The sequence below is a fragment of the Lycium barbarum genome, chromosome 6, assembly GCF_019175385.1.
Source record: "Lycium barbarum isolate Lr01 chromosome 6, ASM1917538v2, whole genome shotgun sequence".
Lineage (NCBI taxonomy): Eukaryota > Viridiplantae > Streptophyta > Magnoliopsida > Solanales > Solanaceae > Lycium > Lycium barbarum.
The window spans coordinates 3586505-3658593 of record NC_083342.1 but is presented as its reverse complement, the minus strand read 5'-3'; the positions used below and the strand labels follow the sequence as shown (position 1 = coordinate 3658593).

Genomic DNA, 72089 nt, shown 5'->3' with positions numbered 1-72089 from the left:
TGTCATTCATGCAAGACGCCTTGGCTTTAAGTTTCGCAAGAAACTCAACTGTGAAATGGACTTTATGTACAACCAGAGGCGAATGTAGGTATCAAATTTGGGTCACGTGAACATATGGTCACTCGTTTAAACTCGATATATTATGTGTGTAATTCTGAAAATATATCTAATATTAACTAAAGGAATACATGGTCAAATCAGGCAGAGTAGAGCACTGGTTAGGTGCTGTGTTTATTTCCTCAGGGTCTTAGGATTGAACCTAAGCTCCTGCTCTGTGACACCTCGTACTTTAACGTAAGCTTATAAATCAGATAAAGAATGCGGGAATTGAAATTTCCCTGTTCCGTTGTAGGATGGGAATTTACGCCCATGAACAGTGACCGTATTTCAGTTTACGGGCCGTAAATCAAATCGTAAACTGGTACCAAGGATTTCTGAGCATTCTGGAATTTGGCAGTTGAATGTCATATGGTTAAATACGGACCGTATTTCACAATACGGCCCGTATTTCAAATCGTAAACTGAAACCAAGGATTTCTGAGCATTCTGGAATTTGGCAATTTGATGTCAAATGGTTAAATACGGACCGTATTTCAAAATACGGCCCGTATTTCAAAACGTATTTAGAATTTGGGAAAACTTCCTTCAGGAAAGTTGTAGAGCTTTGAAATACCTTTCCAACGGTATATTATGGGGGTCAAACGGACATCTGCGAAAAGAGTTATGGCCATTTTACTGAAGAAAGGCAGTGTTGTCCGTATTTCAAAATACGCCCTGTATTTCAAAATATGGCCCGTATTTTGAAATACGGCCAGTATTTAACTAGGCCAAAAAATTAATTTTTCCAGAACAGTATATATTCGTCCATATTAGTTCAAATCATTATTTTTCATCCCTTCAAGCCCTAGAACGACTTCCTACCCTCTTCCATCATCAAGAACACCAAGGTAAGCCTACTCTAATTATTCCAACTCAATTCTAACACCTATCCTTGTAATCTAAACAAGAAATTATCATTCTAAAACTAGGGTTTTCAAGAAAACCCATCTCAAGGTTCAAGAATTCAAGATTTTGGAAATCTTCTTCAAAGCTCAAGTCTTTAATTCAAGTTTTGGAGCGACTAAGGTATGTAGAGTTACTATCTACGTGTGGGAACATCATTGTTCTTCCCCACGCCTCTTAATCCGTAAAGTATGAAACTTTACAAAACTAGGATTTCTATTCTATACTATGCTCATGATAACCCTAGGTCCATGTCCATGATTATATTATGTATGAGTTGCTATGATTCTATCTTTGTGTTCTTAATAACTCCATATGATTATTGAGAATCAGTCCGTAATCCATGAAAACTCATATCTCGTATTCCATGGGTTCTTGCATGCATGTTTTTAAATAAAAATGATTATTTCACGAATATCCTACATGTCTACAAGTTTTCATGCAACTATATTATATAATTGCTTTCATGCTATGATACAAGATACATACATACTAAATACAAGTTATCTCATGAAACTATGTTTACAAGTTATTTCATGAAACCATGTTTACAAGTTATTTCATGAAATCATGATTACAAGACAAGTACAAGTTTATTCACAAAAATCATGGGCTTCTTAGCCAACTATATTATGTTCATGTTTTTTGGAGTTGCACGAATTACCGAAAAGGCTCAGATAGCCTGAAACTATGTAGCCACCATAGGACAAGGATCGCTCCGCCCAGTTAGGACGATACCTTAATTTTACACTGAATGGATCCATCAGGCACGTTACCACCTTATACCCTGGCAAGGTATAGGGGATCTGCTGGTCCGGCGAGGTACCAGACTCCACGTATCCACGTGGTGATATCATGTGTCGGTTTATGAAATTCTCTCCCTACTTATCATGTTTTACTTATGTTATATATATGTACTCATGCTCATGTTCATGTCCAGGTTTTCAGTTTCAGTTCTTATCATGTTATTCCATGTCCCATGTTGTTTCTTTCAGTTGCTTTACATACCAGTACATTCAATGTGCTGACGTCCCCTTTTATTGCCCGGGGGCCTGCATTTCACGATACAGGTACAGATTTATAGGACGACGCTTCTGCTCATTAGGATTTGCACGTACCCGCTTTTTGGTGAGCCCAATCTCATTCGGGGTTTGGCATCTTCTTTCTTTATCTAGTTTTTCATATAAAGGTATGCTGGGGGCCTTGTCCCAGCAAGTATGTTACATGTTTTTCAGACTCATGTTAGAGGTTTCATAGACAAGCCAAGTGTCATGTTAGATTTCTAGAGTTGGTTAGCCGGTTTGGCTCATTTATGATATTGTTCGCATTCATGACTTAATTAAGTATTTATGTTTAATATTACGACTTACTATGTCTTATAAAAGCTCATCATGCACTTCACGTTATGTTTTCGCTCATGTATGCCTCATGATGGTTCAGCAAGCCATGTGGTTCGCTCGGTCACATGCAGTCAGGCACCGAGTGTCGTGTTACGCCCAGGCCATGGTTCGGGGCGTGACACGCTCATTTTTTATTATTATTATATTACGTCGATTGACTTTTTTTTCCCTTTATTTCTAATTACCCAAGTCTCAAAAGGAAAAAAAAAAAAACATAGGCGCTTAAGCGAACCAAAAGCAAAAGAAATAAAAAAGTCCTATAGCTAATGGTGAACTCATCCTCTTGAAATCTTGGATTCGCCTCTGTGTACAACTATATCTTCTGGTATATGAGCTTGATTGAGTGAATGCCCATTTTTCTCTAACTTAGACATGAACTCCACTCCCTTATGCTTATAGTCGATGAGTGGAGGATTTCAAGGGGTAAAAATTGTACGATCATGCAAAGGAAGTGGATTGATTTTTAGGCCTCGACAAGCTTTGCCCCATGCAACCAAGAAGTTGCTAGTGGAATGGCCATCTGCCACCATGTGGTGGGAAGTAAAACCAACCACCAAGGAGCCACAAGTAAACCTAGTTACTTGTACTTGTGCCAATTCTTTCAAATCATCAAGCTAGGGTGTAGGTTTAGCAAGGTCGGTGAAGGTTTATAGGGCATTACTTGATCAAGGGTGCTACTGACCAATGCCTCGATAAATCTAACGCTCTTATCGTTAAGGAAAATCACTGGATTTTCATGTTCGTCTTCTCCTATTCTCCCAGCAAATTCAGGATAAACAGCCAAGGCTTTTCGAAGACCCAATTCAATTGTGGTATTTGGTGGGGTGGGAGGGCGATAGGCATATATGATAGCAATACGGGCTTCATATGTGACTTTATCAAAGACACTAAGGAGAATGTGACTTTTCGTTGAAGGAGATTTGTGTTCATAGAAAGGCTTAATGATTCTTGTACTCTCTATTTTCATCTTCATGATTAGGCCCTTTTGTTTTTGGCTAAGCTGATAAAGATCTAAGGATTAATTGGATAAAATGGAAAGCTTTCTTTTGCTTGAGATACTGATGAAGGCAATTAGGCTTGTATTTATAAAGTATCATGCATACAGATTAATCTTCCTTTAACTATTGTATAAGATGTGTTCGTCTAGTAGGGATTAACAAAAAATTCAGCACTTAATAAAATACTACAAACAAATGAAAATAAGAAAAGAAGAAACAAGGCTTGTTAGTTAAGGGCAGGTTCAAGATTCGTTGTTCAAACTCAACTAATTAGCTAGTTGTCTTGGTGCTTAACTAGTCAACTTAGCTAGTTCCTAATCAAAGATGACATTACATATATTTTTTTTTCTTTAGATGCTGGAATTCCCAAAAGATTTATTCTGCAATCGGCTTCTATATATATAAATGAATAATTCATTTTTTCTCATATTTTCATGAAAAAAAAAAGGAGGAGAGAATGTGTAAGATTTTAATACGTACAAATTAGATGAGATGTTCCGCTGACTTAAGCGACTAAACAGACGAATAAACAAATATTTATTGAAAGACCGATGAGTTTAAGAAACAAACAAACATGTATAACTTATTAGATCATTTATTCGGATTTGAAGAGATCAATAAAAGAAAGAATATTGTATTTTCATAGTGATAGTGTGAGATTTTGACCATTTTTGTTTAATACCATTACCACCGACTTTTGCTCAACTAATTAGCATAAAAAGGCAGAGCAAAGTACAATGTAATCTAGTCAAATTTTAATCTTGATTTTGTTTAATTTAAGCTGCTAGTTGTAGCAATTACCAAGTGACGCGGAAACATTGACTCATAGTGTTGACTTGTGAGAAATTTTAAGATAGATTACACTTGTTTCCTTAAAAAACAAAAAGGTTCAACATGATAAGACCCGTCAGGGTAAAAACGTAAAACAAAATTTGATAACATGATATTTACTTCATTATTTCTTCAACAAGTCTTTTTACGTATGGGGTGATTGTTTTTTTTTTTTTCATTGGCTAAACACATGGAACTATCTTTTGATAAAAGATGTAAATGAGACTCTATTCAACGCTTGTTTTTTGCCCCGCGATCGTATCGAATTGTTTGACCACTTTATGTATAACTTTAATGCTGCACCCATGAAAATTTTGTTAAGTTTAAATCCTTAAAGCGCACTAGTGAATGCGTAAGATATTGTTTTACCTGCCAAGAATGGCTACGAAAAATTAAAATATCATAGGGGATGAAATTGAGCATATAACATGATTTAAAGTACATATGTTGAGGAAGAAACTCAAAAGTAAAACAACATAAGCAAGAAAAAGGCCAAAAGACTAGCTATTTCGTTTTCCCCCAGAGACTAGCTAGCGTTGGCCGTTGACTGTAGTTTAGAGTGTAAGGAGGATCCTAAGTCCAAGACAAGTTGGAAATTACACAACGGGATAAAGTTTCGAATGAGATAACATGAGGCCTAATTGCAAACAATAATAAATCCTAATATATATTGTCATAGGCATGCCACGATTTAAACTCTATGGGTTCTAAAATTTAGGATAACAACATCGGGTGTTACTAACTATGTTCTAATTTTTAGGGAAAAAGAGAATTCAAGAGGCCCATAAGTATTTTTTCTACATATTTAGTGAATTTATTAATATAAATATAAGAGTTTAACCAAAGCTATTTGGTTCGTTCGAACACACGTAGGTCGACTTCTAGCTCCACTCGTGTATATTGAGTCTGCTTCTGGATAAGCCATATCAATTAATATATCTTTGAGTCTAGTTTCCAGAGCTCCAAACCATGGTTAATCCATATTTTGTACACAATTATGACCTTTATTTTAACGAAGGTTGGCACTGCAACCTTTGCATGGAACAGTTCATGCAAAGTGTCCAACTTGGCTTGCGTTTTTGGCAGTTTAAAGGTTGAAAATCGGGAAGAGTGAACCTGCCATACAAGGTCATTACTACGATATAGAAGCACCAGTTGGTGCCCCTTTTCGTCGTCCGTCGTTCAAAAAAAAAAATTTGGGCCCCATATTAAAGAGGTCCATAAAAAATAAAAATAAAAATAAAAAATTGTGGCCCCATATATATTAAACAACAACTAATATTAAAAAAAATTATGTGAGCCCCATATTAAACAGGCTCATAAAAAAATATGGGTCCCATATTAAACACCAATCAGTATTAAAAAAAAAGTGGACCCCATATTAACAAAATCAAGCAATATTAAAAAAAAGTGAATCTCATATTAAAAAAACAAAAAATGTTAAAAAAATATTATGGGCCCCATATTAAACACCAACCAGTATTAAAAAAAAAGGGAGAAGAAAAAAAAGTGGAACCCACCACATCCAAACTCACGGGAAAAAAAATGTGAACCCCATATTAACAGAATCAAGCAAAAAAAATTGTGGGCCCCATATATATTAAACAACAACTAATATTTTTTTTTAAATTGTGGGCCCCATATTAAACACCAACCAGTATTAAAAAAAAGAGAGAAGAAAAAAAAGTGGAACCTACCACATCCAAACTCACGGGAAAAAAAAAGTGAACCCCACCAGTTGGTGCCCCTTTTCGTCGTCCAAAAAAAAACATTTGGGCCCCATATTAAAGAGGCCAATAAAAAAAATTATGGGCCCCATATATATTAAACAACAACTAATATTAAAAAAAATTATGTGGGCCCCATATTAAACAGGCCCATTAAAAAATGTGGGCACCATATTAAAAACCAACCAGTATTAAAAAAAAAAGTGGACCCCATACAAAATCAAGCAATATTAAAAAAAAGTGAATCTCATATTAAAAAAACAAACAATGTTAAAAAAAAATTGTGAGCCCCATATTAAACACCAACCAGTATTAAAAAAAAAGGGAGAAGAAAAAAAAGTGGAACCCACCACATCCAAACTCACGGGAAAAAAAAAGTGAACCCCATATTAACAGAATCAAGCAAAAAAATTGTGGGCCCCATATATATTAAACCACAACTAATATTAAAAAAACAATTTGTGGGCCTCATATTAAACACCAACCAGTAATAAAAAAAATTGTGGGCCCCATATATATTAAACAACAACTAATATTTAAAAAATTGTGGGCCCCGTATTAAACACCAACCAGTATTTAAAAAAAAGTGTGGAACCCACCACATCCAAACTCACGGGAAAAAAAAGTGGACCCCATATTAACAAAATCAAGCAATATTAAAAAAAAAGTGAATCCCATATTAAAAAAATAAACACTGTTAAAAAAAATTGTTGGCCCCATATTAAACACCAACCAGTATTAAAAAAAAAAGGGAGAAGAAAACAAAAGTGGAACCTACCACATCCAAACTCACAGGCAAAAAAAAGTGAACCCCATATTAACAGAATCAAGCAAAAAATTTGTGGGCCCCATATATACAACAACTAATATTAAAAAAAATTGTGGGCCCCATATTAAACACCAACCAATATTAAAAAAATGAAGAAAAAAAGTGAAACCCACCACATCCAAACTCAAGGAAAAAAAAGTGGACCCCATATTAACAAAATCAAGCAATATTAAAAAAAAAAAAAAAAAAAAAAGTGAATCTCATATTAAAAAAACAAACAATGTTTAAAAAAAAAATTGTGGGCCCCATATTAAACACCAACGAGTATTAAAAAAAATAAAAAAATAAAAAAGTGAAACCCACCAATCCAAACTCACGGAAAAAAAAAAGTGGACCTCATATTAACAGAATCAAGCAATATTAAAAAAAAAAATGAATCTCATATTAATAAAACAAACAATGTTAAAAATCAAATGCTTAGAAAATCAAACAATTAAATCAATAATGATGGACTCATTGCCACATGCGTATCAACCCATTAGTGGGAGCAAATGAAATTATTGTACAGCAACATACTTAAAATACTTATATATTAAAATAAGATAGAATTTAATTACTTTTTCATTTTTTCCTTACTCTAATAAATGTGAAAAGAGATTAATGTCATAAAAGAAAAATAATATTAAATGGAGATCAAATAATTAATAAGCTAAATTAGTGAAATTATAATTCTAATTAATGTTTCCTTAAAAAAACCGTGTAAAAAACAACATGACAAGTAAAATGAGTTAAACAAAAAATATTTACTAAAAACTAAAAAATAGAAGTTCTTCATGGCCCATATTAAACACCAACTAGTATTAAAAAAAATAAAAAAAAATAAAAAGAAGTGGAACCCACCACATCCAAACTCACGGGAAAAAAAAGTGGACCCCATATTAACAAAATCAAGCAATATTAAAAAATAAAAATAAAAAAATCCCATATTAAAAAAACAAACAATGTTAAAAAAAAGTGCTTAGAAAATCAAACAATTAAATCAATAATGATGGATTCATTGCCACATGCGTATCAACCCATTAGTGGGAGCAAATGAAATTATTGTACAACAACATACTTAAAATACTTATATATTAAAATAAGATAGAATTTAATTACTTCTTCTTTTTTCCTTACTCTAATAAATGTGAAAGAGATTAATGTCATAAAAGAAAAAATAATATTAAATGGAGATCAAATAATTAATAAGGTAAATTAGTGAAATTATAATTCTAATTGACGTTTCCTTAAAAAACCGTGTAAAAAACAACATGACAAGTAAAATGAGTTAAACAAAAAATATTTACTAAAAATAAAAAAAATAGAAGTTCTTCATTTAGATAAAAAATCAAATTTCTACTTTGTTTCATCTTAAACATGTAAAATTAATATAATAATTTGAATTAGAATTATCCAAATCAAAATTTGATAAAATAATTATATGTATTACTTCACTATTACTACTATATAGAAGAGCCGGTTTATAGAGGCAAGATCGTCGTCCGTGTTCGGTCCTACTTTTTTTTTTTTAAGAGTTAAAAAATCCTTTGTGGTCCCACCCACTTTTTTATTTAAGGGCAAAAAAATGTCGCTTTATACTTTATATTACCAACTCTTCTAAAAATTAGATAGAAATACTTTATTATATTTCTATTTTTCTACTATATAGAAGCATCGGTTTACCCATGCTTCGTCGACAGTCACTCTTAAAAAAAAAAAAAACTTGACCCCACCATCCCCAAAGTCATGAAAAAAAAAGTGGACCCCACCCTCTCCAAACTCATGAAAAAAATAAGATAGACCCAATATTAAAAAAAAAAGAAAAAGAAAAAAGGCAACGTAAAAAAAAAAAAAAAACGTGCACCCCATATACTAAAAAATCAAACAATATTCATGTAATTCCCAAAGTATCCCCATCAAGTCAATAATAGTGGATTCATTGCCACATGCATATTAACCCATTAGTGAGAGCAAATGAAATTATTGCACAGCAAAAAACATGGACCTCATATTATTACTTTTCTTCAAAATATTTAATTGTTGTATTTGCTATTCCGTCATGTCATTTATTTGTTATGTTTACTAAAATAAATATACTTAAAATATATATATTTAAAAAATAAGACACAATTTAATTACTTTTTTATTTTTATTCTTACTCTAATAAATGTGAAAAGAGATTAATATCAAATGAAGATAAAATAATGAATAAGGTAAATTAGTCAAATTATAATTCTAATTCACGTTTCCTTAAAAAAACCATGCAAACGACAACAAGACAAGTAAAATGAGGTAAACCGAGAATATTTACCAAAAATTAAAAAATAGCATTTCTTCGTTTAAATAGAAAATTAATTTCTACTTTGTTTCGTTTTAAACATGTAAATTAATTTAATAATTTGAATTAGAATTATCCAAATCAAAATTTGATAAAAAATAATAAGTATTTTACACTTTTAAATTAATCGAATTAAAATTGAAAGTGTCAACTGATGCTTAAATATTGCTATTATTTTATCTCAAAGAGAGGAAAATAGTTTTCTTTTAAACAAGTCTTCTCTTTTAAAAAATATTAATAAATTTTCGTAGCAAACACGAATAAAATAATGTTTTAGATACGGAGCATAAACTACAATGTTATATTAATCGTATTTTGAACATAGTACATAACTACATATATATATATATATATTATCACTATCTAAACACAACTACATATACATAGATACACTATAATTCGAAGTGTTGGGCCCGTGCTGCCATCTAGTATATATATATATATTCAGGTTAAAAATATTGGTTTAATGTAAGGATTCACGCAAACGCGAATTTTTGCAGATTTTCTATAGAGATCATTAAGTGAGTTTCAAAGAAAAGTTTCAAAAGGTATCTTTTCCTTTGAATTTCACATATATGTGTTAAATGATTGTTGTGAAAGAGTTTAATAAATTTATTTCGATATTTAGTAGTAAAATCTTTACATATTAAAGATTAAGTTTGATGCTTTAAAAAGAACTAGGGTTTTTTTAAACTAGTGTTATTGACTAAATCGAAGGTTATGATTGAATAAGCTCAACGATTGAGTTAGAAAACAAATATTATTGAAAGGCCTAATTGAATTGAAGAACCAAAGAAATAAAAAATTCACACAAGAAGTTGTTCCCCGTAGAATACAGAAGGAATGTTCCTAATCTTTTCTTCTTTCTTTTTAATTATGAATTTAAAAATTGTGATATGGTTGTTAGTCATCGTGATAAACTAGTTCCGTCATTGATCTGTACTAATAAAATAGGAGACTTGTAGAGAAGATCACTAACTTTCAAATTGTATAATAGTCGAAGTCAACTTAGTGTATGAACACAGAGAATTACTCATACCTAGGCACATACAATATTTTATTTAAATACTCTGAGATCTAGACTGGATTTTTTGTTTAGAGAAATTGACATAAATAGCTATCCACCAAAATAATATCTAGGAAATGTAATTTGTCTGAATATTAACGTGTAATATACATTTTTTTTTATGTATTTGGGAAGCGAATAAAATAATTATTAGCCTATAACTTGCCCTTTTGTTTCCTACAGACGATTGATTAATATTTAATTCAGGTTATTGCACAAATTCAAACAGTGGTATGGGTTAGCAAGAAAAAACCATCATATTTGACTGTCTCGTACTGAATTTTGGTTACTGCTTTGAAGTTCATTAGTTTATCAGTGTGCTTGGAATTCTTATTTATCGCCTGTGTGACTTTGCTTACATTATAGATCTTAAGTTTAAACAAAGAATATTGCAGTTGGTTGATTGACAACACAAAATTAATTAAATTATGAGAATTTTCATAATACAGACATTGTTGTTGATTTATTTATTTTCTTGCTTCTTTACGAATTAAATGTGAATACATTGTTGGCTGGCAACTTAACTATAGAACTAAATAATTTTTGGGTTGACGATTTTTATTTTCCTTAGTTTTCTTTTTCTTCAAAAATAGAAACCATCGAATAGATATCCTCATAATTTCCTTGTAATTTTGAATATCACAATTCCTACAATTGAAATTTATTTTCTAATGAACTGATAAATCTTAATATGATCTGATAATTTGACGAACGTACAGGTAAGGAACTTACTTAAATTACTTAATTGGAATCCTGAGATATTTTTTGATATATAGTATGTTAAAATAGCTGGAGTCATTAATAATAATAATAATAATAATAAATAATAATACGTAATACACTATTAACTATGATTATAACTTATAAGCAAGAGATCCTGATAATTTTAAATAATCACAAATTGTAAGACTTATTTGCCTTAGCTTTTCTGGAGAAAGAAAGCCAGAATTTTGGAAAGAGTAAGAGCCCGTTTGGATTGGCTTATAAGTAGTTTTCAGCTTTTTTGAGTATTTGGTTGACCAGCTTAAAGTCATTTTGTGCTTAAAATAAGTTCAAAAAAAATAATTGGGCCCATTTAACTTAGCTTATCTAAAGCAGCTTATAAGCTGAAAATAGCTTATAAGCCAAAAAAAATAAGTTAGACTACCCAACTTATTTTTTTTAGCTTATAAGTTGTTTGCAGCTTATAGGCATAAACCCATCCAAACAGGCTCTAAATAATTAGAATTTGAGGCTTTAAACTCATCTACAGTAATAATTTTCACCCAGAGATAGAAGGGATTAATTAGGATAAATTGATTGTTTGGTATCGCACACTTTAGACTTGAAAGAGTACTCTGAGAGTGACATCTATTGAAAGTGTGCAGAGACCTTCAATATAACTTAGATATCGCTGATCCATGAGGCTATTTCATTTAAATTTGAGAAAATTAAAGCTCATACCCACTGTACGGCATTGCCCTCATTGGGAAACCTCAATCCTAGTTTCTTTACCCAACTATTTTAGAAAACCAAAACCATTTCCATGTTAATCATTTGTTCATCAATCAATCAACTTATACGGAAAGGTCTTTGTGTCACACTCATTTTGGCCACAGTGGCCCAAATGAGGCTAAGATAGTAAATTCACATGGGTATTACACCATTAATGCATTTTGATCGATTAATTACTTTTTTTTTTAAGATTACCTGTTACTATTTGTATATAAAATTACGTGAAATTAGTTGAGCACTTTCTTCAAGAGAAGAACTTATTCTATAGATGTGTAGTAATTCTTTTCACCTTTTATTTTCAATTTTTTTTTTAATTTTGTGAATAATGATTAGTAGAAAATAATTAAATTAATCTAATATCTTAAAAATGTCTTCCTACTAACGGTTGTTCCAAAACAAGAGAAAATGAACCAATTTTGCTCTTGAGCTATTTGAATGGGTAATTTTAGCCTTGTTCATATATTTTTTATTTTCATTTTTTTGGGGGGGTGGGTGGAGGTGAATATGTGAGAAATATAATAATGCCATACAAACTTTTGGTTTTTTATTTGCTATATTTAGATTATTTAAATTTTTGTCTATATTATAATATAATATATAAATTGTATATGTAATTGAGTATTTCCATACGATATTTGAGATTTTGGTATTTTTCTATAAGAACCGAATACCATTTTAAAAAAAAATGCCTATCAAATACCGTAATATCGAAATGGAAGTGTCAAAAATTCCGATTTAGGTATTTATGAGAGTATGTGCACCCTTAACTTTTTGTCTTAACATTTGTGGTACTTTATTTTTAAATGTCCTTGCATTTTCTAAAGAAATAATAATATATTTTTAGGAGGAAATATGGACAACAAAATGTGAATAGGGTGCAACCCTTGCTTGACATTAGTACGTCGATATTTTTTTTTAGTTTTTATAATATTATTGGATATTTTACGACCACAATAGTCTTTTTTTTTTTTTGATAGGTATAGTCTTTTGAGACAATTATCAGTTCTAAGGTGTAATTTTAGTTGAAGAGGAATGGTGACAATTTTTGCCTCACAACATATGGACATGGGTGAATTGTGAATAATACTCCCTCCGGTTCAAAAAGAGTGTATACTTAGCCATTTGCACACCCCTTAAGAAAATGCTAATTTCTAGGTAAAAATACGTTATTTGACTAAATTACCCCTAATTAAATATGTATTGAGATTTGGTCACTTAACACTTAATTAGGGAAAATCTGGAAAAATAAGGTTAAATCTTTCTTGATTTTATAGTGGACACTCTTTTTGGACAGAGAAGTATAAAACCAACTTCATATTACTTCGTCTCGACGCATTTTCTTTAATTGTCTCTTCGCCAGCACCAGCAATAACTTGTATATGATTGTAATGGTGGTCATAGTCTCAGAAGGAATATCACATTGAGAATTATTTATAAATTTTTTTTACCTTTTTTTTTTTTTTTTTTGATACACACTTTGGAGATCCACTAATTTTGATTCGCGGCGGAAAGCCCCACGTTTGGGGGTGAAGTGCTTCCTATTAAAGACGACTTCATACCAAGGCTCGAACATGAGACCTCGGATTATCACTCCACCATAACCTTTAATGCTTTTTTTACGGAGAAAATATAATCTCACGGATAATTTACTAGTACTAGAATTTAGTGTTTGGACTTTGGAAATATACGGTTGTTTTTAGTACAAAAGTGTGTTGGATTTGCTTAATTAGAGGGATGAAAAGGTTGTGTTTGACCTCAATTGAGGGTTGTTTTTAGTACAAAAGTGTGTTGTATTTGCTTAATTAGAGGGATGAAAAGGTTGTGTTTGACCTCAATTGAGGGTTGTTTTTAGTACAAAAGTGTGTTGGATTTGCTTAATTAGAGGGATGAAAAGGTTGTGTTTGACCTCAATTAAGAGATGAAACGGTTGGTTTTGTCTCAGTTAGATCTTAACTGACTATTTGGAGTATGACTAAAGGTGCACCACATTGGTAAACATTATGGATTATTAGTGCTCCAGGTAAAAGAATATGGAAGATTTTAAATCCAAACACAAAGTTAGTGGATTATTATACTCGTTTTCTCTTCTTTCGACCCCCAACAACCGTCCCAAGGTATCATTTCTAATACATCGGTGGGGCAGGCTCGGACGCACTGAGTACATCCTATACACGTATCATATATCTTTACTGAATGTGACATTGGGTCTATACGTCATCCTCACCTTCCTCCGGCTTATCACCGGCAGTCTGTTCAGGGTTCCAAACTTAACGATGGCAACTAAACACGAGGGTTGCGCTCGTTGCGGGACTTAACCCAGAAATTAAGAATTTGAATTCTAATTAAATAATATTTATTATTAATAGAATTTGTTGCTACTTTTGGTATAAATTTTGGTGTCTAATGCAGCTTCACGTGTTGCAGTTTTAAGATTTAACGGAATTTTTCTGTTGTTTTTAGTAAATACCTTTTTCCAATCTAACAACCAGAGTTCGTTAAATATTTGAGGGATAAGAAATGTGTTATTTTTCTAAGGTAAAATTAACAAATAAAAATTGGTCAAAAGTATACTTAATCGACCATTTTAAACGCTCCCCCAACATAACTGATCATTTTTGTCCTTTTTCTAAGAAACTACATCACCAAAACGAAGAAATTGCACGGTTTGTCCTTTAAATGAGCCGGTCTTTAATTTTTGTCCTTCAAAATCGAACTTATGCCTAGCAACGCATAAGTTCTTTAAGGTCGTGTGCATAAAATGTGGGATATTATGATGTGAAAAACTAAATTTATGCCCCGCGAAAAAGTTATATGCATTGAGGAACAAAATTGAAGATCAACACAAAATACATAAGTGCAAATGATCCTACATCTATCAATACCAAAATAGAAGAAGTTTCTGTGCCCAGTTGTGGAATACTGGACCCTATAGATATATATATATATTTTTTTAATACGAATTGCTCTTTAATTTTTGGCCCTCAAAACACTGGTCTTTAATTTTTATCCTACTTCTCATTTAATGAAAATTTGTGGGCCAAACTACTCTTATTTTTCTGGTCGAGATTCTATGTTCGATCCCCACCAGAGGCGATGAATTCGTTGTTTTCTTACCCAAAAAAAATAAAAAAAAATCGTAAGGCAACTGTAGGAGTTAATTATCCGGCATAAGTTGTATAGTAACTAATTTGCAAGGCATAAGTTTATACAAATTTTTCCTTGTCCGACATAATTTCCGTAGGAATTAAATTTTCCGGCATAAGTTGTGTAGTGCAGAGAGAATTAGTTACTATAGAGAAAATTTAATTTCTACAGAAATTATACCGGACACGGCATAGATAAGGGTAAACCAATGTTATTTTTATTTTTTTGATATCAGGAGTATTTTCGACCACTTTTTTATTACTTAAAGTGTCGAACGACAAAAATTAAAGACCATCGATTTGTGGGACAAAAATTAAAGATCACCCCAAGATATCACAATTCTTAAGCCCAATTGTAATATAAGCCCAAATGGACTTTAAATTCACAAAGCCCATTTACACTCTTCTAAGTTGCAACACACACAAACAAAACATAGGTCGATATTTCTTGTGGCCGCCACTTCGCTTTGTTCCTTATTCAGCTTCATAATTCTGGTAATAATTTTACTCAGTATATTTCTCTTTTAACTCTAATTAGTAAAGAAATTCTAGGTGTAATTTATAATTAGTTAAATTTATGTTTCTCTTTTTTTTTGTTACAAATGTTAGTTGTAATGGCTCTTTTTTCATAGTTCTTTGTTTAAGATTTTACATGTTTACTTGCAGTTTTTACTGGCTACCCATATGATTAATAAGTCCATATTTGTGATTGGTAGTATTATTAATGAAGCTAATGAAACTCTTTAGGTTACAACAACAACAACAACAAGCCCAGTATAATCCCACTATGTGGGGTCTGGGGAGGGTAGAGTGTACGCAGACCTAATCCCCACCTTGAAAGTTAGGGCGGCTCTTTCCGAAAGACAAATTCTTTAGGTTGACGAATGATTTTTATCTAGGTAGAATTTGCATTTTTTTTTTCTATTGTGGCTAGCTAGCTGTGTAAATAAAAGTGGCTAATTTTTCATCGTTTTTTTTTTAATTGTTTTTACAAGTTAATTTGCAATTTTACTTGCTACCCATTTGATAAATAAGTCTGAATTTGTGATTGTTAATCTTTCTAATGATAAATAATGAATCTTTTCAAGTCTTTGTAGAATTTGCAATTTTTTTTTTGGCTACCTGTGTGAATAATAATGACACTTTTTCCATAGTTGTTTGAGATTCTTGCATGTTAATTTTCATTTTTACTCGCTACCCTTTTGATAAGTAGGTTCAATTTTGTGATTGGTAGTATTTCTAATGAAACTAATGAAGCTTTTAGGTTGCCCGAGGGATTTTTATCTAGGTAGAATTTGCATTTTTCTGGCTACCTAAATAATAGTGGCATTTTTTTCGTAGTTGTTTAAGATTTTTACATGTTAATTTTGCATTTTTAGTCGCTACCCATTTGATAAATAGTTTTAAATTTGTGATTGGTAATGTTTCTAATGAAACTCTTTAGGTCGATTTTTATCTAGATAGAATTTGCATTTTTCTGGCTACCCTTGTGAATAATAATGGCTCTTTTTCAAAAATTTTTAAGATTTTTACATGGTTATTTGCATTTTACTCGCTAACCGTTTGATGAATAGGTCCAAATTTGTGATTGGTAGTATTTCTGTTGAAACTAATGAAGCTTTTTAGGTCGACCGATGGATTTTTATCTAGATAGAATTTGCATATTTTTTTTTTGCGCTACCTGTGTGAATAATAGTGGCTCCTTTTTCATTTTTTTCTATTAGTTTTACAAGTTATTTTGCATTTTTACTTGCTACCTATGTGATAAATGGGTCCAAAGTGGTTATATGTAATATTTCCCGTGTAAGTAATGAGTTCTTTCTTGGGTCTACCAAGATTATTTTGACAGAGATGGGTGCTAAAGCGAGGAAGAAAAGCATAACTAAGACGTTGAAGAAGGGTGCCAGCGAATTCTCTGCTTCTAAAGATAAAGCTGCCGACTTTCTGGTAATGTTTATGGCATAATAAAGTTTAGTAAAGCTCCTCAATGCTCAAGAAGTTCTTGGAAAGATCACGTTTGTAGTTTCTTTCATGGTACATGTTAGTTTATCTTCTTGGTATATATGTTTGAAATGACTCAATAGACTGATGGTCGAAAACTCTTAAGATTTATTTGGTTGTTGGGAGAGTTGTTAGAAAATTTTATCATTGCTGGACAGTAAAGGGAATTTAAAGGAAAAAAATGAGTAAAGGTTTTGTTGGCTAATAAATTTCCACACATTTGATGAAACTATACACCATTCTTAAGTACTTATAGATGAATTGTAGTAGAAGTATCCTATTTGCATATAAAATCCTCACTAAGTAAGTAAATTCTATTATCTTACAATTGAAGTAGAGTTTTTGACCTAAGAACATTTGTAAAAATAAAAGTATTTTCCCGGCTTTCTAATAGTGCTTCACGATCTAGACAAAAAGATATAGTTACAGTCTTACAGATATGGTGGAGTACTTGGCGCAAGCTGACATCGACACCACCATTATTAAAAAAGATATTTTGGAGTATTTAAACTGTTTTAGTTTTTTGCAAGAGTGATGTCATGGGAAATTTTTGTCTCAACTCTCATGAGCGATTCCTGATATAATTTTTTTTTTTGGAGATAATGAATAACTAGATAGATAACTAAAACATCTTTTGATGAGGTAAATTTTATTCTGAATAGGAATAGATAACTAAAATATGTAAAAGATATTAATTTCAAAAATTAATACTCCCTCAGTTCCAATTTCTGTGACACTATTTCCTTATTAGTCCATACAAAAAAAGAATGACATATTCTATAGTTGAAAAAAAGTTGAACTTTAAACTTCTCATTTTTACCGTAATGAGAAACTTTTATAGCCACACAAATGGTCTGTCATTTTTTTAAGAAGCGAAGGAACAAGTATTATGGCATGTTTAAGACCACAAGTATCAAAAGTCTTAATGCTATAGTATGTTTAGAATTAAAACCATAAATTTCCAAAGTCCTTTCTTTCTTAGGCTCCGTGTTGAGTCAATCAGCAGTTCTGTTGTATAAGAAGAGAAAAAAAGACGATGACCCTTTTGGTGATGGCATGCTTTTTCTGACTTTTGGTTCCCTTATACGTAATAGCCATTGGAAGGTGGGCCGGCTAGGAAACTTCCGGCTACTGAAGTACGGGAGAGTAAAGCGACAGTGCTGTATATTGGGAGGATTCCACATGGATTTTATGAGAATGAAATGGAAGGTTTGCATTTCTCACAATTTTTTTTCCGTCCCCTTTCGAATAAGCCTTTTTAACTTTTATATCTCTTTGTTACATTACAAATTTATATAACTTCTGTTGTGCCATTTTCTTCTGCTGTTGCCTTTAGGTTTCTTTAAGCAATTTGGTACAATTAGGAGGCTTAGACTTGCAAGGAATAAAAAGGTGAATGCTCCATCTGAGGGCGTCGAGTTGGATATCCTTCAACTTTCTGATCCTTAATACACTTCAACTTTTCTTATTGTCTTTTTATGTGGTAATCTTTAGATTCTTTTCTTATTTCCTTCTGTTTTCTTGTGTCTTTTCCTCATGACAGACAGGAAAATCTAAGCATTTTGGCTTCATACAATTTGAGTCCCCTGAGGTTGTTCCTATTCCTGAGCAATTTATTGTGTTATGCACCCATATTTAGAGAATCCATCTGGTCATTTTCTTTCCGTTATCTTATCTTGGGTTTATTGGACAATTGCAGGTTGCTAAAGTGGTTGAGGAAACTATGCACAACTATCTATTATTTGAGCACTTGTTGCAAGTTCGTCTTATTCCTCCTGAACATGTTCATCCCAGATTGTAAGGGTTTCATTTTTTATTTTTTTTGTAAAAACCAATTGTTATTGTATTAAATTCATCTTATTATTTCATATTTCTTGGGTCCCTCAGTTTACGCGTTCTTCAAAACTCTTCTCTTTTTTCATTCTTCCTTTATTCTTTTTTTCGGTGTTTTGTTTTGGGGGTGGGGGAAGGGAAGTTGTTCTGGACTTTCTAGTATTGTTCACTTTGTATTGAATTGAATCTACCGCCTGTCCTTGACCTGCTTTAGAGACAGTAATGACTTGCTTTAAAGACATGCTAAAAATCAGTAAAATAGCTTGCTGAAGTGGTGGTTGAATTTAAGATTCCAAGTGAGATAATAACTTTTACCAAGAGATGGATAAAAGTTCTATGGGTGATTTTGGGTGAGAGGTAAAGATTTTGTTGAAATGCTTGAAAATTATCAATGGAAAAGACTAGCCTGAACTATTCCACCTTCAGGAGCACCCTGATGACAACCAGCAATGTTGTGGCTGGGTCAACTATAAAAAGAGATGTGTTTCTGAACTAGAGTCTAGAGAGTTCTCCTTTCTGAATAATTCCAATGTCGTGTGGTTCTAGAGTACCAGTTCTGTACTATGGAATTTACCATTATGCTACATATAATGTTTTAGTAAAGTATAAATGATGATGTTTTTCTTACAAAGTTTTCTCGCATTATGACTGTGAATGAGTTTGGCATCGAATAATCTGATGCATATGTAAGTGGTGTAGTAAAGAAATTTATCTGCGCTAATGTATGTAAACTGAATTGTATATGTAATGAAGCAAATCGATATTAGAAATTATTCAAACATGAAGATGATGGTACTACATGAATGAAGCTTTCTACTAGCATGGAGTTGCATGAATTGACAATTTGGTCATCTTCTTCCTTTTCTTTTTTGTTATAGCTCTAATTTGTATATTTGGTTCCAGGTGGAAAGGTGTGAACCGCTGGTACAAACCATTGGATTGGGTTAAAATTGAAAGGAAGCGTCAGGACAAGGTAGTGTTTAATCTTTTGTGTGTGCGAGTGGTACTGATATTTAAATGATTGTGCAAAAATTTGAGATACGTTGCTTTTGTTTATATGAGCTGTTATTCACCTTTTTAACAAAATTGTGCAAAGTTTGAGATACGTGGTTTTTTGTTCTATGAGCTCTAATTGACCTTGTTTAAATGTGAAACTTATCTAGTGCTGATAATTTTCCAGGAAAGAACATTGGAAGAGCATAATAAGTTGGTTGAAGGAATTCTAAAACGTGACAAAAAAAGGCGAAAGAGGATCGAGGCAGCTGGGATTGATTACGAGTGCCCAGAAATGGTAAGAGCACATATGTTTTTTATTACATTTCGTACTATTGTGCTGCAAGTTCTACTTATTTATGCACGTTTGCTAACTGGTCCAGCCGTCCAGGAACTACCTTTGATGTTTCGCTAATTTGACAATTACTTGAAAATGATTTCCATTACAGAAAAGTTACTAATTGTGTTGATCGTGGTATCAAGAAGGAAATAAGTGCCTTACAGCCAATTAGAAGGACGATTAACACAGGCCTCTTACTGTGAATCCAGATAACCTCCTAGACGATCAGGAAATTAGAGAACTTCAAGTTTAGGATTAGATTTAGAAGACAGGTCCATAATATTGAGGGATTTTCTTGTATAGTCTTGAGGGAAAAAAAGTGTTCCACGAGAAACATATAACACAGCAAAGAAGGCATCACGATTGAGAAATCTTTCATTTAGATGGCCATTTTGTCAGAACCAAAAAAAGCCTTTTAGATGTGTTGTGGGAGGTAGCAGGTACCCGATGAATAGTCGATGTGCATGCAAGTTGGTCCGGATGCCACCCTTATTATTATTTTTTTTTAAAAAGGGGGGTTGGGGGGGGGGGGGGGTTATTAGAACTCTGTATGTTGTAGTATAATATTACATTGCATGAGAATGCTTTAGGCTCAAGAAGGTAGAGAAAGGAGACCTCCATTATTCATGTAGGAGAGGAAAAAGAGCAATGCAGTTGCAACACTTCTGGAATCAGTTTTAGTACCTCTATCCATACATGCAACTGCTTATTTGTAAATTCAGCTCCAACACTTAAAAAGTGCTTTCAAGTTCAGCTAATCCAAACGGGCTGTTAGTCTAAAAAGTTGTCTATGAAGCATACAAGTGAATTAATATCTATAATGTGATTTGTAGGTTGGTGCAATTCAGGCTGCACCAAAGAAGATCCGGTTTGCGGATTAGATCTTTCTGAGTATAGTATGTGAGCAAAATAGTATGTATGGCAACAAGCAGATTATTTTATGTGCGCGGTGTGTGACTGAGGATCAGCTGAACTGGCAGGTTAACAGCCACATTATTTTTGCTACTGAGTGTAAGCTTGTGATGTTGTCAAAGGCTCTCTGGACTATCGATAACGCTGAATTTCTTTGATTTTGAAAATCAAGGATAGAATTTTTTGTAACATAGAGAAGACAAGGAAGAATATGACAATGTTATCTATTGGTTGTATACCGTGAATCTATCATCGTTAAAGTAATTGCTTTTCTTATTCGATCCTAACCTCATAGTTATCAAAAACATTTTCTTCATATCCCTGTGTTGAGAACTATGCTAATGGTATGGAATTCCACTCATTAAAAAAAGTGAAAAAAGTGCTACTAGAACTGTGGATTAAGTCCTTTTTGTTTATGAGACAAGTGTATTTACACAGGATTTATGTAGCAGTACTAATTTGATTAAATTGACCTGTCTATCGGACGAGAGAATATCTCGAAAATTCCTCTGTACCGAGGTAAATTTGGTTTTATGGTTTTTTTCTCAAAAAGTAACATAAGAAATATGTGAAAATAACATAGAGAATTTTTGTAAGGTCATTTTCTTTTATCCAAATCGTATACGTGCATAAAAAATAATTATTTTTTGGGTAGATTAGCCTCCACTGTTCGTAAAAAGATTTTGTAAATTAAGATTAGCCCTAAATTAGGTAAAGAGTGAAAAAGAGCTCGACTAGATTATTTAACGGGTCATTTTAAAAATTTGACAGATTTTGGTTATCACATAGAACTTGAGAACGTTAAGTAAATGTGGAGCTTATGTTTACATATTCTTTATGCATTGCTCATTTTGACAAATAACAAGTACCATCAAGTTCAAATATAAAACAGATTAAATTTACATTAGTTTTCTTAAAAAGTCTTATCCAAATGAAAAACTCATCTCATTTTCTAAAAATAGTAGCTGTCCACATGTGGTGTCCAGCAAGTTCAGTAAGAGGCCACTTTCATGCAAACTTCCATTACCCCCAAGAAAGGAAAAAAAAAAAAGACGCAAAACGTCAAAGGCAAGACACTAAACATGACGTTGTTCCCTTTCACATTCACAATACAAGCTTGATTACAAATGTCCGTTTTTAAGATCACGATTTAAATGTTATCCCTATTTTTAAGAGCTGTGAAAATATAGTCCTTAAAAATTACTTTCTCAAACAACTTTAGACTTTTAGGTCTAATATTTGCACATATATTGCCTAACCTTTCCGACAATATTAGATTGCTCATATATTGCCCAATCTTTCGGACACTATTAGATTGTGATCTAACGTCTACAATAACTTACTAAATTTTTGTATGTGGTCTTTTCTCATAAAAAATGCTCAATTTGCTCAAGAGAGATTTGGTGTGAAACATTTGTAAGTTGCAAAAGAAATAAAAATAAACAATTTATTTACTAAACATTCGTCTCAAAAAAGGAATAACCAACAAATATTTCACCACAATACAATACAAATACTTTTGACATCAGCTAAACACTGTTGGCTGAAGACAACTTAGAATTGGGCAATGTTTAACAAAATTGTCATTCAAAATCAAATGTAACTCTCTATGGATAATATTGTAATACACGTGTATAAATCTACTTTACAAGAAATTTAACTATAAGTGGAATTAGAAAATTGCTTGAACAAAGAACCAAAGCTAAGGCTACTACTATTAAAGAAAACACCTAAAAACTGCAATCCAGATCTAAATTTTTAACCACCGCGGTAAATAAATAACTATAGGAAAGTGAGCTATACAAAAATGAGAAAGAATTTAGCAGTTGTCCACCATATCTAATCTGTTACAAGAACGAGTAAGTGCCAAACACTAATGCTTGCAACATAAAAGTTAGAACGACGCTTAATAACAGCGTGTAAGGGTCATTACGTGGTGAGCTGTTGTTACCGAACTGTCCTGCATTTACAAACTCGGTTTTCCCTCTGCTTGTGGTAGCCGAAACATTAACGGCCTGCGAACCTGACATATTAAACACATTGGATAACGGAACGTGTCTTAGCTTAAATTTACAAGAGACTAAGGGTGTTTGTTAGGGAAGAAAACATTTTTCAATTTTCCCATGTTTGGTTAGTCAAAATTTCTGGAAAACATTTTCTCGGAGAAAGCAAGTTCCTTAATAAAAATGAAGAAAATTGACTTCCCTGGTAGAAGTGGGGAAAACAAGTGACATTCCACACAAACTATCTCCTCCCCACCCTCCAATACACCCTTATAGCAGCCCCCCCCCCACCCCCCCCACACACCCCAAATTCCCGCTACCCCCAGACCTTGCCCCTCACCCACCCTGATAGTGTTCGTGTATAATATACACAAATGCTTTTTGGATAAGATTTTCTGCGTACCAAACACAAGAAAATAAGTACGAAATCCACTTATTTTCCAATAAACATTCACGGAAAATATTTTCCTTCATACCAAACACACCCTAAGTAGTTGGCCTATTTTAAAACGGTCTTTTGACTGGAAGTACTACATCTTGAGTTCAGTCAACTGTTTTATAACTTCAGAAATTGTAAGCTGTATGATGTATTCTATTAAGTTTGGTGAAAGATCGTATGGACAATCATATACTTACAATCGTAATTAGCCCATCCAATCCGTTGTCCAGCCAAATCGTAAACAATGATCTTGTCTTTTAGAACAAGGTCTGCAAACAAAAATTATATACATATGAATCAATAAAAAGAAGACGACAAGAAGATCGCGTCCATCTACAATGACGCAACCACTAAAGCAAACGCTTTACTAGTAAATATCAAATATGTATTAAGAATTATGAGTCATGAAATGATCAGAAGACGTAACTGGCAAAAATATTAGGCAGTAAAAACGAGATCAGATATCAATCATAGTCCTTTTGAAGTTACAGAATGTATACGAATCTCAATAACCGCTTAAGCTTAGTAAGATGAAAGAGATGGTGCCATGAGAAAAAACAAAAAAGGGGGAGTTCAAAAATGAGATCACGTACAGGGAAAAAGTGTACTCATTTGACTTGAAAGAGATTACCTCCTAAAATTGTCAATCCTTGGCCTGAAATTTTCTGAAAGCCCATGCACCAGACAGCGGCACCACCCTACCAAAGCAAAAAATGTACTGAGCGCAAAACTATTTTAATGCGATAGATTTACTTTCACAAGTAGATTGCAGGCACTAAAATACTTAAATAGCTTTTGGCCACAATGTGGTTGGTGATATTTTGGAATAAAACACGTGACAAAATAATAGGCACCAACATCATTTACGAATAACTCTCATTCTTCTAAATGAATAGCTAAATAATAACTGGAAGTAAAATTTTGAGCAGGTTAACATGCTTAAAATATACCATAAGTAGGTAAAATAAGGGTAGATGGTGTGAAGTCATCTATAACTTAAGACTACATTATCGAGTTTGAAGAAAATTCCACTTACAATGGAGTTTTGCTGTATAAGGTAGTCCTCAGGCCTTAATACCATTGTTGCTCCACCGGCAAAGTTCAAACTCACTGTGGGAAATATATCACCAATGCTGCCCACCAAAAAAATAAAAAATAAAAAGGTAAAAAAAGAAGAGGCACTAGTCAAAATTTCAGTACAAACTGAATTAAATCATCAGAAAGAAATGAGCCGTCTAGAAGCTCCCAAGTTGAAATATTTAGAAACCTGGAGGTGGTTAGATAGCACTGGTTATTCTTGTTAACAAGAGGGCGCACATTCTGTGAAACGGCCTGACTTATCTGAAATGGATTCAAGTGAAAGTTCTCCAATATTAGTCCATGAACACCGTGAATGATCTAAATTTCAAGTGCAAACGAATCATGATATCTGTCGAATGATAACTTACAGCATTAACAAAAGGATCATAAGCTTCTTCAGCAAGATATGCCAGAGTGGTTCCAGAATCAACTATGGTTCCCCTGTTGCTTGATGTTTGAAATACTTGGGGACTAATAGCCAATGTCTGCCCATTGAGAGCAATACTTTGAAGATTTACGTTGTAATGTGGCCTGGTGAAAAAAAAAAAAGCACGTATGAATTCAGAGTAAAGTTGGGATATTTATGAAAGATGGAATCAACTGGCCAAAATATTGAAATAACATTATCAGAAAATTAGGAAATCACTGCCAAGTCATTCATGTAACGTACAAAACTTAGGTTGTCCATATTTACTTTGGGGTAAAGAATAGAAAAATCAAAGCTCTATTAGCCTATAGGCTTATACATTAAAGATTACAGTCTGCTCACATTTTATTGGAAGCTCAATCAATTCAAGAGTCCATACAGTAACAAAGGTTATAATTTAATCCGGGGCAAGGAGTGCACAATTCAGCTCCTTGGTAACAGATATTTGCAAGATTATTGGGGAAACAAAGCTCAAATTACTAACAAAGTAAACATATCAAACGCATCCCACCTAAATGGTCAATCACATTTTCTACTTCCTAGCATCAATAATTTAATTTTCACATCCCCCTTTTGCCTTTAATAATATGTTCTTATATGAATTGACATGGCTTACCCCACCAGAGACGAAAACAAGTACTTTTGCACTCAAATCGGGACAGAGCAACTTTTTCCCAAGATCTCAAACTCAATAACTTTACATATAAATCTAATGAAAGGAAACTTCACATAAAAATATCTGGGCAAGCAAACTTATTAGCCAAATGTGTAACTTTTCATTGCTGCTTTTATCATTTTAGGTGAGATCTGATTAAAAGAATGCCTTTACTATGCCAATATTTAGCGCAGATGAGATAGCTTTGCAAGAGGTTAGGCAAAGAAAACAGGAAACATGGCCATGAACTATGTAGAAAGATAAATGAAGTCATGCAAGCCCGCCATGAAAGAGATTAACATACTGTGATGGGACAAGTGGAGTGTAAACTAAATTTGGCTCCACAATCTGACCTAGCACCAAGATACCACCTCCGCCATTACTTCCTTTCAAGCAATGTGAAAACACATTTGGGGTCACTCCTTGGGACGAAAGTTGTGCGATGACTGACAATCCCTGCTGCCCAAATCCAAAGATCCCATCAATTGCTCTGTCAGGCTTAGTCAGGTCACCAGTCTGTGTTGTGCTACAGCTGTGTCATAAAATCCCAACAGCAATAAGGTTAAAACACTGACAAAAAGCGGAAAGTAATAATGGCTTTTTTCATTTTTGACCCATCAGTCCAAATTAATTACGTGCGCTAGCCGAAATATCCAAGAACTATACACTGATTATGTATATTATATGTATATTTATATGTATATACAAAATCTATACATTTGCTGGCTATTTTGTAAATTAGATCACCGAAAGGCATTGTAATTATCTCTAAGTAATTACATATGCCATCCCAAACTAAAAAGATGAATGATAGCTCACCCGAAAACAACAGGAGCAGACGAGTTTGTCGTCAAAGAATTCCCCACGATCGTATCAAAATGCATTAAATCTGCTACATAAAAACCTGATGTCCCACTGCCATCACCATATTGGAACGTATAACCGCACTGATTTTGAGTAGAACACCCAGAGTCGGAAGATTGTTCTCCAAGAGCACATCTTTGGTCTGAACATGAGATCGGTCGAGCTGTTGAAGAACTTGATGGATCAAAGAAGTCTAACTCAATCTGCTACGGGAAGAAAAAAATTAATCAAGCACTATTCTTACAACAGAACTCTTCAGAAAAGAAAAAGAAAACATGGAAATTTGCAGGTATAATAATATCTGAACCTGAAGTCCACTAGATGTCGGGCAACCATTACAATTAGCACAACTAACCCACAACACATCACTTCCAGTATCTATCTGTACATAGAATTCCTTTGGAGGGGAACCCAACTGAACTCTTGTAAAGTAAAGCCTGAAAAAAAATCATATCCTCAACTAACATTCACTGTGATGGATACATAACTTGTAAATCAATCATAAAGCTGCTCCAAAAAATGATTAACCTTAGCCTTTAGATCAGAAAAAAGTAAGGAAAAAACAAGAAAGATAAGTAAACAAGAGTTCCAAGGCCACAAATCCACCTTAGTACATACTCAATCTACTGAGAAAAAAGGGGAGAAGTGCAAGTATTAATACAGTACTATACTACTACTAAAACCAAGAAACAATCAAAGAAACAAGCAGTACCAATTACCCTTGCCACCAGTCCAAGACACTTCTTTTTTTCCCCTCTAAATTCTTAAACAAGAAATAAAAAGAGAACTACCCAATTTCCAAAAAAAAACTTTCACTACTAATAAAATCATAAAAAAATCTACTTATTAGCTGTTTCATTAAACAGATCAACAAGAACAGTTCTTGAAACTAAGTACACATTATCATCAATAAATATGCAAAAACAAAAAAGAATAACAACACAAAGTAGAAAAGAAAAAAAAATGTAATTGCAAAAAAAGAAGCAAAAAGAAAACTACCCAATTTCCAACATAAGCTTTTGAAATAATCAACAAAGCAACCACTTTTTAGCTAAATTTCATGAAACAGATCACCAAGAACAGTTCTTGAAGCTAAAATCATGTTATAATCAATAATATGCAAATAAATAAACACAAATTAGAGAAGAAATACGCAACTGCAGAAATATCCAGAAAGAGAACAACATAAGCTTTTGAAATAATCAACAAGGCAACTACTTTATTAGCTAAATTTCATGAAACAGATTACCAAGAACCATTCTTGAAGCTAAATTCACATCATCGAAAAAAAAAAAAAAAAATTAGAGAAGGAAAAAAAATGTAATTGCAAAAATATCCAACAAGAAAACTACCCAATTTCCAACATAAGCTTTCGAAAGCAACTACTTTACTAGTAAATTTCATGAAACAGGTCGTCAAGAACAGTTAAAATCATGTTATAATTAACAAGAATTAAATGAATAAACACAAACGTAGTATTTGCAAAATACCCAACAAGAAATGGATCATAAGAAAGAAACAAAAAGAGAACTATTCAATTTCCAACATAAGCTTTTCAAATGATTAACAATTCAACTACTTTATTAGCTAAATTTCATAAAATAGATAGTCAAGAACAGTTCTTGAAACTAAATTCACATTATCATCAATAATATGCAAATAAACAACACAAAACAGAAAAGAAATACTCCCTCTGTTTCAATTTGTTTGAACCTATTTCCTTTTTAGTCTGTGCCAAAATGAATGAACTCTTCCCTAATTTGGAAACAAATTCACTTTATGAATGATTTACAGTCACACAGATTTTCAGGGCTTATTTTGAACCACAAGTTTCAAGAGTTTCTCTCTTTCTTAAATGTCGTGCCCAGTCAAATGGGTTCATATAAACTGAAACGGAGGGAGTATGTAATTTTGCAAACTAGTAAATTTCCAACATAAACTATCACTACTAATGAAATCATCAACAAAGCAACAACTTATTAGCTAAATTTCATGAAACAGATCATCAAGAACTGTTCTTGAAGCTAAAATTACAATATTATGCAATTAAATAAACACAAAGTAGAGAAGAAATAAAGATGTAATTTAAACAAGAAACAAGTAGAGGACTACCCAATTTCAAATTATTAATGAAATCATTAACAAAACAACAACTACTTTATTAGCTAAATTTCATAAAACAGATCACCAAGAACAGTTCTTGAAACTAAATTCACATTATCATCAATAAATATGCAAAAATAAAAGAATAATAACACAAAGTAGATAAGAAAAAAAGAGAATTACCCAATTTCCAACATAAACTTTTGACAAAGAAACAATCAACAAAGCAACTACTTTAGCTAAATTTCATGAAACAGATCACCAAGAACAGTTCTTGAAGCTTAATTCACATTATCATCAATAAATATGCAAAAAAAAAAAAAAAAAATTAATAACACAAAGAAGAGAATAAGAAGAAAAAAAAGAGAACTACCCAATTTCCAACACACACTTTTGATAAAGAAACCATCAAGAAAGCAACTACTTTAGCTAAATTTCATAAAACAGATCACCAAGAACAGTTCTTGAAACTAAATTCAAATTACCATCAATAAATATACAAAAAAATGTAAAAAAAAAACACACACACACAAAGTAGAAGAAAAAATGTATTGCAAAATTAGCCAATTCTTATATAAAAAAAAATGTTCTTGAAGCTAAAAATCACGTTATCATCAATAATATGCAAATAAATTCTTTCCTTAATTCTAAAACAAGAAACAAATTGAGGACTACCCAATTTCAAACAATTAATGAAATCATTAACAAAAACAACAACTACTTTATTAGCTAGATTTCATAAAACAAATCACCAAGAACAGTTCTTGAAGCTAAATTCACATTATCATCAATAAATATGCAAAATAATAATAATAATAATAGCACAAAGTAGAGAAGGAAAAAAAAAGAGAGAACTACCCAATTTCCAACACACACTTTTGACAAAGAAACCATCAAGAAAGCAACTACTTTAGCTAAATTTCATGAAACAGATCACCAATAACAGTCTTGAAGCTAAATTCACATTATCATCAATAAATATGCAAAAATAAATAAAAAAATAATAATAATAACACAAAGTAGAGAAGGACAAAAAAAGAGAGAACTACCCAATTTCCAACACACACTTTTGACAAAGAAACCATCAAGAAAGCAACTAATTTAGCTAAATTTCATGAAACAGATCACCAATAACAGTTCTTGAAGCTAAATTCACATTATCATCAATAAATATGCAAAAAAAAAAAAAAACAATTATAATAATAACACACAAAAAAAAAAAAAAAAAAAAGAGAACTACCCAATTTCCAACACACACTTTTGACAAAGAAACCATCAACAAAGCAACTATTTTATTAGCTAAATTTCACAAAAACAGATCATCAAGAACAGTTAAAATCATATTATAATCAATATAAAGAAGAAAAAAAAATTGTAATTTGCAAAAATACCCACCCAACAAGAAATGGATCATAAGTGCCTTCAACTGGAAAATCAACAACTCCATTAGGTAATTGTTGCAACATTCTTCCATGCCTAACTCGGTCAAACACTTTCAGTTGACTTATTTCACTTGTCCGAAATACCCTTTCTAACGGTAACGCCACCTCAGCCACCGTCACCGTCACCGTCACCGTCAAAATCACAAACACCCAAAACAATAACATCCTCAAATTAATGTCACCGACAAGCCAAAATTGTAGTATGTTGTAATATCAATAGGAAAGCCAAAAAAAAAAAAACGTGTATTTATTTATTGTATGTAAAGAATGATATTGTTGTATGTATGAATAAAGAAAGAATAAAGAGAAGAATAAATCTTTAGAGGGAAAAAAGTTGAGTGCTTTGTTTTTGCTGCTTTTGAGAGAAAGTGAAATTCAAATCGTTGAATTCAGTATTATATAGTACTATTGTCTAAATTATCTGTATGACTAGTACATATTTTAAATGCATATATCTTATTTAATTAGTACGAGTTTAAGTTATGTACGTTTTTAATGTTCGGAAGTTTCTATATATCATCGGGTCACATTTATTTATCTGTGTAATATCTTACAATAATAGTAAAAAGTCTAGTGTAATCGCACGTATGGATCTGAGAAACATAGTGTGTATGAAAATCACTCTTTCGTGTAAGAGGGTAGAGAGGTTGTTTTGAAAGAAAGATGAAAAGGAGGCTGTATCAAGATATTTTAATGCATATATCTTATTTAATAGTATATATGAGTTTAAGTAATGCAAGGAAGTTTGTTTTATATCATTATTAGGTTACATTTTTCTACGTTCAATATTTTATTTTTAAACATTTACAAATCTTACTAGAAGGAAATTTTATCGGCAGATATAATTTGAATGATTTGATAATATAAGAAAATATTTATATAATATATATATAATTTTAAATCTTTTAATATAGTTGTGGTGTAGATGAACATAATTAAAAAATTTAGTAAGGAAATTTAATATATAAAAAAAGTTAACACCGGAAGAAGTAAAGTGAATTCAATAATATACACTTTATATATAAAAAAGTTATTGACCTTAGTAAATTTTTCAACAAAGGAGTAATCTTTTGACAAATGAGATTGGGATAAACTAGCTTGCATCCCCCTAGCTTTGCCCCTGAGCGTGGTGAATAGCTAACTTATACAAATAAGAAGAAATTCATCTAATATATTTTTTCTCTATTAAAATATAAATCATGATCACTTTGATTTTTATCCATTTCATTAATTTGTAGAGACTTTTCAAAATATTTTGTTACTTCTCAATTTTCTCTGATTTTGTAGACCTTTTTTTTTCTTTGGGATATGTCAAGTGCATGCTGGGAAGCGTGTTTTCTCTCTCTATTTTTTACTTTTTAATTGTTATTCCAATGCTTTATTCGTCTTTAGTTGTTGCGTTAGTTGGGGAATGCTTCAGTTTGTGGGAGTAAATTAGATTATACTCTAACTAAGATATTTCTAAATTGTTTTTTAATTAACTGGGATTGTATAGATTCTTATCTCTTGGAATTCTGTTTTTTATTCCTTGGATTAGTAAACATTCACATAAAAACGATTTTTAACTCTAGCAGTTAGTAAAAGTAATTGTTTATGTATTTTGTTTTATTCTCGCGGCTTAGGAGTCAAACTGATATTTTTCTCTGAGGACAATGTCATATAATCCAAGCATTAACAGTGGTGACCTTTATAATGTCTCTTTATAGATTGCATTATCAACATAACATTATGATTAATTGAGCTAGTGAATTTATTTAATTGGATAAAGGTGGGATGTTACTGGACATAGTAGTTGGACATTATTGAAAGAAAGTATATACATGCATGTTTAATGGAACTTGATGCAATTTAATTAGGAATTCATTAGATTACAAATGTCTTTTGACGAACAAAACAATAATTAAAGTTAATATTCTATACTTTTTGCTCCAAAAGGAAATATAATATCCTAAATATTGTATATCATTGATCCTCTAAATGAGTATCATATTACATGAGCTGTTCCTTAGGGAATATAATATAATTATACTTGTTTATTTATGAAACAACTCAAATATGGAAGGAAAGAGGTTGAGCTTGACAGCCATGAAATCAATAATTATCTTTCACAATATTCAGAAGAAGACAACCAGCAGTAAGCTTCTGGTTAATCTCTTTTGTCTTCAATTCCACTTTCATGTTAAAATTATCACTTTTATGTCTATAACAAAACGTACTGACAATATTCAAGTTCAACCAAATATTTTTAGATCAAATCCGACATCAATTTTGACTAATTCTCGCATATTTCTTTATATTATGCATTTTCCTTGTCATGCATACAGCATCATATAGTCTATCTTCAATAACTTTAGGCAATACTTGTTATGGCGCGATTTGAATTAAAACTTCAGAGCAATATATAGAAAATAAAAAAGTTTGGAAAGCATATTGTAAGAAATGAAAACTTCAGGAGGGCAAATGCTCATTCCCCAATTCAAAAATAAGTTGAGTGAGAAGTCCTTTTCCTCCACTAGTCCTCTTTAGAGGAGTGCCCTAATTTTGTAAAGCACAAAGCAAAAGACACTCAAGAAAAGGAAGAGCATTTGGTTTTGGAAATTACAAATAAGTCCAATGGCCAAATTTTGCAAATTAGTCTCTATGAAACTTGATCCCACTATCTTTAGGCTTATCCTACAATTGCAAACTAGTAAAATGATGTAGAAAAAGCATATGGAGATTTGTGCCCATTAATTATTTTGTTTTTCTTTGAGAAAAGGCCAAATAAAGTGGCTTGAAAAAAGTTAGAACTTGAAAATAATTGAACACTTAGATTTGGTAAAAAGCTAAGTAGTCAGAGACCAATAGCCAAATTTGAACTGTGGTTGAAAACACTTCAATAAGTAGGATGTTAAAGAAAAGTTCTTTTGGTTTGTGCTTGAGGTTTTAGAATTTTTTTTTCTTCAAAATTTAATTAATTAACATATGAATGTGATTCAAGTTTTCTTTGTTTGCTACTAGCATGGACCACGTTTAGTCCCATTGTGGGGACAACCCTCCATGCTAAGTTTGACCCCCGTTCGAACTAATAAATAGTTTCTGTTTTATTGGCCAACACTTCAACACTTGCCATCTTTAATTAATACATTAGTGAGTCAAACTTCTAGAAAGAAAAGGCAGGTAAAACAAATGAAATAGAATATAGAAGAAGGTTACCTTCTAGATTTAAGTTACATATACGCACACTATAAATAATATTTTTATATTATAATAGGTTACTTGCGTTTTATTTTAAGTCAATCAAAATATTATTAATTAAATATTAAATAGAGTTATCTGTAACACTTGGATTGATATGTTCGTGTAAAACATTGTGTACACTAACCGTCTATGTGACTTAATATAAATTCATCCATATACTTGATTATGTATGTTTTTACAGCATCTATGAATAGAAATTAAATTTTAAATTCTAATGTATGACGACTTTGCATTTTCAATACGCAGCTGCATATTTTTACCGATTCAACACGGCAATATTTACCTACTACTAAGAGGATGTGTTTTCCTCCTTTCTGTTTCATTTATTTTCATCTCCAAATGACAAACAAGGATATTTTCTAGAATTTTCCCTTGTTCCTTATTTGTTCCTTACTTTAAAAACAAATTTAATAGGAGAAACTACAAAGATTAAGTTACGTATACGATGACATAATTTAGTTAGGTCAACATATATTCGAGTACAATGATGTCATAATTCACTTTAAGACCTTATAAAATTGTGTTGAAGTGGTGAGTACTCCTCTATCCTTAATTAAAGATCTCGAGTTAGAGCCTTGAGTATGGGATCGTCTTTATCAACACACTTTATCTCTCAAAATTGAATTTTCTAAGACAAATTCTAATTAGTCGTCGGGCTCCAGAACGGGTGCTGAATATAAAACACCGAGTGAAGAAACAACCAAAGATCACTTATTAAGGCCTTGTCTGGTACTCTTCTGAGGGGTGAAACAAAATTTTAGAAGATAGTAATCAGAGAGAGACATAGGATAATTGAAGATAGAATAAGAAATCACAGTGATACTCATATCGACAAAGATTTAGTGAGATATATATTGATAATAATTGGAACTCCACTAATATTTTAAAAGACCATTGGGGCCCGTTTGGCCATGATGTTTTTTACTTTTTTTCAGAAAACGTTTCACTTTATTTGGAAATTAGCGTTTGACCATTGAAATTTCAAATACAATAAATACAACTTGAAATTGTATTTGGAATTTGAAAAACATCAAAAAACTTGTTTTCACTTTTTCACTTTCAATACATTCAAACAACCAAATATTTTTTGCAAAAACTATAACCAAACACAACTCCAACTATAACTCCAACTCCAACTCCAAAATACCAAATAAAGTGAAAAATATTTGATTTTCATGGCCAAAGGCCTGCCAAGTGTTGAGATTGATCTTGGAATACTGTTACTGACGTTGAAATAATATATTTTACCTATTGTACTTGCAAACTTAGGGTTGACAACAGGTCTATTTAAATTTTATTTACGGAGGACGTTGTTAGTTTTATTTTCTACCACCTCTATTATATTGACAAACATAGTGTTCGTCTTGACTTTCCCAAGTTGGAGAAGCATGACAAATGTTGAAAAGAAATCTGCCTCTGAATGACTTGATAAGTCCTATGAAAGTTGCATGTTCGTTCAACAATAACACTCTCTTTGAATAGTCAATGAAATATTCATCACAGAGGTCAGAGCGAGCCAGAATTTTTCTATTATGAAATCTGGATCACAATTATTTTTTATTATTAGGTTCTCAATAAATTATCTATACATTTTAAATATCATTTTAACCCAAATATAAGGTTTCAGCTGAATTATTAAATTTAATAACAACAACACTCTCTTTGAATAATCAATGAAATATTCATCACAGAAGTCAGAGGTGGAGCCAAAAATTTTCAATTATAGAGTCTGGATCACAATTATTTTTTATTATTAGGTTCTCAATAAATTATCTATACATTTTAAATATCATTTTAACCCAAATATAAGGTTCAAGCTGAATTATTAAATTTATTAAATTTTACTAAATCCGTAACTATAACGACTCCGCCTTTAATTTGTATATATATGTGTGGAATCAAGAAATATTAATAGTATATAGGAAGCTTCCTATTGCATTTCAACGAAAAGACAGTCTCACAACTTTGCAGAAAATAATTGGACAATGAAAATAACTATTGAAATTGACATGAAGTACGTGCCAAAGCACCCAACCCAAGTTTTTTTGGATGCGAGGCCATATACAACCAAAAATCCAAAACTAGTTGAATTTTGGCTAAGACAGCTACTATATTTATGGCATTTAGGAAGTCAAGGTTTTGGCAAAGTCCAAAACGCTTCGTAGCATTGATTTGAAGGGGAATAAAAGAGTTCACCTAAATAATATAAGCTGATAGTGAAAGAAGAAATTATATACTATTCAAATCAATCATGTAAAATTCAATTAGAGATAATCTTCTATAACGAGTATGAGTCAGTAACGTTTAAAACATGTTAAATGACCCCGTTACAACTAGTAAAACTACACTATCAGTGTAAAAATCTTTTACACTAATAAGTAGTATATATAATTTAATCAATAGAAAAAAGAAAAGTAAAAAAACTCTATGTTTTAATATACTGTACGCGGCAGCGTTACTTTTGCCTAATAGGTGTTTGCAACAAATTTTCAAAATACAAAAAATAAACTGTAATCACCAAAATAATAATAAAAAAGTATGTTTATTAATCAACGGAACTAAAATACCCTGAACTATTGAATTTGGTGCAAAAATACCCTCCATCCACCTTTGGGGCCTAAAATACCCCTGACGTTAACCTTTGGGGCCTAAAATACCCTTATTTTTAACGGACTCATTTCATTTATTACGTGGCACCCTTTGATTGGTTGACAATTTAATTAACTTAAACTAATTAATACCCCCATTTAACCCGATCCAATAAATAAAACCCGACCAGCCCCAATTAAATCCCCATTCCACCGAATAAAAAAAAAAAAACATACGAATTCAGGTCATTACAAACCATATCAAAAAAATCCACGAACCCATTTCATTACAAATCGTGAACTCAAAGAGAACAAACCATAATTTCTACTCAAATTTTGACATGTTAAGCTCAGTAATGTCCACATTCATAACGTTTACTAAAACCTTGCTTCATATGGTACACGGGTATGGTAATTGGCTTCACAATATCACAACTCATCATAAGCAATAACAGAAGATGAAGATAAAAGTCATGGAACTGGAAATTCACATAATTTTGGGTGATGTGGTATCATCAGCAAAAATATATATATCAGAGTCACATAAATAACAAGGCCGATCAAGAATACAGCTGATATGCAGAGTGAATGCTGAAAATCATAAATAATTTAGATAAAAAATGAATTATCATAATTGAAGCACCACAATTCACGATTTGTAATTGAATGAGTTCGTGGGTTTTTTTTATATGGTTTGTAATGACCTGGGTTTGTATGTTTAATTTTATAAGGTGGAATGGGGATTTAATTGGGGCGGCCCGGGTTTTACTTGTAGGATTGGGTTAGATGGGGAGATTAATTAGTTTAAGTTAATTAAATTGTCAACCAATCAAAGGGTGCCACGTAATAAATGAAATTGGTCCGTTAAAAATAAGAGTATTTTAGGCTTCAAAGGTTAATGTCAGGGGTATTTTAGGCCCCAAGATTAACGTCAAAGGTATTTTAGGCCCTTTTCCGATTAATCAATTGTGAGTACAATATCCTGTTTATGCCTTGAATCATCTCTCCAAGGTTCTAAGTGATTCGAGGGTTGAAATAATACATTTCTTGAACAAAGGATAGATCTTGTTGAAGTTTTTGATTGTCAAGAAATGTCTAACCACATTTCGAGTTGATTATGAGGAAGAAGGTCTCTTAATCACTTCGACATTAAGAAAAACGATATTTATATCTTGATCTCTTTGCGAACATCCCAAGATTTTATGGAATTTAGGGTTTAAGTAGAGGAGCCCCCAAGAAATCTTTAATAAACTTTTGGGTTGAAGATCTTTTTTTTTTTTATGCACGGATTGCCCTTCATTTGGGGTGATCTTTAATTTTTGCCGTTCGCCTAATACCCCGAGGTTCTGGGTTCGAACCCCAGCTCAGTAAAAAAAAAATAAAAAAAATTCGCAAGCAGATGTTTGGATTCACGTTCAAAACTCTGTCTTAAGGCACATGCAAAACTCTGCCTCGCGAATCCAAACTCCATCTTGTGAATTTATTTTAAGTTTTTGACTGAGCGGGGGTTCAAACCCGAAATCAAGAAATTTTTAGCGAAGGACAAAAGTTAAAGACCACCAATTTGAGGGGCAACAATTAAAGACCATCCCAGCGAAGGGAAATCCTGCAATTGCCCGTTGAAGATCATAGAGTGAGTTTGTGTTGTAGAGGCCCGATTAAATTCAGTTAAATTTTTTTATGTTCATGTCAATTGAATACTTTTGTTGAGAAATTACACTATATAGATGCATAAAATATTTTTTATACGCATATATATATTATATATTGAATTGTTTTTTGCTTCTTCGTCTATCTACTTTCTTATAATTTGATTCCTTTTATTAGTAAAAATCCTTATGCACCAATGGTATGCGTAAATTACTTTGATCGCTAGCAACCTTGTTAGGTGAAAGTTAGATGTAAGGTTACATCAGTGATCATCCTTATTATGTTTCAAATGATTACTCTATTCGTTTTCTTTTTACATAATTAAGGTCAACAAATTAAGAGGTTTATTGTTTGATGACTCTTGGAACTTATTACTCGGTTATAGGACTAGAAATTAATTTTTAGTATGTTGCACTTTTTCTGTAGCATAGCTTAGGGATAAGGGGAGTCCTGTAACTTTGTCAGCAATTGAAAGGGTATTTACGTCATTTTAAGGTGCAAGGAATGCACTTCAACTGATTGATTAAGTGCTCTAATGGTGGCGGTTGGATTTGGGTTCGATCGGATGGTTAAGATGGTTTTTATTAATGTAACAGCTAAAGTATTTTCTCTTGTAAATGAATCTAGACCGCGCTCGAAGCCTTAAAGCATGGCTAGCCAAGCCACCTCAGAATCAATTTCAGATCGTCGGATCTTAAGTTGAACTTGCGAATTGAAAATTTCAAACTTCAGACATTCAGGTGTGAAGCCTATACTTCAGACCTCAAGTCTCCTAAATTTAGACTCAACGATTTGAAATTGACCTAAAAGAATGAGCGGTCTAAAATTAATTAAATCTGATAAAAATTTAAATAGATTTTGAGAACTGAACATATTTAAATAAAGGTGCTCAAAGCGACTACCTGATGTTATTTCATACCTTTGTTTCTCTTCAGGCCTCATTGGGTGAGTCTCGCTCTCTTGTTTTCGGTTTGCCTAAATGGTGTGGGCTTTTCCAATATTAATCCAGCCATGCTAATTACCAACATTTTTCAGCTGTTTCACAGTCCAGTAATGCTCATCAGAGTTGGGACCATATACTTACTACTGAGTCCTTCTTGTAGCTCATTATCAGCAATCAACTTAACTCTTTGTTTTAGGGGTATAATATACAAAACATCCCGCGTTCACGAAGGGTCTAGGAAAAAGTCGCACCACAAGAGGTACAACCTAACCTGATGCAAGCTCATCACTTAAAAAAGATTTACATTGAGAATCAAACCGCACATGGAGGGGACTCAATCTTCATAAATGATTCATGTCTGTACTTCTTCTCCGAGAGTCTTATCAAATTCTCTGCTATTGTTGGCACGACACAAGTAGTAGTGACTGAAAAAGCTGATGTGCCATGATCGCAATTATAAGTCTCACTAAGTTCAGGATTTAGGGACTAGGGATGTTGAGGAACTGTGATGGTTCATCTTAGTTTTAGTATGCCGGGTAGGTCTTTTGTAAAGAATTAGTGGCTAATTCCACAGCTTGTATCCGTAACCTGTAGGTTACACACAAAGACAGTGATACCGTTGCTCCAACAGCTTACTATGTGGTCAAAGATATCATTGGCAAACTAGATGGAGTACTGCACCAACTATTCATTATCCTGATCTCTATTTTGCATTAAAGGTTAAGTTGTCTTTAGACATACAGCTAACCACACAAGTAAGAAGTTATCATGATAAAATTGGGCAAATAATAAAAGAATGTTATCCAATAAAGCTAAAGTAAATGGAGGAAAAATATTTAACATCCTGCTATCAAGAAATGCAAAAAGAATTAATATATGATTTCATGGAATCCATTATTGCTAGTCGTATGCTACCCTGAAGAAATTGCTTACAAGATCTATGTTTCATGGCTCACAGGCAATTCAGTTCAAGGCAACTTGTCCAGAATCATCAAAATGTATATAATTTAGGAAAATTACAACAATTCCGAAAACAGAAGGGGTACAGAAGAAGTACAAACAATGAAGCATATTGAGGTCCCTCCTTATGACATTTGTTACTTTGATTCCTCATCCAGCAAAAAAGACGTACAGGAGAGAAGTGATGACAACTCTTCTTCTGTTGCCAATCCAGAACCTTGCCATCGTATTCTACCAAATTTGTCAACCAAGAACATGTACCTGTAAATTTGATACAGAATGGAAAACACTTATAACTTAATTCCTCTGCTTAGTCAATAAGGAAACTCAGAGATAACGTTAACACTTCATACCCAGTCAGAAGGTTCAGTATTTTAAGCTCTTTCCTTAAATAGTAATGGTCTCCAAATGAATAAACTATCTGTCTATGCAGTACATCCTTGCTGTCATGAGGGTTAGATTTCCTCATCATCCGAAGTAGTAGTTTCTTTACAGGACTAAGTGTCAAAAACCATGAATCTATCAAGGAGATCTGCAAACAAATTTGAAGATTCATATATTCCAGGTCTACTCTAATATGAAAACAAGAAATACAGGCATCAATTCATCGTTGCATTTGAGTAACGCTAGTTAAAAATGTCCAACCTGCACTTTACATGCATCTATTCTTTAACAAAAGGGCGTTTACAGAGCTTATTCCTAACCACTTCTTTTTTTCATTCAAGAAGTGTGAAATATTCCCAAGGTTTGTCATAGAGAATTAAAAGCATGCTGTAGAAGAGCTGCATAGGCCATCTGTCTTATACATTCTATTGGAACTTGCCTCTCTAGATTCCAATATCTTTTATCAGTTCATGTTTGAAACTTCAACACGGTTAAAAACATCTTTCTTCATGGAATGTCATTACACTCATGACAGTATCATAATTTTGAGAACGTCACTATTACACAATAGAATCATAGCTTTGAGTATGAAGTTAAGAGTCATTTAGCTCAATTACTATTAACTCTAAGAACATCCCAACACCATAAAAAGGAAAAAGAATTATTTGAAATTCAAATCTTATGATGTATCAAATCCACGTCAAATCCCTAATAATCAAAAAGTAACTTAAGTGAGGAATGGTACGGTATGAGAGACATTTTTAATAAGAGGAAGGTGCAAAAAAAAACCAGAGACGAAAGTCTTCAGGCTATGGTTATCTACGGTTGTATAAAGACCTGTAATTGGTCCGATATGTAAGACACATGCGTGAAGAAGTGCCGTTCTTTCATCTAAGAAGTAGTGCTGCCATACCTCATACAGCTGAACCCTTTTGGAATCTTTAAATGTATCCAGAAATGGTTTACTCCAAGAATCTATCATCGCCTGCCAAAAGTGGTCAAAACTTCAGCAATATAACGAGCAAAAAGGAAGACATACTGTAATAGTAGTTGTTTACACATCAAGTGTTAAATCAACCTGCATTATCTTAAGCTAAGCATGGGACAAGGTAGTTTGCAACTATTGTTAACCCATAAATGTTGCATCAGATACTTCTATTAATCTCGTACATTAAACATTAAAGTAAAGCATACGTGAGGTTGTAGTCTCAACTCTCAACCTTTTTGTTAAATGTGTACTAAATGAAACATATTCATTTAGTGTGTTCCTACAACAATAGCATGCATGAGTCCACATTGCCCTTTACTTTTGGAGGCAACGTTAAAAAGGTATCCTGCCAATAACACATTTTTGGTAAAACTTTGAATTTTCAACATACTTATAGGTGCTTATTTCATATTATATCCACTCAAGCAGGTACAGAACTGAAAATTACTGTAACACCACTAGTATTGATTTCATTAATTTTGATCAACTTCAAATCATATTCACATTTAATGCAAACAAACGACCTACAAATGTAAGGCAGCCAATGATAATGCCTCATCATTGATAAAACACTGATTAATATACTAAGCTCTAATGGATGTTAAAGTACTTGGACTTTCTAGTTGTTCAAGATGACGCCTCTGTTAAGACACCATATTGCTACAAAATCAATTTGGTAGACCAAATGACTTCTTCCTGTGACCCTATTAGAAAAATGACTTTTTCCTGTGATGATAGGCTAATGGAAAACGCAAAGATCGCTTTTACTTCAGCCAAAACCAACAATCAATTAGAGTTACTCTAACCTGTGAGCTTGCACGGAATGAAAGACACAACAATGATGCCTTTGGTGCTTCTAATTTGTTTGCATCAACGCCATTTCCAGTGGATGTGATGGGAAGCTTAACGTTTGAACCATCTGAATGATTCACCTCCAAAGCAGGAAACTTTACAGCCGCCATTGCTGGAATGATAATCTTATTTGCAGTTGCAATCTAATGGACACAACAAAAAAGTCAACAAAACTGAAAAAGGAACAATTAAGATAGTGATTTTTTCTTATACCTTACCACCATGTTGCTTCAACTCATTTATATCAGCAAAGTAACCCCTGTTCATCTCATCTTTACTGCCCTAAATCACATAATATACATTAAGTAAACGTCAGAGTCCATTTAACGTAAGCTTAAAGATATAATAGATTGAGAAGGGAAAAAAAAAAACTTACAGTCGAGCACGCTCTTTCTCAATCGCCTCCTTGTTTCCTAACTGTAATCAAATGAAGATTACTCAATACATGACAAATTTCTACTGTACTTCAACTGTCTAATAATAGTTGTTCTTTTCAATTCTAAAGAATGCAATCTCTGAAGAAGAACTCATCTTCCAATGGGAAGAGGTGCAAATTGTAAAACTTTTCACATAGTTTTTAATATTTGGAAAGACAAAAAGGGAAAAAATTTAGACAGCCTTTGTATCCCAATTAGACAGGAATGAATCCACAACTAGTTAGACAAATAAATTCACATTTACCAAAAAGTTGAAAGACAGTGTCAAAAATTCTAATTTCACAGTTTGGACATGTTTTGCTGGGTATTTCACTAAAACTTGAAAAAGATAAATTGAAGTTGAAATGATGCTTCGAGTAGTATTTCTTCAATTAATGATTTCCACTCATAAATCTTCAACTTTCACAGGTTGTTTTTCAATTGAAGTTTGTTCAAACGCAACTTCAACTTCCAAATATTCTTTTTTAACTTCAACTCCAAATACTCTTTTTTTTCCAACTTCAACCAAATATTGGCAATCTTTCCTCAAGAAAAATATTTTTCTAGTGTTTGATTACCATGTTAAAACAGTAATAACTTGTTTGGGTGGTTGTTACCTATTGTGTTGTATCATATTGTAACTTTAAATACAATGTTTGTTTTGATTGTTACTTATATTTTATTGTATCGTATTTGTCAAATCCGTTGTTATGTGACGATGAAATGTGTCATTTTTATGTAACAACCGATTTGCTACTTTTTTAATTTTTTCTCATCTTGCCCTTACTAATTATTTGATAATCATATTTACTCTTTACCCTTTAAATACAATGTTTGTTCTGATCATTTTCAGAAAAAAATACAATGTTTGTCTTGAGTGTTACTTGAATTTTATTTTATCGTATTTGTCAAACGACCAATTTGGTGCGATCGCGTCATTACCTTTCTTGTCTTTACTTATTATTATTAATCTTATCTACTTTTTACCCTTTAAATCAGTTCTTTTATTTTTATTTTTTATACTCTACTCCATACCCTACTTTTATTTTTTTATATATATAATATTGTCTATTTATTTCTCAAATTATTGGTGTGTCATTATGAAATCACGAGAAACATACAATCTATCCAAATTTATCGAAACAACACAGTACAATACACTATAATATGATACATAATGAAACGATATGTAACAACCATCAAAAAAAGATGTAACTATTTATTGTATCATATTGTCAAGTCCGTTGCTATGCAACGATGAAAAATGTCATTTTATGTAACGACCAATTTGGTGTGATCACGTCATCTTGCCCTTCCTAATTATTTAATAATCCTATTTACTCTTTACCCTTTCCCTACCTCTTTTTTTTTTTTAATATACTCTACCCTGTACCATGGGCGGAGCCACCTTCCGCGAAGGGTGGTCAGTTGCACACCCTTCACCGAAAAATTTCGGGGTGTACATAGGTTAAATGTTAGCTATTATGAGTAAATATTTAATTTTGCACACTCTTAATACAAGTGAGAAGAAAATTTGAACACCCTTAGTCAAATTCCTGGCTCCGCCACTGCCCGGTACACTATTTTTTTCGTTGTAACATTTTAAGCTTATTCTTCAGACTGTTGGTGCTTGGCATTATGAAACAACGGGAAATGATATAGTCTATTCAATGTAACAATGTATTCATCAAAATAATACAGTACAATATGATACATTATAAAACAATATGTAACAACAATCAAAACAAGATGTAACTAATTTAGACGTGTCTGTCTATTATTAGCAGAGCAGTTCAACATTAAAAAATTATCAAAAGAGTTGTTGCATTTTTTTCATATGTATTTTAAATTATTAATTATAGTAACTTATAATACTTTTTATGTATTTTCCAAATATGTACTCCCTCCGTTCACTTTTACTTATTCACTTTTGACTTTACACGCCCCTTAGGGAATTAATGAATGAAGTACGTAACATATTAATTGTGGTGTACTGTATCATTGAACTTAGAGAATGACTTAAAAATGAATAATTAATATTAAGGTTAAAATAAGAAAAAAAAAAGTTTGTGATATAAATTTATTTTTAATACAGTGGACAAGTAAAAGTAAAGAGGGCTATGTTTAAACACACGGTCAAAATTAAAAAGGTTTGACTCTCGAAAAGCGAAAAATGTCAAACGACTCTCGAAAAGCGAAAAATGTCAAACAAATTGGGAGAGGGGGTAAGAAAGTAAACACATTGACTAAAAAAAAAAAAAGTTAATTGAACGTAACCTGGTAAATATCGAGAAAGCGATTGGAAGTCAATCTACATGGATTCTGTAAAGCTATTAGAGAAACTAATTTCTCTTTACCGGGTAAATTTTTACTTGAATTGCGAATTGCAGGTGCTAAAACTGAGTTAAATCTCTTAAGCCTTAACATTTTCAATAGTTTTTTTTTTCTTCTGTGTTTTTTACTTCAATGGTTATAGGGATGGGAAAAGGAAGACCTGAGGAAACGGGTCAGTTTGTGGGCTTTTTACCGAGTCATTTGCACTTTGGCCCTATTTTGTGTTGGTCTTTAATTTCATTTTGTTTGCACGGAGTTTACTTCAAGACGCTGGTCTTTAATTTTTATCCTTTTGCTTGAAAAAATGACTAAATTTATCCTGAGGTTCGAGTCCCTGCTCAATAAAAAAAAAAATCTCAAGATAAGACGTGCGAAAATTTTGCCTTAAGACAAAAGTTTGTTTTGTGAAATTTTGCAAGGCAGATTTTTTTTTTTTTTTTTTAACTTTGTTAGAATTCTACAAAAGTTAAGCCTTGCCCGAATAGGCCTAATTTTTCTACGAAATTCTATCTTGCGAATTTTTTTTTGACTGAGTCGGGATTCAAACTCAGAACCTTAGGGTATTTTAGGCGAAGACAAAAAATTAAAGACCAGCAATTTGAGGGACAGAAATTAAAGACCGCCCCCGAATAAGGATAATCGTGCAAATTGTCCCTTTAATTTTTGGCCCAAATAACTATTTCGTGGGACATAAGTCTATGTTTTCTCATGTTATGTCCCGCGTCCTTAAAAAAGTTATGACCCGCTAGATATAAGTTTGATTTTGAAGGCAAAACTTAAAGACCAACCCATTTGAAGGCCAATAAATAAAAACCAGCCCATTTAAAGGCCAAACCGTGCAATTTCTTCCTTTCTACCCATAGGGTCCAGGCCCAACTCCCAAGTTAGAAACTCCAAATCTTTTGGCTTAGTAGCCCAAACAAGAGTTTATTCATAGCAATTGCACCAGGTAGCCAGTTTGCACCAGGAAATTACACGCAACAGCATTGAAATTGACGGTCTTGAACTTTTGAACATCACTTTCCCCGTGGACAGAACTTTAACAAGTTGAGTTTTGTACATGAAGCAAATGAGGTCGAAAATTTAAGACCACCATCTCAAAGGTCATTTTTGTAAATAACCCAGTTTGCACCATTATTTGGCGAATCTTTCATAAATAGCGAGATTATTCCTTGTTTTTGCAAAAATTAAAGACATTATTACTTTTAAAAAGTAGTACTAGTATTTTTCTTGCAAAGCCTAGCATATACACCGTATACGTGCTCTTTCAATTATACAATTTGTGTGTGCCCATACAATATCAATCGAAATGGATTCTATAAAGCTATTAGAGAAACCAATTTCTCTTCTCCAGGGAAATATTTCTTCAATTGCAAATTGAAGATGCCAAAACTTAGTTAACTTTCTTAAGCCTCAACATTTTCAATGTTTTTTTAATTTTTCTTTTGTGTTTCTTCAATAGGTTATGGGGAGACTGAGGAACTAGACCAGGAAACGGGTCAGTTTGTGGGCTTTATATCCATAGGGTCCAGGCCCAAGTTATACAAATCTTTAGGCCTAGTAACCCAAAGAAGAGTTTATTCATAGCAATTGCACCCAGTAGCCAGTTTGTTCCAGAAATCACACACGGACAAAACTTTAACAAGTTGATATTTTGTGCATAGGGTGAGCGAGGTCAAATGTGTAACACCAACCACATCTAAGGTTATTTTTGTAAATCTCCCTATCTGCACCATTCTATTTAGAGAATCTTTCATAAATAGCGAGATTAGTGTCCTTTTTTTTTGTTGCAAAAATTAACGACATTAGTATTTTAAGAAGTAGTACTAGTATTTTTCTTGCAAAACCTAGCATATACACTGTATGCGTGCTCTTTCAATTTGTAGCATATACATTGTGTGCGAACACATACAGTATCGATCGACATGGAATATGTAAAGCTATTAGAGAAACCAATTTTTCTTCTCGAGGGAATTTTTTTTCTTGAATTGAGAATTGCAGGTGCTACAGATGAACAAATCTCTTAAGCCTCAACATTTTCAATGGCTTTTTTTTCTTCTGTGTTTCTTCAATATGATATAGGGATCGGAGAAAGGGAAGACTGAGGAAGTAGACTAGGAAACGGGTCAGTTTGTGGGCTTTATATCCATTGGGTCCAGGCCCAAGTTATGCAGAGAACTGAAAAGAGCCCATGTAGGCCTAGTAATCGAAAAACACGAGAGTTTATTCATGGGAAACTTACGTAAATGTACCACTCCGCCAACTAGTTTACCAATATGGCCATAGTATACACTATCTATACACTTCAACTGTATGTGTTGTGTATGGGTATGTATATATATATATATATATATATATATATATATATATATATATATATGTATATTTAGGATAAACTATACACTTCGGTTGTATATGCATATTTAGTATAATGTATGCACTACCTATACACTGTACATTTTTTGCAAACTAGATGACCGAATGATATTTGACTGTAATTTACCCTTTATTATCATTGCAATGCAATTGCCCCGGTAGCTAGTTTTCTCCAGGAAATTACACGCAATGACGTTGAATGGGGTGGTCTTGAACTTTTGAACCCTCCTTGCCTCATGGACAAAACTTTAACAAGTTGGAAGTGTTAAAGTTTTGTCAATAAGGCAAGCGAGGTCAAAAGTTTAACCGACCACCTCTAAGTCATTTTTGTAAATTACCCAGTTTACACCATTCTATTTAGGATATTAACTAGCTATGCATATTGCTTTCAAATTGTCTAAAGTTAAGTTTTGTCAAGCAAAACTTGAGATGCGGATGTCTGAACTTCTATCTCGAGCATTTGAAATTGATTTAAAGAGGCTAAACTTGCAAAAATTTAGAAACTTTGGTTATGCCTAAAATTGGGATCTTGAAATCTGTTGTTTCGTACATGTTCCCCGGTTTATTTTGAAAAACTCGACAAATAGCCACTTTTATCACATGTTATCATTTTAAAAGATATGACATTTCTCTTTTTAACACAAAAAATATCTTTATCTAAAACACGGAAGAAGATCCAGTATAGTGTGCTAGAGTTCAAAGCTTATATAGGTAAAACTCTTGCCGAAAAATTGTTGCACCCGATGTTTAGTTTATATCGAATTAATGAATGTACGATATGCGTTTTTCATATACATATTTATCACTAACCATCGTTAAATAATATGTACTCTTGCTTTAACTTTTAATCAAAATATTAGATAAATTATATATTACTTGATTTGATGTAAACATCAAATATGTCATAAATGACTAGAGCAAAATAAGAAATAAAAGGGAATAGACATTAAAAGCGTTTCTTCCTTATCGATTTCTCGAAGTTAAAGTACTTGAGGGGCAGATGTGGGTGTGCAATTGACGAACCCCACAAGCATATCATTGTTTAACCTCTAATAATATTGTGTGTGCATGTGTGTTTGAGAGGGGCCCTAAAGTGCTACTTCTGTAGTGTCAATTTGTGAGGTATCGTTGAGTCAAATAAGTTTTTTTATTTTATCGTAATTTTTTTTATACCTTTTAAATATTTTGAATTTTCAATCATTATTACTTATAGCACTTGCTACGTAGTTTTCAACTATATAAATTTTATTTCAAAATATTTAAAGATTTCATGTCTAAATTCACGATTAAAATTAAATAACTTTCCTCTCAAAACCTTAGTGCTGCCGCATTGGGACAAAATTATTAGTATTTCTCTTTTCGATATCCCCTTGAAATATGACTTGCTGTCGTAGGTTAAAACTCAATGAAAAGTGTATTTTTTTTTCTTATACTGTCACTATATAAACCTCAAAACTCTATTACAATTTCTTGATTATGAAGTAAGATTTATAGAAGGATAAAGAGAATTATAATATTGCTAATTGCGAGATTCTTCTCTTCTGCTTCAAACATGTAATTCATTAATTTATACTCATTAACCTCATGCCAAAACAGAGCAACTTCTTTTTTCCGCCTTTTTTCTTTCTTTATGTTGTGAAAGATATAATAAACAGACTAATTGGTTAGGGCTTTTTGCCATTTTTGAGGGCGTTGAGATCAGCATAGTACTCTGTTATCCATCCTTCAATGATTTCAACCTCAGTGTTCCTTTGCATGGTTAACCATTCTGGATCAGTTGGCTTTGCAGAAAGAATGTCTAGACAATGGGAACCTACAAAAAAGAAGAAAAATAAAGAGGATTAGTGTCAACATCTAAACGAGAAAATAATCATTCTTTGATTGTTCATCCTGTGTTTGGCACATGTTTGAACTCGATTAATATGGATTTGCACCTTGTTAGGTCCATTAAAGTGGTAAGAGCTCGGGTAAAATTCACAAACAACCACTTTTCAATTCTTGTACCTGGAAAAAGTTATTTGTCTTGGAGATTCGCTTGTGGAATTTGAAATTCTACGATAGTGACTACTTTTCAATGATAGAGCCGAAAAGTGGTTAGTGGGCGCTGTTTCTATGAAGCGCATCCTACCAAGATTATTTTCATCTTCAGGGCTCGAACACCAAACCTTTAGTTAAGAGTGAAGGGAACCTATCTATTTTTATCAAGTCGCAAATTAATACTTAACCAAAAAATATTTACTTGATAAGCGATCTGATTAAATAAATATCTATTTTTGCATATATAGGTGAAACTAAATATTACAACTCATAGAGATTCTAAAATTTCATTATTGATGTTTGATGCCTTTATTAACATTTCCGATTCTATCAAAACAAACCACATGAGTTCCTTTATTACTACATTTGTTTGGAAAGTAAATAATGGCATACCGTTACGCGTGTAGACAGCTCGTAGACTATGAGATATGTCTTTCAAAACCCTAAAACAGAAACAAAAACACACACAAAAGAAGAATTGATGTAAGAAATAGAACGTGAAGCATGTCAATAATTCAATCATATGTCACCAATTAGAAAAAGGAAAAAACTTAGGTGGGGAAAAAAAAGAGAGCACGTACCCTGCACTACTATAAGGATCCCGTAGCCCATTAGAGAAAATGATGTTGCTAGCAAACCTATGAAGAATTAGTTTTATGTCCTGCAAAATTCACTCATGTAAGTTCACATATCTATTTACAAAACAAGAGATAGTGACATGACAAAACATGCATAATGATAAAACGTTGTAATTATTACTAGAAGATGTGACTGAGTGGTTAGTATTCTTTCATTCTCAGTAAGCGTAGGCGAATTTAGGTAGAAAAATGGGGTCACGTGAACCCATGGTTACTCGACTAAACTCGATATATTAGGTGTATAATTTTGAAATATATCTAATATTAACTGAAGGTACTCATGGTCAAACCAGGCTGAGTGGATCACTGATTAGGGGCTGGGTTTAATTCCTCAAGGTCGGGGGATCAAACCCGACTTAATGCACTTTTTTGTTTTTTTATCTTTAAATTAAAGAAGCTTTTAACTTCCCCTTTTTATATTATTTCTAAACCCTTTTTCTTCTTTAATTCTAATTACCCAAAAGACAAAAACGTTTTCGTTTTTTATATTATTTCTAATTACTAATTTTTTAAATTTCTAATTACCCAAAAGGCAAAAGAAATATACTTAAATGAAGCACAAGCGCTGCAAATCCTGAAAGCAATGGTGAATCCATCCTCTTAAAATCATGGATTCGCTCATGTTAGTAAGAGGTCTCGTGTACAAGCCTTCATAAGAATGAAGTTGTCTTTAGTAGAAAACATTTTACCCCTAAAGTGAAAGTAGGACGTCTTGACTGTGTTGCTCTGGACTTACCAAAAATTACTACCGCCCTCATAGCAGATACTTAAAAAAGGCATTACTTTTGGAAAATCCATCACGCACCCATCGATATTTTGAAGAAGTCCTAGCAACATAGCTTCCCCGCACGAGTTCGGATTAATCGGACCCCAAGACGGGTACCAAACTACTAAAAGACCATCAAAAAGGCTCCCAACAAACCAATTTCTAACGGACCTCCCTCAAAAATTTATTTCAAAAAGTCGCTTCTTTTTAATTATATACATGTGATTGTGTGTAAGATGGTACATATATAATCATATATCGAGTGAGAAATCCGAAAAAATAAAAAAATGAAAGGTTTGTAATTATAGGAGTAAAAAATTGAAGTCTGAAAAAGAAGTATACATGTCCTCCATAATAAGTTGTGATCCAATGTGGACGAGGTGGGACACCAAACTTGCTCTTGCAATCGCTTATATAGTCATCTAAATTGAAAGGATTTGAATAGAACATTGTGTCATTTTCGCCACACCCTATAGGCATCACCATCTCACTGCATGTCTGCAAAATAATTAGACGAGTTATTAGTTTCTAAATTATATTTACTTCAAAATATCTGTAAAATTATTTAGTACAACGAAAATTGCCAGACAATATCGGTTTGCTCAATTAAAGAAATAAGAAATTGAAAAGAACCATAACACTAACTCATTTTATCTTTGAATAATGAAATTGCGTAAAATACAATCAAGTCAATCTTTTATAATAGTAGAGGTGTTTGGGTCAGCTTGCTAGCACCTCGACCATTTCATTAGGTATTTTCTTGCTATCTTCCATCAGCATGGGTACTATATAACTTTGTCCATCAAAATTTAGGTAGATGGAAGGAAATCAACTAGTATTCTTTGTATGTGCTCTGTATTAGTAGTTTTTAATGTCTGAACCCACTTCACCGACCACTCTAAGCTATATCCTTGGGTGCATAAAATCGGGTACCTGCTACCTCTCACCAATACCTATCAGGTAACTCACGAGAGTGTAGGCAAACATGAAGAAATCGCCAGATGTTCTATCTCTAGAATTTGAATTGTATTTCTCAAAGGTTTGTACCACTTCATTTACCACTTTGGGCCACATCCTTGAGTGCTCACTAGCTACTTGCTACCTCCCCAAGCAAGAAGTAGGTAGATGGGATGAAACACCGAGTGATTTTTGTCTTTGATATGATTTGACCCCTGGTTTCTAAGATCTGTCCTTATTTTATTGATCACTATTCCAAATCATTAGTCGCTCACAATCAAATCACTTATAAAGTATTTATAAGTAAATCTCTATAAACACTGATTGTAACGTGATAAAAATATAGTAGCTGACCTCAATATGGTATAAACTTTATCTCTCTATACTATTACTGTATATAACTTAAATCCTTAGAATAAATTGGTGTTTACTTACTTGCCATCTCCATCCCATGCTTGTTTCACTAGGCATGGAGTTTATGTCGTAACATGACTGATTTCCTTTATATGCAATAACTCCAGCATAAATACGATCAAGAACATGACTTCCTTTTGGTGCACCATCAATTCCGCCACAAACCACAGTCACTGGGTAGCTTGGTGGCTTGTCATACTGAGCAGCCACTGCATATATTGTAATCAAATAATCCTTTAACTCAACTGAATCATTCAACTGCCTGAAACTCCAAAGAAATTCAAGATTGGATAAATATTGAATATATATAAATAAAGAATAAAAAAAGAAAGAGTTTAAGCTATATACACCGTCATAATTGATGAGTACTTATCTGCATCGAATATTTATACAAGATCAACAAATATAAGACATGTCTTTTAAATATACATCTATTACTTAACTATGGTGCACTGATATATGTATTTTCACTTTAAGTTTTAGTTTGTAAGGTTAACTTCATTAATTTGGTGTAAAAAGGTGTGGTGAGTTTTCACCACATCATAGTTAAAAAAAAAAAAAAACTATCAAAACACCAAATTTAAAAATAACACAAGTTAACTACTTAGGAAAATCAACCTGATGGTGTAAAAGTTTTTTACACTGATAAGTCACTCAAAGTCAAAGATATTTACTGGTAAAATGTGGGATATCGGCAAATAAATCTCCTTAAAATATGAGATGCATAATCTCTCTCAAATAAAAAAAAAAATTAAGATCATTACATTTTATAACAAATAAATGTGATGTGAGAGTACAAAATTCCTAACAGTAACTTAAACTCCTTTTGAAATATAGGAAAGAGAACAAAAAAAAATAAAAAATTACGAGCAAGTCTTGAATTTCCGAGTGAGATAGGAGAGTCCATTTTTCCTAGAAGCAATCTTGTCAATTATAGACCATGATTTTCGTATAGTTCGGTAACAACTCATACTAGCTTCCTGAAATAATTATGGAATAACTTGTTAGTAATTAGGAAAAAGGAAAATAATACAATAGAGGACTTATTAAAAGTATGGAAAACTAAATAATTGTCTTACTTTAAAATCCTGAGACACAATCGAATAATATCCATTTTGTGGAGTGATATTATCAAAATAAAGAATAGGAGCTGATGAAGCTAAAGCACCAAGAGCTATATGAGGATACTTCATTCGAAACCACGAAGCAAGCACTACAAAAAATGAAAAAAACATTTAAAAAAATAGAGAAAGAATTATAATAAAATTCAAACTTTAAATTAGCTAAAAAGACTAAAAGAAGGAGATTAAGAAGGGTTTTTTTTTTTTCTTACTTCCTCCATAGGATCCTCCAATGACAATAATTGGAGAATTTTGTGCTGAGTATTTTTCTCTAATATGTAACAAAAGTTCTGCATAATCAGCTATAGCTTGTTCTGAATTGAAATAACTTCTAGTGTCTTCATCTTTTAGAGCTTCTTCCATTGTCTTCCCAAATGGTCTTGATTTTCCATAATACCTATGCTGAAAATAGATTGCAAAAAATAAAAAAATAAAAAATGAAATTCTAAAGCATAAAAAAATTGCTGATCCGACTAATCGGAATTCGTGATGTGTCTAGCTCACTAAGGGAAAATGCTGAGCCAAAATTTTCATCAATAGAGTCAAAATATAAAGAAGTAAACACATAAAGTAGTCAAGAGGATTCAAAAGTAACATATAGTATACATATTGTTGCAGAGTCAGAAATTTCACTAAAGGGATTCGAAATATAAAGAAACAAACACAGGAAGAAGCCAAGGAAATTCGACATCTACTATAAATAATAATTTTGACCTTATAGTGCAATTTTCCAGCCAAATGATTCATTTACGACTTTAATTACAACCCCAGCTTTGCCCCTAATCATCAGTTTATATACATTAAAATGAATAACCTATCTACACCATGCACGGAACTAGAGAGATGGAATTCACAGGAAAATCACACTATAGATACAAGGTAAATTTTTTGATGTATTGTATATAGTAGACGTTCAACCATTTGGTGAAAATTTGCGTCCGCCATTGATCTACATAGTATAATTTTTCAGCAAAAAGATGTTAATTGACAATAAGGACCACTCCGCTTCCATTAGAAGTTTTAATGTATATATACTGATGAACTCTGACAAATATAAGGGTTTAGTTACCATTAACAATCACGAAACATGACATAAACGAAAACAAATAAGACAATTTACTATTAAAAAATCTCTATTTTCCCACTAAATTTCACACGAAAAAATTAGGAAATTTTCTAACGTTTAAGTGGGAACCTATTTCCCACCATGTGTTTTATCAGTGGAAATGAAATGGGAAAATGATGTTTTATAACACAAATTTCCCACCAAATGTCGGTGGGAAAAACCTCTAATTCTAGTATTGATTGTGGTTTTAATTAATACTATACTTGATGGAATTAATGAATTTACCTCCATGTAAACAAGAAGAGCCTTAAAACGAGGGGCAAAATCAGTGAGAAATCCAATAGCAAGAGGATCATTATCAATGGAAGATTCAGCACCAAGATAGGCAAAAATTGGAGTGCTCGAATTAGAACCACCCCAATACTTAGAATTAATTATGTACCTTTGTTTAAAAGTTGAATAACTTTTTGGTCCATAATTAAAGTGATCAAGCGTTTGAGCATAGTAATATGTCTCAAATTCTTTTGGAAGATTTGAAGAAGAAGAAAGGGTGTTAGAATCACGACGTATATTTTCAAGAAGTGTGAGTCTTGGGATTTTAAGGGGTTCAGAAGAAATTGAGGTTTTTGTGAAGATAAATAAGAGAAGCAAACGAAACCATTGGAATGAGAAAAGTCTATTCATCTTAATTGGAGAAAAGACTTTGGTAAAGAATGTTTGTTGGTGATTCTATCTATGGTGGATATATTTATAAGTGTTTCACTCACCCACGTGAAGCATGATTCTATGGGTTATCTAACAAATTTTATGTTGGCTTAATGCACATGCGGCCCTTAAACTTGTCCCTTTTTCTCATTTTGGCACCTCAGCTAAGTGTTGTTCCTATTGAACCCCTGAACTTGGCCTTAAGTGTGTATATCAAACATAATCCGACTTACATAACATATATGTTGAGTTTCATTTTTTTAGCCTTGCGTGTGAATGTCAATTCGCATCCTACGTGGAAAATTCAACTAATCAAAACACCCCACCCATTTTAATTATACACATCAGCGATTAAGTTTTGGTTTTGGTTTTTTAGTTTTTAGTTTTGGTTTCTTATTTTTCAGTTTTAGTTTCCAGTTTTGGGTTTTTATTTTCCAGATTTAGTTTTCATTTTTCAGTTTTTATTTTCAGTTTTAGTTTCCAATTTTGATTTCTTATTTTCCAGTTTTGTTGTTTGATTGGTTAAGTGATGGTTCTTCACTTGTATAACACAGTAGCACACTTCTTCCTATCTAATGTGTATAATTAAAATGGGTGGTGTGTTTTAATTAGTTGAATTTTTCACGTAGAATGCGGTTGACATTCATACGCAAGGCAAAAAAAAAAATAAATGAAACTCACCATATATGTTTTGTAAGTCAGATTGTGTTTGATAGACACACTTGAGATCAAGTTCAGGGGTTCAATAGGAACAACACTTAGTTGAGGTGCCAAATTAGAAAAAGGGACAAGTTTAGGTTGCCGCATATGCATTAAGCCACTTATCTTATTTCTTTTTACCCATTGTCCGATACTCGCTTTGAAGTCATTCAGATTCGTCTGACCTAAGGTCCATTGAAAAGGGAAGCTCTCTCTATTAGAATATTGTCATTTTCCACTGTTCAAACATGGGACATATAGTTATGGATAAAATTCACCAATAACCATTTTTCAACCCCTGTAATTGAAAAATATTCATTGTCATGGAATCGGCTATAATATCATGCATGTTGAAATGTTAAACATCTCATATAAAATAGATTAAGCTAATAACACATTTTTATTAACTTAATTATATGTCTAATGATCTCTTAAACTTTATGTCCACGTAATCAATTGTATATTTTAATTTAATTATATCTCCAACGTCTAATTTCTATATTTCAATTTTAGTTATTCTGTTTAGACTGTATTATTTAGGCAAAGTGAGATATTAACCAAATTGACAAGTTTTATGTGTAAAATGTCGCTATTAGCCGGCTGGCTTCCAAATGTTTAGCAATTAACAACCTATAAATAGGTCGTTAGATCAAAAACACATTAACATCATCTATAGCTTTCGTAAATAATCTACAACATTAGCTACTACATACTCTCAAAGGCCTTGAAAGTAGTTTTGTTGATTGCATCCTAAAATAATATATTAGTATAATATTTCAGTCAGTATATATAACATAGATTTATTTAATTTTCTAATATTATATTTTTTTTCTTTTTTTTTTTAAATAGAAGAAGATTTTTAACGATAACACTACTTATGGTTGAGTGCATTCCAAAAATAAAAAAAGATTCCTTTTGCCAAAAAAGTGAGTTCAAATCATGAATCTTATTGTGACCTTTATGACCACTATTCCATTGTCATTCATGAAAAGAGACATAGAAAGCTAAGAGACTTTTATGAACCTTTATCATTACCATAACTGACTGGTTGTTACAATAATTTGGCTTTGTTAGACACAATTAGTATGCCACTGTAATTTTGGAAGAAAAGCAAAAGGTTGAAAGCAAAGAATAACACTTTTTTCTTATAAGTAGCTAGGAAAATTATTATCCAGACAAATGAATAGATTGATCTTGAAACAACAAAGCTTGTATTTTATCTTTGTTAGCTCGTATTTTATCTTTGATGTCTTTTCTCAATAAGGAGAAATAATTTGAAATAATCGAGTCGACTGTCAGAACTATTAATTTTTTAAAGCTCGAAATAAATAGGTGCTTATTTTCTTCTGCGTTCCACGAAAAACTTGATATCACAACAATGAACAGGTTATAAGAATTTAGAATTCTAAATTCTAATGATCACTTATATAAGTTAATAAATAGTATAGTAGGAATCTTCCATACAATATCTACCACACAACTTCGGAAAAGTTAATTGTCAAAGGGTGTGTTTGGTATGAAGGAAAATATTCTCTTGAAAAATAAATAATTTTTTTATTTATTTTTTAATATTCCGTAAGTAAATAAAAAATAATATTGCCATAATAATATTTAAATATAATCTAGACAAGCAACTACGTGTGTGGAGGGTGGGAGAGGAGTGGGTGAGGTTGGGCGTTGGGGGTGTTAAGGGGTTGGGGCTAGACGGTGTTAGGGGTTAAGATATTAATTAATCTAATTGTATATCATCTATGTCCTCACTCAAGATGCATCCTCTCTTTCAAGAGAATTACAGACATGTTAAGCTCTAATAATTAAGTTTCTTCATTTTGTATTGAATTAAACCACATGCTTCTTAACGAAATATTAGAAAGAGATTATATTATGATCGGTGGTGGTGATATGGCTAATATAGGTGGTTATGGGTGCTGACTGACAATAGTAATTAGTAATGGTAATCGTTAATGATAATAATTAATTTATATATTGAATAAATGTGATAACTAATGATAATAGTAACTAGTATATTTGTCCGCACTTCGCGCGGTCATAAAAATTAAATAAAATATAAATAGATTTAATATCACAATTTTATAAAAGAATAATATTGATCACTTAAACATTTTTCATGATTCTTTAGATAATCTATATATGAATTTTGACTGAAAGAATATTGAGAAACATCAAGATCGAATATGAACCTACTCATTTAAATCAATATATGTTAACTTAAATGGAAAAAAAAAAGTGGTGAAGAAGAGAGGAAAAAAAGATAACTTAACAGTCTGGTAATGCAAGCTTAAATGGGAGCCTAGTTTTGCTTAATATTTAATTTAACTGACATTATCTATTAATACTAAACCAAACTTCTCGCACGCAAAAATAATGACAATGAAAGAAATAATGACAAAAATAATGATAATGATAGAAATAATCAGCTAATTATGTTCTTATTTACAATTTATCATATCTCCAATAATCCACGTTTTTATTCTTTGACAGTTTATCGCGTCTTCAATAACCATCTACCAAAACAAAGAAAATCAAACAAAGAAAGAATTAGTTACGTAGCTAAAACAATTCTTATTCTTTGACAGTTTATCACATTTCAAAGACCACCTACCAGAACAAAGAAAATGAATTAGTTACATAGCTAAAACATTTTTTATTCTTTGACAGTTTATCACATCTTCAATTAACCACCTATCAAAACAAAGAAAATCAAACAAAGAAAACGAATTAGTTACATAGCTAAAACAATGACCAAGGAGAAGATCGAGCTAAAAAAATTAAGAAGAGCAAATAAACTATCAGTAGAAATAAAATTAAGCGATCTAAATATCGAAATTATAAGAAAATTAGATACCTAGCATGTGGTGAAAAAGTATTAAACTGTTTTGGCTCACAATAAAAAAGACAGGGGCACTACATGAAAAATAGCATACCCAAAAAAACAAAAGAATAAGAAGATACATATAAGGCAGAATATAGAATATCAAGAGGCAAATGTATGAATTGTCCATAGTTAATTTCAAGGGAAAAAACAGTTTTACTTAACGTAGCAATAATTATTTACTACGTGAGCTGATCAGTGGGTTATTTGGGATTTATTACAGAGTTGTACGTGGATTGTGCTATTGCAAAGGGGTATTTATGAGGTTTTTATTAATCCAATTATTTAGTAAAATAAATAGAGAAGTAGGGAATATTGTCAAAAAAATGAGAAAAATGATAAATAGGATCCTTAGTCATAGAGAGGTGCCACATCACCTTGTTCATGCCTAGTTTTATATTATATATAGATTGATAGTGGTGATTAACGATATATATCATTGGTGGATGGTAGCGATTTTTTTGGTGATAATAATGTTTAACAACTTCCTAAGTAATGATATATCTTCTTCAATATAACAAAGCATCTCCCAAAATTCCAATTGAGTTCATATCATTCCTTTGGACCAAAAGAAAGCGCGTTTATAGATATATGTGATGTGATTGTCCAAATAAAAAACAACAAAAGTCGGAATTGATGGTCTAACATGGCACTACACACATTTAACAAATTCCAAACATGCATAGAGGACCCCTAATTTAAATTCTAGCACCAAAGACATCTTCATGGAAGTCACTGTTGCTTTAGAATCACAACTAATAAGTAGTGACAAATTCAGAATTCAAATAGTATTTGCTCTAAGATATATATATATATATATATATATATATATATATATATATATATATATATATATATATATATATATATATATATATAATGTATTTAATCCTATCTATATTTATATTTCACATATACACATAATTTCGGACAAAAATAATAATAATTCATGTTTTGCCGAATCCATGAATTCTATATTAGATTCACCCATGCAAATAAGAGGCCTTTGATTTCTTTGTACAGTTGCGTCATATAGAGATAGAGGCGGACTCTGAATTTAAAGTTTACTAGTATACGTACCCGCGCGATGCGCGGATCATTTCAAAGAAAAAGAGAGCGGAGAAAATAATTGAAACAAATGTTTATGAACCATGTGTGACATACTTTAGATTTTACATATTTTTTTGGATCAGTCTTATTACATACTAAGATGTGTTTAGCTGCGACTACTTCATTAGTGACTATTTCTTCAAACAGTATACAATTCTTTATACTCCAGGGTCAATATCACAATAAGAACATGCAACACAAACCTGACGATTATTGTGGACGTACTCCAAAAATGGAGAAACCTCTGAAAAGCGATTTGATGTTCATTTGATGTGCATGACCTATAATCTTTTCGTTCCTTCTAAAAAACTTGAATGACTTAAGCCAACCAAAAAATATCTAAATATTAATCAACCAAAAAAATTCATAATATTAATCAACCAAAAATGTTCTTAATATTAATCAACCAAACAACCTTTCTTGGTAAAAACAAAACTAAGCGGGCTTAACCTCTTCAAAGGCCAACTTTTAGTCACAAACAACACATCTTGGTTGTTAAGGAAGCAACTGTTCCACATTAATGTAGACCCCACAAAATTTAGCTAAGTAAAAACATCCATTAGAGTTGTAAAGGGCAAAAAAGGGCAGTCATATGATGTAGACAATCAGTCTATCCTAATGCAAACATTAGTGCTTGCTTCCACAGTTCAAATCCGTGACCGTTAAGTCACACGTAGACAGCTTCTTAGAGTTGTGTTTCCAAAATAAAAGACTTCAAAAATAAACTTAAACATAGTGATATATTTTAGAAGCTTTCATTAAAGCAGCAAACTTAAGAAAGACGCAAAATGTCAAAATTAAGTTGAATGTATGTATACCCTCAACCCATAATTCTCTACAATTTGTGTTGAAAGACAGACACTTTCGCGTAATTTGAGATAATCATTTCCTCGTAATTCTATCAGATTTTAGCAATTATGTTAGTAGGAGTTTGTTACTTTCTTGCTACTACAAATGTCTATTTCAACACTGGAACCTGCACCATGAACATAAACATGAATGATCAAATACTTTGAAACGAAAAATAAGAGAAAAAGAATGTAATTTGGAAGATAAAATGCAATTACATGCTTAGATTCAAGACTTTGGAACATAACATTAATGAAGATAATCTTCGCAATGTAGTAAAGTAGTGAAATCCAATATAAAATGTCCTACCAAGTAACCTAGATAGTATCTGAAATCATACCTACCAAAATGTATTTCACTAATCACTACCAAGGAGATGATCCAATAACGGAGACTTCTATGTTACTTGGACAACATAGAATCAATCAAGACACAATATTGCACCGTTGTTAATATTGACCAAATATTGAAATGTAGGTTTCTTTGTTTTTGTTTACCACTTGACGTAGCTTCAAGACTATTTGATTTCACGGTAACATAACAATGTAGAAACTATCTCGATTTGGGTGAAGTGACAAATTTATTAAGAGAATTCAATTTTTTTTGTGAAAGTTCGAAATATCTCTCTTTTCGTTGATGATTTGACTTTTTTCTTCAATTTCGGAATCAGTTCTTATTAATTCATAGTTCGATGTGTGAAAAATATACATACCCTCATACTATCTCTATTCTCCTCTTTAAAATGTTTTCCCTTATATGACATTAATTGATTTCTCTTATTTAGTATTTTAGCTTAATTAATCAAAACAATCCAATTGTAATTTTGAATTAGTATAAAGTATAAATAGAGAAGTTTTTTGTTACCTCGTAAAAATCAAAAGTCCCCAATACTGATTTATTAGCTATTCCATGGGATTATCTAGTTGTTCTTATTCATAATATGTATATTCATTAAATATTTAGCTTCAAAAACTTTATCTCTGAATTATAATTTTTTTGTAATTAATTCTAAATTATTATTGGTTAGTAAATTTCAATATTACATTTCATTCAAATGTCAAAGGATAAGAGAACTTATTACTGACATTGTAATATTAAAGAACAATATTAATTAATTAGGATAGAAGATGATGGGTATCATTCATACCAATAAAATGACTTTAGATATCTATCAACACCATGGATAGAAAAAGAAAAGGAGTAATAATAGAGCTTACTCATGTTCTTCAAGCCCACATCCATAAAGATACTTTCCGCTACTTTTCCTGTGCAAGTGAACATCACCATCCATGGTTTACAGATCTGTTAATATGCTACAGATATATGGGAAGATATATGGTGCATAGAAACTTCCCTGAGAAAAATAGTAGAGAAAGTAGCATAAAAATTACAGATTTAACAAAATGCTTAATTTAGACTTGTGTACAGTCCATCCAAAAGCATGATCTCTTAAAATTACATATGCTGAAGGAGAACCCACCCAGGATCATGACATCAATCAACAATGCTTCTCACTGGAAAAAAAAAATATGAATTCTCCGGAAACAAACTGACCCTGAAATATTTTATTCCGTAATCACATTTTGCTCATGTACCAAATAAAAATTCAGCATACGTTGTGTTGCACAATTCAGCATTCTTTAAATATTTAGCTTCAAAAACTTTATCTTTGAATTATAATTTTCTTGTAATTAATTCTAAATTATTATTTGTTAGTAAATTTCAATATTACATTTCATTCAAATGTCAAAGGATAAGAGAACATATTACTGACATTGTAATATTAAAGAATAATATTAATTAATTAGGATAGAAGATGATGGGTATCATTCATATCAATAAAATGATTTTGGATATCTATCAACACCATGGGTAGAAAAAGAAAAGGAGTAATAATAGAGCTTACTCATGTTCTTCAAGCCCACATCCATAAAGATACTTTCCGCTACTTTTCCTGTGCAAGTGAACATCACCATCCATGGTTTACAGATCTGTTAATATGCTACAGATATATGGGAAGATATATGGTGCATAGAAACTTCCCTGAGAAAAATAGTAGAGGAAGTAGCATAAAAATTACAGATTTAACAAAATGCTTAATTTAGACTTGTGTACAGTCCATCCATAAGCATGATCTCTTAAAATTACATATGCTGAAGGAGAAATCACCAAGGATCATGACATCAATCAACAATGCTTCTCACTGGAAAAAAAAATATGATTTCTCCGGAAATAAACTGACGCTGAAATATTCTATTCCGTAATCAAATTTTGCTCATGTATCAAATAAAAATTCAGCATACGTTGTGTTGCACAATTCAGCCTTCTTTAAATATTTAGCTTCAAAAACTTTATCTTTGAATTATAATTTTCTTGTAATTAATTCTAAATTATTATTTGTCAGTAAATTTCAATATTACATTTCATTCAAATGTCAAAGGATAAGAGAACTTATTACTGACATTGTAATATTAAAGAACAATATTAATTAATTAGGATAGAAGATGATGGGTATCATTCATATCAATAAAATGACTTTGGATATCTATCAACACCATGGGTAGTGTGAGGACCCACAGCTGGGCGCTAACCATACTGTGAAACCCCTAGGTATCTGACCCCATGAACATGCGTACATGACATGACATACTCAGGTATTGTGCGTGAGAGGGTGCTTAGCCAGTTCGATATACGCTGCAGCGGCTGGTATCGAACCCGCGACCTTGCAGTCACCTTTACATTCCCCTGAGGGAATCGACTCTTACCAGTTGAGCTGCAGCTCAATTGGTAAGAGGCGCTTCCTTAGGGAGGACAAAAGGCTTGAGGTCACGGGTTCGAAGCGCTGCAGCGTGTGCGAATTGTCTGTGATTTCTTGCCACAATAGCTCAGTAGTCCATGGGCGAGCCCATGTCAGCTAGTCAGCAGGGTCAGATACCCACAACAGTCAGCAGAGGGGGCAACCCACAGCATGTATGGGTAACACCTGCGGATCCTCACAGGTAGAAAAAGAAAAGGAGCAATAATAGAGCTTACTCATGTTCTTTGAGGCCACATCCATAAAGATACTTTCCGCTACTTTTCCTGTGCAAGTGAACATCACCATCCATGGTTTACAGATCTGTTAATATGCTACAGATATATGGGTAGATATATGGTGCATAGAAACTTCCCTGAGAAAAATAGTAGAGGAAGTAGCATAAAAATTACAGATTTAACAAAATGCTTAATTTAGACTTGTGTATAGTCCATCCAAAAGTATGATCTCTTAAAATTACATATGCTGAAGGAGAAATCACCAAGGATCATGACATCAATTAACAATGCTTCTCACTGGAAAAAAAAATATGAATTCTCCGGAAACAAACTGACGCTGAAATATTCTATTCCGTAATCACATTTTGCTCATGTACCAAATAAAAATTCAGCATGCACAATTCAACATTCTTTATTTTAAAATTGAATTATGAAATGAAACAACAATATAATGGCATGTAATAGTCATAGAAGCCAATCATTATTATACTTCAAGTTCGGCAATGCAAGATTAGTAAGGATTGTATTTAAGTATGGAGGATAAATATATTGTCGGTTACTAAAGACTTTAAGATCAGTTTTTGAAGGAAGTGGGAGGCTGCACGTTGTTTAAGGAAAGCTATTCCTTGGGTAAGTGCATGCAGTTATCACAAATTGCATTATTTTAATTGGTGATTTTTTAAATACTTTTTTTTTTTTAAATATGAATAAACTAAGGTAGTAACAAATTATTCTCCATAGCTCATATTTGTGGATAGATATTATTGCTATAAGTTAGGAGCAAAACGTGGAAGTTGCTTGGCTATATCTTGGGGATTTCATTTTTCAGATTTAAATTCACATTTTTAAATTTAGATCTTAAAAAATATAAATATTTAATTATTTTTAAAATTTATATAGGCAACTGCTCCAAACGTGCTTCATTTGACGGGGTGTGATGGTGAGCAGGAAATGGGGGAAGTGGGGTGATTAGTTGGTGTTTTTTTTTTCTCTCCTTTCTTTTCCACATTAGTTGGTGGTTTCTAAGTTTCCAGTTTTGTTGCAATATTGCAATTAACTACTCCAAACGTGTTAAGATGTTGAAATGCGGTTTCTATGTTTTTAAAATTGTAATTATCTTTAAATTAAAATTTAAAAAAAATAACCAATAACTAATTATTAACTAATTAACTAATTTTTGTCCTAAAACTATCCTCTTTTAAATAATATATAGATATAGATATAGATTAATTCCTACAATGTTCTCAAGTTAATAAGTGCTAATAACTAAATCCGCAACCTAATATTTATAGATATCGTGAATCTTTTAATATGTATAAAATATGACCGGATAAAATTACCAAATTCACATGAAATCGTAAATTATATTGTAGATTCACCTTTGCATAGAGGCACAAATAATTAGTGTTTGATCATTACGAATCGACTCATAAACACGTTTGTTTGTTTATAGAGGTAGAGGCACAAAAACTATTTTTTTGGATAAAAGTTTGCATAATGTGGCTTGTTTGGTTGAGTTTTTCAAAATTTTGACTGGAAGGGACTTTGTAGAAAACATTTATTTGGAATATTCACAACAACAAAAAATTCTCGCATATTTTAATCCAAAAAATACAACTATCGAACCCCGTTGATTTTGCACAACCGTTTCCTCAAAGTTATTCTCCAAAATATCTTTTTTAGAAAAAAAAATTTCCAATAACATTTGCTCTTGAGTACACTTATTATCTATTTGCCTGTTGTCACCACGAAAAAAAAAGGCAATTAAAATTTTCAATCATTCGACAGAATATTCAATATTGTCTCAGTCATGCCTAAAAAATGGTCCCTAAGCTTATCAATGAAGCAAAAATTTTCAAGCAATCATTTTAGAAAAAATTATCCACACTCAATATTTACATTAAATTATATTAATATGCGATAATTTAGTAATAGATTAAAGTGAAAAGTATATAGTAATTAACCTTAGCGAAGTAATATAATAAAAGTATTGTAAAGCAACAAATATCATGCATTTGTAGGTTTTTTTTATAGGCATTGGATGTGAATAATAATAATTATTCTTTTAGGTGTCATGAACAATGACATAAGCATTTACGACTCAAGAAATGAGAATCGGAAATAAAGTTATGGTTTGAGAATGAAGTACAATTTGCCTAATTGTGGGAAGGACCATAACGTATGTATCAAATTAATCTTAGATCGAGCTAAGTATAATTCGAGAATCATGACTCTTTTTTCTTTTTTCCCAAATATTGCTCTTTGTGATAACATCAAAAATTAACATAATTTGATCAGATAACTAATTCAATATAGTTGAATGACCAATTATTACCTCTACGTCGATCAACCACTTAATTAAATACAACAACAACGAACCTAGTATAATCCACCATGTGGGGTCTGGAACCACTTAATTAAGTAACAAATTTTAAAACCTTTACTATAATGGTCCCTATAGAAATCCTGATCTAAAAGGAAATATCTATGAAAAAGGCTCACTTGAAAGGAGCGACAGAAGAGATAACTTTGTGGGGACCCCTGGTGGGACCCTGGCCCTGGTGGCCCATGCATGCTTGACATGTCATGACATACTCAGGTATTGTACGTGAGAGGGTGCTTAGCCAGCTCGAGAATACACGCTGCAGCGCCTCGAACCCGCGACCTTGCAGTCACCTTTACATTCCCCTGAGGGAATCGTCTCTTATATCTTGGGGATTTCATTTTTCAGATTTAAATTCACATTTTTAAATTTAGATCTTAAAAAATATAAATATTTAATTATTTTTAAAATTTATATAGGCAACTGCTCCAAACGTGCTTCATTTGACGGGGTGTGATGGTGAGCAGGAAATGGGGGAAGTGGGGTGATTAGTTGGTGTTTTTTTTTTCTCTCCTTTCTTTTCCACATTAGTTGGTGGTTTCTAAGTTTCCAGTTTTGTTGCAATATTGCAATTAACTACTCCAAACGTGTTAAGATGTTGAAATGCGGTTTCTATGTTTTTAAAATTGTAATTATCTTTAAATTAAAATTTAAAAAAAATAACCAATAACTAATTATTAACTAATTAACTAATTTTTGTCCTAAAACTATCCTCTTTTAAATAATATATAGATATAGATATAGATTAATTCCTACAATGTTCTCAAGTTAATAAGTGCTAATAACTAAATCCGCAACCTAATATTTATAGATATCGTGAATCTTTTAATATGTATAAAATATGACCGGATAAAATTACCAAATTCACATGAAATCGTAAATTATATTGTAGATTCACCTTTGCATAGAGGCACAAATAATTAGTGTTTGATCATTACGAATCGACTCATAAACACGTTTGTTTGTTTATAGAGGTAGAGGCACAAAAACTATTTTTTTGGATAAAAGTTTGCATAATGTGGCTTGTTTGGTTGAGTTTTTCAAAATTTTGACTGGAAGGGACTTTGTAGAAAACATTTATTTGGAATATTCACAACAACAAAAAATTCTCGCATATTTTAATCCAAAAAATACAACTATCGAACCCCGTTGATTTTGCACAACCGTTTCCTCAAAGTTATTCTCCAAAATATCTTTTTTAGAAAAAAAAATTTCCAATAACATTTGCTCTTGAGTACACTTATTATCTATTTGCCTGTTGTCACCACGAAAAAAAAAGGCAATTAAAATTTTCAATCATTCGACAGAATATTCAATATTGTCTCAGTCATGCCTAAAAAATGGTCCCTAAGCTTATCAATGAAGCAAAAATTTTCAAGCAATCATTTTAGAAAAAATTATCCACACTCAATATTTACATTAAATTATATTAATATGCGATAATTTAGTAATAGATTAAAGTGAAAAGTATATAGTAATTAACCTTAGCGAAGTAATATAATAAAAGTATTGTAAAGCAACAAATATCATGCATTTGTAGGTTTTTTTTATAGGCATTGGATGTGAATAATAATAATTATTCTTTTAGGTGTCATGAACAATGACATAAGCATTTACGACTCAAGAAATGAGAATCGGAAATAAAGTTATGGTTTGAGAATGAAGTACAATTTGCCTAATTGTGGGAAGGACCATAACGTATGTATCAAATTAATCTTAGATCGAGCTAAGTATAATTCGAGAATCATGACTCTTTTTTCTTTTTTCCCAAATATTGCTCTTTGTGATAACATCAAAAATTAACATAATTTGATCAGATAACTAATTCAATATAGTTGAATGACCAATTATTACCTCTACGTCGATCAACCACTTAATTAAATACAACAACAACGAACCTAGTATAATCCACCATGTGGGGTCTGGAACCACTTAATTAAGTAACAAATTTTAAAACCTTTACTATAATGGTCCCTATAGAAATCCTGATCTAAAAGGAAATATCTATGAAAAAGGCTCACTTGAAAGGAGCGACAGAAGAGATAACTTTGTGGGGACCCCTGGTGGGACCCTGGCCCTGGTGGCCCATGCATGCTTGACATGTCATGACATACTCAGGTATTGTACGTGAGAGGGTGCTTAGCCAGCTCGAGAATACACGCTGCAGCGCCTCGAACCCGCGACCTTGCAGTCACCTTTACATTCCCCTGAGGGAATCGTCTCTTACCAATTGAGCTCAATCTTATTCGGGATTTAGACATTGTATTTCCTTATTTAGTTTTGCATCTAAAGGTATGCTGGGGGCCTTGTCCCAGTAAGTATGTTTTCCAGTCAGACTCATGATAGAGGTTTCATAGACTAGACAAGTCAGTTATGTCATGTCAGACATTTGGAGTCGTATAGCCATTTTGGCTCACTCATGTTTAAACAAGTATTTTATTAAGTATTATGACTTACCATGTTTTATAAAGGCTCATCATGTATTCACGTTATATTCCGCTTATGTTATGTATCATGATGATTCAGCAAGCCATGTGGTTCGCTCAGCTCAATTGGTAAGAGACGATTCCCTCAGGGGAATGTAAAGGTGACTGCAAGGTCGCGGGTTCGAGGCGCTGCAGCGTGTATTCTCGAGCTGGCTAAGCACCCTCTCACGTACAATACCTGAGTATGTCATGACATGTCAAGCATGCATGGGCCACCAGGGCCAGGGTCCCACCAGGGGTCCCCACAAAAAAGGCGTCTTTTTTGCGAGGATCCACAGGGGTGTCTAGGACCTGGCCCACTGCGGGTTGCCCTCCATGACATGGCATGCTTGGCATACTTGGATATTGTATGTGAAAGGGTGCTCAATTGGTAAGAGACGATTCCCTCAGGGGAATGTAAAGGTGACTGCAAGGTCACGGGTTCGAGGCGCTGCAGCGTGTATTCTCGAGCTGGCTAAGCACCCTCTCACGTACAATACCTGAGTATGTCATGACATGTCAAGCATGCATGGGCCACCAGGGCCAGGGCGCCACCAGGGGTCCCCACAAAAAAGGCGTCTTTTTTGCGAGGATCCACAGGGGTGTCTAGGACCTGGCCCACTGCGGGTTGCCCTCCATGACATGGCATGCTTGGCATACTTGGATATTGTATGTGAAAGGGTGCTTAGCCAGTTCGCACACGATGCAGCGCTTCGAACCCGCGACCTTGCAGTCACTTTTACACTCCCCTAAGGGAATCGCCTCTTACCAATTGAGCTGAGCGAACCACATGGCTTGCTGAATCATCATGATACATAACATAAGCGGAATATAACGTGAATACATGATGAGCCTTTATAAAACATGGTAAGTCATAATACTTAATAAAATACTTGTTTAAACATGAGTGAGCCAAAATGGCTATACGACTCCAAATGTCTGACATGACATAACTGACTTGTCTAGTCTATGAAACCTCTATCATGAGTCTGACTGGAAAACATACTTACTGGGACAAGGCCCCCAGCATACCTTTAGATGCAAAACTAAATAAGGAAATACAATGTCTAAATCCCGAATGAGATGGGGCTCACCAATAAGCTGGTACGTGCAAATCCTAATGAGCAGAAGCGTCGTCCTGTAAATCCGTACCTGCATCGTGAAATGCAGGCCCCCGGGCAATAAAAGGGGACGTCAGCACATTGAATGTACTGGTATGTAAAGCAACGAAAGAAATAACATGGGACATGGAATAACATGATAAGAACTGAAACTGAAAACTTAGACATGAACATGAGCATGAGCATGAGTACATATATATATATATAACATGAGTAAAACATGATAAGTAGGGAGAGCATTTCATAAACCGACACATGATATCACCACGTGAATACGTGGAGTCTGGTACCTCGCCGGACCAGCAGAGCCCCTATACCTTGCCAGGGTATAAGGTGGTAACGTGCCTGATGGATCCATTCAGTGTAAAATTAAGGTATCGTCCTAACTGGGCGGAGCGATCCTTGTCCTATGGTGGCTACATAGTTTCAGGCTATCTGAGCCTTCTTGGTAATTCGTGCAACTCCCAAAACATGAACATAATATAGTTGGCTAAGAAGCCCATGACTTTCGTGAATTAACTTGTACTTGTCTTGTAATCATGATTTCACGAAATAACTTGTAAACATGGTTTCACGAAATAGCTTGTAAACATGTTCTTGATTTATGAGTAATACAATAGTTCATAATCATATATTTGTAATTGACTTGAAAACATGCTTGTAACTTGCAAAATAAAATCATACAGTTTCATATGAACATAATGAGAACACATGAGGAAGAATTCATGATTCATGGATTAAGCTAGGATTCCTAATATCCGTAATGGATGATTAGGAATACAATAACGAACATAGATACAAAATTCATGTACATACATATATAATTACGGGCTACCAATATGTTGGGTTTAATGCCCTAGGATTTGAACTTCATAGATTTTACGAAACGGATCATGGGGAAGAACGTAGAGATTCCCACATGTGAATGGAAGTTCTACATACCTTAATTTCCTGCTTTTGAGCGTATCACAATGTCCTCCAATCCCTTCAACTTTAATCTATAGAAATACAGGTCATAGGGATTCTATATTAGCAACAATATCCATGCTTTGTTCATCTAAACATTTTATCAAACACTTGGTGGGCATGAAGCTCCACAACCCTCATTAATGGTGTTTTCTTCACCAAATCCCCATTCTATTACTTCTAGCTAATTCTACAATCTCAATTAGATGTAATTAACATCATTCTTCATCACCCATATGAATACAACCATCCCAAGTCAACAATCCAACAACTCTAGCATAGTTCATATAATTCTCTTCATCAAACCCAATTATTATTCTCCCAAGAATTCATCAATTCACAACTATAAATGATTAGGGAGTAGAAACATTACCTTTTATGAGTAGTCACCACGAAATCAACATCCCCAAGTTCGATTTTTAGCTTAGAATGACGGCAACAACTTGTACTACACTTTATCCTTCACGAGCCTCGGGATTCGGGGCCTTCAACTTGGTTGATTCTCTACTTTCTCTCTCTAACCCTCCTCTCTCTCTCTAAAATCTGAAAATATGAGGAAATGGGGCTGCTAGGGTTGAGCATTTCCCTTAAATACCAAGGGGAAATGGGTTTGACCCGACTTGAAATTGGGTTGGGACCTTTCTGTCTTAAAACGTCCATACCTCCCTATCCCGATGTCACCTGTGGGCCCACGACCTTTGGTTGAAAAGGTATTTCAATTATATACAACTTTCAGTCTTTGGGTTTTCCCAAATTCCCAATTTATGATAGGGTTATGGCCTCTCGAAGTCAGGTGACCCGAAACGTACGTACGGACCAAAATACGCCCCATGTTACGGTCCCGTAACACGAAGGACGGACCGTAACTTGGGACCGTACCTTAGTGAAAATTTCCAGTGAGGTTCTGGAAATTTTTGGTGTGTTACGGCTCACTGTTACGGCCAGTAACACGTGTTACGGCCCGTAACGTCCACCGTAACACAGGCGAAATTTCCAGCGAACAGGCTTCAGTAAAATGGGCATAACTCTTTGAACAGATGTTCGTTTGACCCCCAGAATATACCGTTGGAAAGATATTTCAAAGGGATACAACGTTCATCAAGGAAGTTTTCCCAAATTCCCAACGTAGTTTCACGAAAGTTGACTGGAAGGCAGACGTATCGAAAACTTAGCCGATTCTATAGGATTTCAAGTGCCTTACTATTAGCCATATTGAGACGATCATATCTCCTTGCTCCGATCTCTGATTGGCTTGGTCCTTATATCGTTAGAAAGGTATTTCTACATACTACAACTTCATTGAGGGTACTTTCCCAAATTCCAAACTGATCAAGGAGTTATCGCTGCCCGAAATAGGCCTATCAACCATTTTCGCAAAACGTTCAAACCTTCAGTGTTTCCACTAGAACTCTAATGATATGAGCTTAAACTCAGTTCCAAGATGCGGGGTGTTACAAACTTCCATTATATTCAAGTATTCAACATATACGAGATGCACACGCGTAAGCCCCGACCTGCTTTCCACTCAAAAGAATCGCTCGTTAGTGAGTGGACTTTCTTTCTAGAGTGAGTCATGTACAAATTAAAATCCTAATCCTGATCAAAAAGATAATTGTTCCAGCATCAAAGTATTCATAAATGGAAATTTGGCCTAAGACAGACTTAAACTTGTAAATAAAGATAGGAGATGAGTTCAAATCTATACATAATATAAAGCTAGGCATAGACAAGGTGATGTGGCACCTCTCTATGGCCACCGTTGGTATTTATCTTTTTTGTCAATTTTTTGACATTTTACCTCTTTTTTCTAATTAAAAAAGAAATATCATCATGGAAAAAAACCTAATTCAATACAAGCATTAACAGATTACTTATTGCAATTTGATGCTCAATGTTCAATTCTTTAATTATGGAGAGAAAACAACACACACCGTCAATACTGAAGGGATTGATGAGGCCTTTTCTTCCATTTTATAGTATTAATAACTCTCATTATTTACTATCTCTATTGTAACTTACATATCATTTAAGCCCACTAAACCTCTTAATTACCAAATACTCCATTTAACCCATTGTAACCTCAATTTTTTGCATTTTATTTCCATTTTCCTGTTTGATAACTATTTTCTAATTGCAAAACAAACAGATGCAAACGGTTATAACGGTGGACACCATTCATTTTGCTTCAATCAGTATTAAACAACATTAAAACTTAAAAGCAGTCCTCTCATAATCT

General features: G+C 32.6%; 4 protein-coding genes, 1 long non-coding RNA gene and 1 pseudogene across 7 annotated transcripts; 1 reads left to right on the top strand and 5 right to left on the bottom strand.

Annotated features, from left to right (window-relative positions):
* Positions 1-3375, bottom strand: part of LOC132599470 (agmatine hydroxycinnamoyltransferase 1-like) — a 3961-nt pseudogene extending 586 nt beyond the window's left edge.
* Positions 3376-15177: 11802 nt separating this feature from the next.
* LOC132600503 (uncharacterized RNA-binding protein C1827.05c-like) lies at positions 15178-21173 on the top strand. The gene is made up of 9 exons (XM_060313719.1): positions 15178-15302; positions 16644-16754; positions 17903-18017; positions 18145-18200; positions 18352-18399; positions 18508-18605; positions 19545-19614; positions 19822-19932; positions 20808-21173. Exons 2-9 carry the CDS (start codon positions 16659-16661, stop codon positions 20853-20855), a joined length of 642 nt encoding a protein of 213 aa, XP_060169702.1. The 5' UTR covers positions 15178-15302; positions 16644-16658; the 3' UTR covers positions 20856-21173.
* A 1283-nt stretch (positions 21174-22456) lies between these two features.
* Positions 22457-30288, bottom strand: LOC132600502 (aspartic proteinase 36-like). Of its 2 annotated transcripts, none has more exons than XM_060313717.1 (10): positions 29853-30288; positions 26662-26791; positions 26310-26560; positions 25795-26022; positions 24777-24939; positions 24596-24669; positions 24365-24461; positions 23960-24026; positions 23526-23597; positions 22457-22909 (listed from the first exon to the last, which is right to left on the bottom strand). In XM_060313717.1, exons 1-10 carry the CDS (start codon positions 30062-30064, stop codon positions 22734-22736), a joined length of 1470 nt encoding a protein of 489 aa, XP_060169700.1. In that variant the 5' UTR covers positions 30065-30288; the 3' UTR covers positions 22457-22733. The 2 variants fall into 2 exon arrangements, with proteins under 2 accessions (XP_060169700.1, XP_060169701.1); XM_060313718.1 differs by having other exon boundaries at positions 26310-26557.
* An 8882-nt stretch (positions 30289-39170) lies between these two features.
* On the bottom strand, positions 39171-44433 carry LOC132600501 (uncharacterized). 2 transcript variants are annotated; one of them, XM_060313715.1, is made up of 7 exons: positions 44198-44433; positions 41881-41921; positions 41718-41781; positions 41459-41647; positions 40578-40649; positions 39634-39812; positions 39171-39541 (listed from the first exon to the last, which is right to left on the bottom strand). In XM_060313715.1, the coding sequence occupies exons 1-7, from the start codon at positions 44345-44347 to the stop codon at positions 39418-39420; spliced, it is 819 nt and encodes a 272-aa protein (XP_060169698.1). In that variant the 5' UTR covers positions 44348-44433; the 3' UTR covers positions 39171-39417. The 2 variants fall into 2 exon arrangements, with proteins under 2 accessions (XP_060169698.1, XP_060169699.1); XM_060313716.1 differs by having other exon boundaries at positions 41718-41786; positions 44198-44296.
* A 3728-nt stretch (positions 44434-48161) lies between these two features.
* On the bottom strand, positions 48162-54363 carry LOC132600500 (uncharacterized). The gene is made up of 9 exons (XM_060313714.1): positions 53915-54363; positions 52776-52965; positions 52522-52655; positions 52310-52422; positions 51464-51704; positions 50414-50569; positions 49249-49328; positions 49061-49110; positions 48162-48443 (listed from the first exon to the last, which is right to left on the bottom strand). Exons 1-9 carry the CDS (start codon positions 54311-54313, stop codon positions 48295-48297), a joined length of 1512 nt encoding a protein of 503 aa, XP_060169697.1. The 5' UTR covers positions 54314-54363; the 3' UTR covers positions 48162-48294.
* A 6461-nt stretch (positions 54364-60824) lies between these two features.
* Positions 60825-63430, bottom strand: LOC132599469 (uncharacterized). Its single transcript, XR_009566831.1, has 3 exons — positions 62919-63430; positions 61792-61928; positions 60825-61239 (listed from the first exon to the last, which is right to left on the bottom strand). It is a non-coding gene; the product is annotated as an uncharacterized LOC132599469 (long non-coding RNA).
* Between the last annotated feature and the right edge of the window lie 8659 nt (positions 63431-72089).

Coding starts and splice junctions, on each gene's coding strand:
- LOC132600500 (XM_060313714.1), bottom strand. CDS start 54,313: ATGAATAGACTTTTCTCATTCCAATGGTTTCGTTTGCTTCTCTTATTT. Junction 52,423..52,521: donor TTGTGTCTCAGGATTTTAAA/GTAAGACAATTA, acceptor TAATTATTTCAG/GAAGCTAGTATGAGTTGTTA. Junction 50,570..51,463: donor GCATGGGATGGAGATGGCAA/GTAAGTAAACAC, acceptor ATTATTTTGCAG/ACATGCAGTGAGATGGTGAT.
- LOC132600503 (XM_060313719.1), top strand. CDS start 16,659: ATGGGTGCTAAAGCGAGGAAGAAAAGCATAACTAAGACGTTGAAGAAG. Junction 18,400..18,507: donor TACAATTTGAGTCCCCTGAG/GTTGTTCCTATT, acceptor GGACAATTGCAG/GTTGCTAAAGTGGTTGAGGA. Junction 18,606..19,544: donor GAACATGTTCATCCCAGATT/GTAAGGGTTTCA, acceptor ATTTGGTTCCAG/GTGGAAAGGTGTGAACCGCT.
- LOC132600501 (XM_060313715.1), bottom strand. CDS start 44,347: ATGTTAAGGCTTAAGAGATTTAACTCAGTTTTAGCACCTGCAATTCGC. Junction 40,650..41,458: donor CATTCCGTGCAAGCTCACAG/GTTAGAGTAACT, acceptor CACTTTTGGCAG/GCGATGATAGATTCTTGGAG. Junction 39,542..39,633: donor ATACTGAACCTTCTGACTGG/GTATGAAGTGTT, acceptor TCAAATTTACAG/GTACATGTTCTTGGTTGACA.
- LOC132600502 (XM_060313717.1), bottom strand. CDS start 30,064: ATGTTATTGTTTTGGGTGTTTGTGATTTTGACGGTGACGGTGACGGTG. Junction 26,792..29,852: donor TATGATCCATTTCTTGTTGG/GTGGGTATTTTT, acceptor ATTTTTTTTCAG/GCTTTACTTTACAAGAGTTC. Junction 26,561..26,661: donor CGACATCTAGTGGACTTCAG/GTTCAGATATTA, acceptor TTCTTCCCGTAG/CAGATTGAGTTAGACTTCTT.